Below are 67,397 nucleotides of genomic sequence, written 5' to 3' on the forward strand. Positions count from 1 at the left end.
CGGCAATGACTACATCAGACACAGACAACAGGTCTGAAGGAAGCATGGAAACTAAACTGTATGCAGAGGTCCTGTCAAACCCACATGGGGCCAAAACAAAGACAGGGAGCACACTAGAACAGAATGAGAGGTTGGAAAACTTTGAAGGAACTAGGACATGTGCAGGGGCCATATCAGATACCTGTGGGGGCCAGGAACAGGTGAGCAGGAAGGACAAACCAAGAAGCATAGGGGCCATAACTAGGGAAGGGACTGAAGGAAGGAACACTCCACGGGAAGGAACTAAAACACATCAGAGGATGCAATGGGAGTCACAGTGGGAGGTGGAAAGGGAGAGATCCATGTTTGTCTATGGGCTAGACGAAGCTAAAGGGGAAACTTATGATGAAAGAAAGCAGGAGGAGAAAAAAGCGATTGAAGATATCATGAAGGTGATAGGCGAGGGGGACATGACCCAGGTGGCAAATTTTCGGAGAACTGGGTGGTTCACAAAGAAAAGGAATCAGCCTCTCAAAGTAATTTTCAAGGCAGAATCAACCCGAACCATGATCCTGCAGGAGAAAGCACGGCTGAGAGGCAAGCAGGAGTTCCGGAGTGTGTACCTCGATCGAGACAGAACACAGGACGAAAGGAAGACGATGCAAGAGAGTTCAAAAACGAAAGGAGAAATGGGAGGAAATGAAAAAGGAGAGCAGAATAACCCAGGATCAAATGGAAGGACAAGCACACCCCCCAGAAACACCTGCAGAAGGACTCCAGCCACGACACCCCCAAGGCAACTGAACAATCCAAACCAACCATCACACACTGATCCCTCTGTTCCCACCCCCCGCACCACAGTTACAGTATTAGAACAGAAGTTGAAGGTTTGGTACACAAATGCAGATGGATTAACGAATAAACATGAGGAATGGCAAGAAAGAATCAATGAGAAGTCCCCAGACATCATAGCAGTTACAGAAACAAAACTCACGGAGACAATAACAGATGCAATCTTCCCACCAGGATACCAGATCATGAGGAAAGATAGAAGGGGCAGGGGGGGAGGTGGGGTTGCTTTGCTCGTAAAAAACAGATGGAAATTCGAGAAAATGGAAGGCATAGATGAGATGGGAGAAAGAGACTACATAGTAGGTACACTTCAGTCTGGAGAACACAAAGTGGTCATTGCAGTGATATATAATCCACCACAGAACTGCAGGAGGCCAAGAGAGGAATATGAAGAGAGCAACAGAGCAATGGTGGACACACTTGCTGAGGTGGCAAGAAGAGCACACTCCAGCAGAGCAAAGTTGCTGGTTATGGGGGATTTCAAAGACAGGGAGATTGACTGGGAAAACCTGGAGCCACATGGGGGTCCCGAAACATGGAGAGCCAAGATGTTGGACGTGGTGCGGGAAAACCCCATGCACCAACACGTTAAGGACACTACCAGAGTGAGAGGGGAGGATGAACCAGCAAGATTGGACCTTGTGTTCACCCTGGGCAGCTCAGACATTGAGGACATCAAGTATGAGAGTCCCCTAGGAGCTAGCGACCACGTGGTTCTGTGCTTTGAATACATAGTAGAGCTGCAAGTGGAGAGAATAACAGGAGTTGAATGGGAAAAGCCTGACTATAAAAGAGGGGACTACATAGGGTCGAAGAACTTCCTGCGGGCGGTCCAGTGGGACAGAGAACTGGCAGGAAAGCAAGTAAATGAAATGATGAAATAGTAACAACAAAACGCAAGGAGGCAGTGGAAAGGTTTATTCCCAAGGGCAATAGTAACAACGGGAAGACCAGAACGAGCACCTGGTTTACCCGACGGTGTAAGGAGGCAAAAACAAAGTGCAATAGAGAATGGAAAAAGTACAGAAGACAGAGAACACACGAAAATAGAGAGATCAGTCGCAGAGCCAGGAATGAGTATGCACAGGTAAGGAGGGAGGCCCAGCGACAGTATGAAAATGACATAGCATCGAGAATCAAGACTGACCCGAAACTGTTGTATAGCCACATCAGGAGGAAGACAATAGTCAAAGACCAGGTGATTAGATTAAGGAAAGAAGGTGGAGAACTCACAAGAAATGATCAGGAGGTATGTGAGGAGCTGAACAGGAGATTTAAGGAAGTTTTTACAGTAGAGACAAGAAGGGCTGTGGGAAGACAGCACAGAAGGGAACATCAAGAGGGAATATACCAACAAGTGTTGGATGACATACGAACAACTGAGGAGGAGGTGAAGAAGCTCGTAAGTGACCTTGACACCTCAAAGGCGATGGGACCGGACAACATCTCCCCATGGGTCCTTAGAGAAGGAGCAGAGATGCTGTGCGTGCCTCTAACCACAATCTTCAACACATCCCTTGAAACCGGGCAACTATCTGAGAAATGGAAAACAGCTAATGTTGTCCCCATATTTAAGAAAGGAAACAGAAACGAGGCGCTAAACTACAGACCTGTGTCTCTGACATGTATTGTGTGCAAAGTCATGGAGAAGATTATCAGGAGGAGAGTGGTCGAACACCTGGAAAGGAACAAGATTATAAATGAAAACCAGCATGGGTTCATGGAAGGCAAATCTTGTATCACAAACCTCCTGGAGTTTTATGACAAGGTAACAGAAGTAAGACACGAGAGAGAGGGGTGGGTAGATTGCGTTTTCCTAGACTGCAGGAAGACCTTTGACACAGTTCCCCACAAGAGATTAGTGCAGAAGCTGGAGGATCAGGCGCATGTAACAGGGAGGGCACTGCAATGGATCAGGGAATACCTGACAGGGAGACAGCAACGAGTCATGGTACGTGAAGAGGTAACACAGTGGGCGCCTGTTACGAGCGGGGTCCCACAGGGGTCAGTTCTAGGACCAGTGCTATTTTTGATATATGTGAACGACATGATGGAAGGAATAGACTCTGAAGTGTCCCTATTCGCAGATGATGTGAAGAGGTATGACAAAGCTCAGGAAGCAGAGAGAGGACCCAGTAGCGATCAGTGAAGAGGCGGGGCCAGGAGGTGAGTCTCGACCCCTGCAACCACAATTAGGTGAGTACAATTAGGTGAGTACACACACACACACACACACACACACACACACACACACACACACCCAGCCCATATTCTAGTCTGTAATAACTACTGTTAAACTCAAATTTACAATGAACAAGGCAAAAATTAACCAACTTATCAATATCTCGAGCAAGCAGAAGTAAAATAAAAAGCTAACAAGTTGGTAATATCCATGTTAATTTTATCATGTGTAATCCGTTGTTAGTAAATCTAACATAAACTTTAGTATATAAAATCCACCTCTGTCGTGATTAGGTTTCATGGTATAAATAAATTACAACTTTAATGGGGCATTTATGAGACAGGAAGGCAAAAATAAATTTATTTATAAAGCATATAAATTTACACAAAATTTATTCTTAGACTCGTATTGGCCTTAGTAAGAATAACAAGACATATTAACACTGTAAACTATAAATTATCTTGGTATTTGCAATGATAACAGTACTTACTAGACAAAGATTAAAAGTATTTTAACTAAAAAACTACAGGGTTCAGTACCTCCGTCATCTGAGGCAAGAATAAATTACCTAGTACAAAATAATTAACGTAGAATGGCTGACAATGCATTTTGCAGCTGTCCATTTATTTTCTCTTAAAATTAAATCTTAAAAGTTTTGCCCTGCTGATGGTAAAGTTTTGTTTTGACCTGTTTTAATTTATTCTTGTAATATTTATCTCCTGTGTGCCTATTTGCAGTTTAATTAGTTTGAATGTATGTATGCAATAATATAAAATACTTATTTAAACTATCTATTTCACTCCCACAGCACTACAACTTCTTCCTATACCTTGACAACTCTCACCTCCTCGCAAGTCCATTACGCACTTGTACAGTTCTTCAGTGTATTCTACTGCATTTGACTCTCACACTCTTAATTACTCTCACCCTTCTGCGATACACCTTACACTTCTACTTATTTCTTCACATCAAATTTAGCCTTTCAGCTAACTCCAGCAAAAATCTGACTCACACCTCATACTTTCATATTCACGAACTAATAAAACCCACATTCACACATCTTCAAATGCTTTTTTCAGTCAACTTATCATATTCGCTGCATATGACTAGAAGAAAAAAATGGGAAATGAAAGGGGGATAACAACGATTTCTCTGTAGATTTCTACTGTTCTTTCTATTTTGAGATATTCCGGGACTAGGGTATGACATACTGAAGCTGGGATCATCGAGGATTGGGATACAGCTCTATGTTACGTATGAACCTAAATTCAACTAGTATTTTCAATGACTGTTGTGCAAGATGCAAGAGTTCATATGTCATCAGCATACTTCAGATAGATGCAAAGTGAGAATCCACCTGGAAAGAAAAATTATGCACAGGTAAAAGAAATGTATACATTTCGGCTTTACTCCGTCTTCAAAAGTGTACCTGCATCCATTTTTTCTGCTCATGTGGTTACTCACTTTTCAGATGAAGATAAGTTGGATAAAAAAATATACGAATATATCCACTGTAAATAGTGGTTCACTGATGTTAAGTATACAATACACACATGAAGTGAGTTGGTTCGCAGCAGGAATGTTCTATGTCTTTATTATAAAGATATTTCCATATATGTACTTCAAACATACAACATGCATAAGGGAAGAAAATGTACAACATTTGCATGTCCAATTATATTTACATTCAGAGAGCACTAGTAACGGGCATTTACAGAGACTCACGAGAATATTTGACTAGACACGCCGGCCATGGGTAGAGGGAAGCCATGGTTGAGGACGAACGATTTAGTGACGATGCTTCTAAAGCTAGTAATCTACACTAAGACACAACAGCGTGAAGGGAACACACTGCAATAAATGTTAAATAAATTAGTTAAAACTGTGCATGAGATCTACGGATGAATTCTTCGGATAATATGCTTAATATATTCAAATGGGATGAGTTATGTGAGATAAATGCACAATGCATGATTTTAGGCAATGATTTGTACGAGCGAATCATGCAAATTCACTGTTGTCTTCTCTACATATTGGACTCTTCCTCTGTTGGACCAGTGTGGAGTGCAATTACCCATTATCCAGCTACTGGCAGAGGGAGATTAGAGCCTATTCCTGCTGCTATAGGCTTGATCCCAGGGTTGTTGGTCCCAAATACAGGTGTGTTAGGATGGACCCCAAATCCTGGAAATCCAGAAAAACCTGGAAATGACCCCAAACCTTGAGAGCCCCCAGATGTGGGAGGTTTCCCAAATCCTGGAAATCCAGAAAAACCTGGAAATGACCCCAAACCTTGAGAGCCCCCAGATGTGGGAGGTTTCCCAAATCCTTGAGAACCCCATAATGTGGGAAATCCCAAAAATCCTTGAGAGCCCCCAAATGGCGGTAATCCCCCAATACTTCCTCCACCATTCGGTGGAAAGACACCACTGCTGCCGAATCCAGGTAATGGTGGTAGTGCTGGAAAAGGGTTGAAGCCTGAAAACCCAGAGAAAAAGGGCCTCAAAAAGCCGAAGGTCCGAGGGTTTGCCTTGCTGGAGGAGCCTTTGTCTTGGGCCATTGTTAAGGTGAGCGCCATCAGGAACAACAGTGTCAACTTCATGGTGATCACACTGTGAGGAGAGAGTGCTGGTGAGAGGTCAATGTACAGAGGATAAGCAATATTATAAGGTGGAAATAGTAAGCAAGCAATAAATAACAAACACACACACACACACACACACACATACAAACACACACACACACACACACACACACACACACACACACACACACACACACACACACACACACACACACACACACACACACACACACACACACACACACACACACACACACACACACACACAAACACACACACACACACATGCACGCACAATGTAAAAATTAATAATTTTTGCGTCAAAAGAACCTTAGAAAACAAAACCTAACTTTTTTATAACAAGCACAATTTAATTTAGCCTAATCCAAAAAAAAATATTTTAGATAAGTTTACAATAACTTAATAATAAACAAACACAATGAAATATATTTTTTTAGTTAGGTTCAGAATGATTTTTGCAAAATTATTTCATGCTTCCCTTTTTCGACAAGAGAAACCCAAGTGTTACTTATTCAGCACGATAGAGCCATAGAGGTGGTACTTCCCTATATTTATATATACATGTATATATATATATATATATATATATATATATATATATATATATATATATATATATATATATAATGAACACGTCTAGACAGGCACTCACACTATGTATACAAGCCACACTGTTATTCCGAAACTCAAAATACAACAGACAAATCTTAAATATGTTAATTATATTAATAAGAAGAAATATATAGTTGTAATTAGTGTTAGAGAGTGTATCTTGACCAATGTATTAATTAACTGAGATTGTAATAATGAGATTGTACTCAGAAGTGTGAATTCACCCACACAGTATATATATATGATTGTATTTATCCACATGGAGTATATGTAGATGAGTGAAGCTACTCACAGTATCTGGAGAAGCAGAGCAGTTGGAGCGCGTTAGTAGAATGATGTGAGGTTGAACATTGGGGGAGTTTTTATACCTGGTCTCCCTCACAGGTGCCATGGGTACTTCCGGAGTTACATCCCGCCCACAACCTTCATCCACCGTCCACCGAAAAGCCCACACGCCCTCAAGACTCTTCCGTATCCCTGCTCCTTAACCACCCTGTTGAACCTCTTAGCATACTACGCCTTACTTTCCTCCCTAGCCATTATACTTCCCTCCTGCCTTACCACATCCCGTCTTTACTGTCAGCTACTTCACACTCGCACTCACTGAAACCGCTTTTTTCTTGTCAGCGCTGTTTATCAGCTTTCTCTACCCTTCGACAGCTGCCCTGCTCGACCTCGCAGCTCACTCGACCTGCCCAGCAGCTCCGTCCGCCCACTACTTGTCGTCGAGACCTCTCTGTGTTCCCATCATCCCCGTCGTCTCACCACTGTAAGCTCAGAGGTTAGACCACTCGACGCGCAACAGAAGGAACCTAGGTACGATTCCTTGTCAGGGCGAGGCATAGAGGCAAATCTCCTTACTAACTGTTAAATAGGTAAATAGGTTAAAATTGGCTGCTGTGGGTCGCATCCTGGGAAAGACGTCGAATAGTAATAGCGCTAACCATTAAGGAAAACCAGGAATCCAGAGCTTAGCACAGTTCCTAGAGCTGCTGCTATGTAAACAATACCCTCTTCGATCTTCAGCAGTGATGCTGAAGTTGAAGCTAAACACCATCGTTTCTTTCGATCAAATCTCTTCACTTCCCTTCCACACACGCCTCCCGTGACACGTCCTTGTGATTGTAAATAAAATGCATAGAGATCTTTGTAGGATGGAGCGGAGCAAGTGACCATCACTTTGTTGTTCTTGTTGATTTCTTCTTCTTTCAATTATTATCATTATTATTATTTTTATTATTATTACTATTATTATTATGGTCTTCTTCTTCTTCTTCTTCTTCTTCTTCTTCTTCTTCTTCTTCTTCTTCTTCTTCTTCTTCTTCTTCTTCTCCTTCTTCTTCTTCTTCTTCTTCTTCTTCTTCTTCTTCTTCTTCTTCTTCTTCTTCCTCCCCTTCTTCTTCTTCTTCTTCTTCTTCTTCTTCTTCTTCTTCTTCTTCTTCTTCTTCTTCTTCTTCTTCTTCTCCTTCTTCTTCTTCTTCTTCTTCTTCTTCTTCTTCTTCTTCTTCTTCTTCTTCTTCTTCTTCTTCTTCTTCTTCTTCTTCTTCTTCTTCTTCTTCTTCTTCTTCTTCTTCTTCTTCTTCTTCTTCTTCTTCTTCTTCTTGCCCTGGAGAGTCGAGCGTGGGGTAGCTGGAGAGGAGGACAAGGTCAAGGTTACAAAGTGAATGTTGGGTAAACCCCAGTTGTGTATTACTCGCCCGTCCGTGGCACCCTGGCTCATTCTGATCATGTGTGTCTTTATATTGTGTTTGTTGTGAGCATATGTACTCACCTATTTGTGGTTGTGTGTGTGTGTGTGTGTATGTGTGTGTGTGTGTGTGTATGTGTATGTGTATGTGTGTGTGTGTGTATTTGTGTGTGTGTATGTGAGTGTGTGTCGTTATTACAACGTATTATTAATGAAATCAACTGAAAAGCTAAGCCAGTAGGTAACTCACAACATATGCATGCTTTGATTCTCACTGGGATGTTTCTAAACATTGGCTTTCGTTAGTTCCTATTATGTCTCTTTAATACCTCAGTGCTTCATTACGGTAAGGTAATGAAATGTCCCCATTGAGTGTTATCACGTGTCTGAATGTGTCCAGTGATGCAAAATGTTGAAATTTGATTTTAAGAAGTAATTATTTCCTTATGGGAATAAAGCTACTACATTTTTTGTACTTTCACAGACAAATAGAGGGGAAATATTAATTACTTTCCTCTCATCTGGTATAAAAGAAAGCATCTACAGTACTTCGCAGACAATGGCTTCGGTACACAAACAAATTGATAAATCAGACACATGTGCAACACCTGGGTGTGTTTAATGTGGAAACGTTCCGCCAGAGGGATGGTTTCATCACTCCAATACGAAGAAGAATGGTGATTTTCACCGGTCTTCTTTGAATTGGATTAAAGAAGCGAATGGTTGGTGAAACTTTTCCAAAACAAAGATACCCAAATGTTGCTCAAGTGTCTCATTTTAAAAGAGTATGTACTGAGCTTTATGTTGTGTATCCAAGTCTGTCAGCAGGTGATAAACAGCCATAAGAGTCTTGTTTAGTCAGCTTAAAACTGATTGAAACGAATCTCTGACACTTCAGTATTCCTTACGGCATATAACATAACATTTCAACAGAGAGATATGTCATCACATGATCAATTACACGTAACACAAACTTTTACGTTATTTTACAAAAGGTTTTTATTATTTATTATTATTATTATTATTATTATTATTATTATTATTATTATTATTATTATTATTATTATTATTATTATCATTATTATTATTATTCTTCTTATTATTATTATTATTATTATTATTATTATTATACAAACTCACTAATTCAGTCAGAGTTAGGTAAACACTTTCTAATTCCCCGAAAGGTTAAATGATTAACACAGAGACAAGGGCAGCAACTTGTAAATGACGTTAGTTGTTTAGTTTGGTGTCATGGATAAGCACTGAAATTCTCTGGAGAAACACAGAAGTCGTTCACCTACTCATCGACAGAAAACCCATCCAGCAAGCTTCACAAATGCGAAGAATAAGCCAAAACAATAATTTTGACGGCAGTGTTTCATTATAGAGGAGCTAAAACCAATCAAGGTTCGTATAGCATCTCAAAGATTCTGAGGTGAACATATCGCACTCTTGTGTGAAGGTCACAGCGACGAGCTGCTAGTAGCTGCTGGTGGACTACTGGAGTCTGACTCTCAGACGAGACAGGTTTGCTTTGTCGAGGGTGGAGTAGTCTTCCTTAGGGTGTACAGCCTTGGATAGGGCGAGAAAACAATCTTAATTGGCGTGGCAAAGTCTCTGTGGAGTCTTAGAATGAAAAAAAAAAAATGAATAAGAAATCTTGCATAATTTGGAGAAGTCTTGCATAATGTTTAGGAGTCTCACTTAAAACTAGTAAACATAATCACAGTATTGTTGTTGCAGATACACATGTGGGCATATCTGCTGTGTTGGAAGATTCCAGATATGTTAGTCTGTTAAATTTATAACCTATCGACTGCACGTGTGTTATTAATGCTACAGTTAACTTGCTCATTAGAATCACTGTAAAGAAGAAAAAAGACACAATACCTTCACTGGAACAATGTACAAATGGCCTGCACATTGGAGAGAAAGAAGTTTACGACGATATTTCGGTCCGACTTGGACCATTTACAAAGTCAGATGGACCGAAACGTCATCGTAAGCTTTTGTCTCCTACGTGTTGGTTATTTGTGTATTGAATCACTGTATGAGGAATTAAACTCTCATTACATATACTACTCCTTGATATAGAATATACAGAGACATACACACCTCTCAATATATATAAACTAAGAGATATACACACCTCTCGGTGTATATGCAGTTAAAGATATATATATATATATATATATATATATATATATATATATATATATATATATATATATATATATATATATATAGAGAGAGAGAGAGAGAGAGAGAGAGAGAGAGAGAGATATGACGCTGAATATACCAGACTGATTTCAGATATCTAGTTAAAGACGAGATTTGATTCTCAAGCAAATGTGGAAAAAAAGGGATAAGTAAAAAACTATACAATAAAAATATCACAATAAACATAAAAATATGTAAACAAATATGAGGACAAAAGAAAAGATATTTAAAAGGCTGTTAGGAGAGAAAAAATAAACAGTAAGGGTGAAAGCGAACATCCAAGGAGGTACAAACAGGCTCCCGAAGGTCGAACGGGAGGGAATAATATGGGTGACGTGTGTAGAGCGATTTTATCCGGTGAGAGGTCGGAAAGTGGGAGTCGTGTTTGACGTGGTCACGTGGATCAAGCTTTCCGACAGCGAGTTTTCTAAAAGAGTCGAGTCTGAGTTTTCTGACTTTCGAGTAAGCTGGAGCCGAGTTGAGATTTAAGAGTGAAGTGTGTGCATGCTTCCTGACGGGCCAAGCATCGTGGGGCATGAGAGAAGTATGTCAGGGGTACTTCCCCTACATGGAAGATGCTTCCATCCTAGCTAGTGGCCCGTGATTTGTGTAAGGGAAACCACCTTCCCATTTCGTGGAATGGGGGAGCTATGTAATCCCCTGTTACATATCACTTCGTCATTTAGTAAGGATGTCAAGGTCATCCATTGACTTTCGCCTTTATTAACTTACCAGAAACACTCCTAAATTAGCCGCTTCCTTGGATTCTAATAGCCTTTTATTTTGCGTTCATGAGGGAGTGCCATGTTGTTGGTGAAGGGCTCTTCATCCGAGGAATTGCATCTATCTTCCTCCTTGGATCAAATTTGTTTACTTGGCATTAGCCACAGATACTACAGAGGTGCCACATACACTCAAATTCAAATTTATTTATTTCTCTGCAAGTAGTACATTGAGATTATATTTTTACAATAACGGGTTGCAGTGCAAAGAGAACCTCTATTATGCCTAGGCATTATGGGCTGACTTATTTTTTAATAGCTTACTGACTACTTAACACTAAAGAAATTTATCATAGTTGTACAGTAGTTCTAGTACAGTAGTACAGTAGTACAGTAGTACAGTAGTACAGTAGTACAGTGGTTCTATTTTATACAAACCAAAGGATATATTCATACATTCAAAAATGTTTTTTTATGAAACATGATTCAAGAGTAGTTTCCAGTAGTTTCCAGCAGTTTACAGTAGTTTACAGTATACTGCTTTTGGTAGGTATGTATACTTCTATGTGGTAATTTGTCAATATATGAACTTGGTCGCCTAGTCTTCAAGTTTTAAGATTTAGGTAATTGGTAGATTTATTGGTAATGTTAAATATTGAGTATTGAGTATTTAGTCTAGGGTGGCTTTTGAGAAGTCTTAAATTGATTTTCGGACCGGGTTACTTTAGTATTTTCTGGTAGTGAATTCCAAATTTTGAGGCCCTTTATATGCACAGAGTTTTCACACAGTGTTATATGGACACGGGGTACATCAAAAAGAGATCTGTGTCTTGTGTTATGGTCGTGTGCCCTGTTAAGGTTTGTGAGGAGAAGTTTGAGTGGAGGGTTTATGTTTGTGTGTATTGTTCTCTGTGTGTAGTAGCCACATGAACAAGTATGGATGTTCTTAATGGTATGCAGATTTAGACTTTTGAATATTGGTGGAGTATGCTGTCGGGAGTGGGAATTTATCATTCTGACTGCTGCCTTTTGGTGGGTTATTAGTGGTCTTAGGTGATTTAATGTTCTTGATCCCCATGCACAAATATAATGTACAGTAGTGTCACATATGATATAGTGGTGCCAGAAATACTTCAGAGGTATTCCACACGCTATAGTTGTGCCACATATGGTAAAGTGTTGTCACATATGCTACAGTGGTGCCACTCGCTACAGTGGTGCCAAATAAGGTCATCCTGGCCTTCACTTCCTTCTCCCGTCCTGACCATTTTCTTTCCTCTCCTAAAGTTACGATCATTTTTCTGTAAGCAGCGACTCTCACTCTACTCCCGTCCCCCGCCCCATCACCTGCCCCATCACCCGCCCCGTCACCCGCCCCATCACCAATCCAAATGTATTCGGATGAGCTACTTTCAGTCCAATTCACATAAAAATGGATGGGAATCGAACCCGTAGCTTTGTACTTACCTGAGTACAATGGCACTCAAGTGGTATTGAAACATTTATCAAACTGCGGCAGGCCAGGGTTCGACCCCACGACACATTGGCCCGCCTCAAGAGACAACACAACATACGTGTCACCTTATCGATCCTACAAACATGTTGTTCGTAGGATCGATGGCGGAATGGATAAGGTGACATATGTTATGTTGTTTCTTGAGGTGGGACAGTGTGTCGTGGGGTCGAACCCTGGCCTGCCGCAGTTTGGTATATATATATATATATATATATATATATATATATATATATATATATATATATATATATATATATATATATATATATATATATATATATATATATATATATATATATATATAATGTCTAACATGAGGTTGGTAATATTAATCGTGTCCAAAGACAGGTCACTAAACCAGATCGAAGTCCAAGGAGAGGCCAGTGTTTTTTTTTTTTTTTTTTTTTTTAGCTGGTAAAAGGTTATGGAGGTTGATCTCCTGAAAGCTCTAATTATCTGATCACATCTAAAGCTTCTTTCAGAAAAGTTAAACAAGCTTTGCTGAATTGATTATAATCTATTTTTTTAAATTCAATATTTTGTTGTCAGTGTTTTACACAGTTACTTAACACGAGAGATGACACAAAGTTTGTGATGGAAAACATTTTTGTAAACACAGGAAAATGAGTAATATTATAACTGCCTAAATATCATACTTGGGTAGAAGTTTTGCATTGAAAAAGTGTGCTTGTACACAATATTATATATTACAAAAAATGGAAACCAAAAAAGTGTTAAAAAATTATGTTTGTCATCTTTTTTCCTCTTAGTAGAATGGTTTGAAACTATAGAAAGGCGCACTAATTACTAAGATCTCATTTCAGACAAAAAAAAACTAAAAAAAAGTAATAAATGAAATCAATTTATAAGTTATTTTATGTACTCCGTCTTCTTTCCATACCAGAATACATACACCAAGGATATATAGAGAAAGATCGCAGTCAGCAGGATTCGAAACCAAGTCATGGAAATGGCAAGATTCCCTAAGTAACGTTCTAGATCACTTGGCCCAAGGATGTATTGATAAGTGTATTTGCACTGAGAGTTTACTTCAGTCCCTTTTAAAGGAATTAAAATATTTTTGACTAGAGGTGAATAGGTTACATTTAGACTTAATGACCATCGTATAGTCGTTCACTTTTATACCCAATTAGCTCACCAGCCTCCCTCAAGGTTGTATATACCGAGAGATTTATGTCTCTCCATGCACATTGGCTCACTGTTTACTATAATTCCTGCTGTCTTGATGACACTTGTGCAATCGAGAGATTTCAATCCACCATCCCTCCTTCAGTCCCCTCCTTCATCCCTAATTCAGTCCTTTCCTTCACCCCTTCTTCAGTCCCCTTCTTCATCCATCCTTCAGTCCCCTCCTTCAGTCCCCTCCTTCATCCCTCTTTCAGTCCCCCCCTTCATCCCTCCTTTAGTCCCCTCCTTCAGTCCCCTCCTTCAGTCCCCTCGTTCATCCCTCCTTCAGTCCCCTCCTTCATCCCTCCTTCAGTCCCCTCCTTCACCCCTCCTTCATCCCGATCAATATTCCTCTTGTTAGGTAAAAGAACGCAAGTGCAACTATTGTCACAACAAAATGCCACATTAGTTGCATTCGTGTCTTTTACCTAACATTTTGTCGGCAATTCTACCAACATTATCACAATATTCTTTAGGTAAGATTTGTCAGGAAACAGGGCAAGTGTTTGCTGACGCGGATCTTAGTCATATGATGACCCACAGCTGGAGCTTTGGGTCATCTGACCGAGGCCTTCCGCTGGCTTTTCTGTTCACCTCTTTAAAAATTATAGTTATGATTATATTATATACTTCTCTTCACATCTTGCCAAATTTGTATCTTTTTACCTTATTTAAAACTCATAATATGCCCAACTTATATTAAAAAATATATATTCTTAGTCGTCATAATTTGTATAATTTAATTTTCTGTTGCCTCACGAAACCGTAATGACACGATTGCAAACAAACCATACCACGGGCGGGTTAGAACCAGCGATCAGTCATAAAACTACAGACCGACGAGTTAGCAACTTGGTCAACTAGTTCTAACCCCGGTTCTAACCCCGCCCGTGGTATAGTTTAATCTTCTGTTGTTTATCTTTATAAGTAAAAGTTGCATTCACATTGAGTTTTCTAAGTGAGAACTATGCCGAGGATGTAGTGTTATTAGTGGATTTTATACAATATAATTTCAGTAATTTATTTTCTTCTTAGGAATCTTGAGACAGTATGAGCAACAATAACGCCAAAGTCGTGATAAACATTAATTTGTTTTTCCAAAAGTTTCTGAGTCCTCAAACCCCATCATCAGTGTCAAAAATATGAGAACACATCGTCAAAAAGAATAGCTGTGTAACATGACGGCGCAAATGTTCTATTAAACATAGTGTCATGAAACTCGAAATAAAAAATAAAGCTAAGGTGCAAAGCTTTATTTTAGCTGCGTTGAGAAACTAACTTAACCAATTTCATAACCAGCTTATGAATATATAGCAAGTTAAATTTGTGGACAACTCTACTGATGTAATGGAGATGTTCGGCTGAGGTCTCATTCTCGATATTTGGTGATCCGAAGACGATGATGTTGAGTCTGTGGTGTTTGGGTTAAAACTGTGAATTCCCCGTAGGCATGAGGGTATTGTATTCCTTGTGTCATACACATACGAAATAATCACAAGAGGAAGCAAATAAAAGAGTAATATCGTTTATGCATTTGAATGTAAGTTGGATAAATAGTTTCCCCATGATTTGTTTGCTTCATTTTATTACAGTACAAAACAGCCTCGTGTGGGTTCACTGGTCTAGGTCTCTTTGGTGTCTTCACTTTTGAAAGTGATGATAACGAATAGCTATTATTTGTTTTAATAATAATATTATAATAAACATATATATATATATATATATATATATATATATATATATATATATATATATATATATATATATATATATATATATATATATATATATATATATATATATATATATATATATATATATATATAAAATGATCAAAAGCCTTATGCATCAAGGCGTTTAAAAATCAAACTGAAAGGTGCAATGAAAGTGCAATAGCCTCGTTTTTTCTCCCCACAACAAAAAAAAAAATATAAGAATACTCTCCCTGAGACTGATACCATCCATAATTATAAATCCACAGTAATCCCACATCCATTCTCTTACTTCGTAAGGGAAATCAGAAAGAAGGTTGCTGCACTTTGTAAGAAAATATCATGCCAGCGCTCGACCTCTCTCCCTGGTAGGCAATGTAGAAGGTGTTGCTGGAGGAGATGAAAGACTTGTTACCAGTGCCACAATAGATGGAGCTGGTGTTCGCAGAGTAGGTCTTGTCAGCCTTGTCGTTCACAATAACGTAGTCCCGCCTACACCCAGGGGTGTTGAAAATTTTGAAGCTCATGGAGACGGCGATTGTCTGGCCTGGTGGAGCCTAGTCAAGTTAGGATTTAAGTGATTAGTTTATGAAACTGCCATACAAGAGAATGCTAAAGTGTGAAGCAACACTAGGATGATCAAGAACTCTGACAACTGAACTTATATCGTCACAACTGAACTGTTATGAATTCCATGAGCGCGTAAATGCTATGGCAGTAAATTATTTACAGAAACTGTAACGTGAGAATGAAAAAATTCTAGGTATCCACAATCTACATAGCAGCAAATTATGAAAATGTTAAGACAGAAAAACTACATTTTATAAAAGGGCTGCTGACACTGCCATTCAGAAAATCCTCAAATTTCATTCGTGGAGTAAGTGTTATGATACAGAATTACTAAATTTTCACGTGAAAGTTACAAATGCTACAGAAACACTAAAAAATATATGAAAAATTGTAGGAAAAAAATGGTGAAAAAGATTTTGAGCTCAAATGCGTATATGCGGCAATCTACAAAAAAAATAATTATAATATACGTAATAAAATGATACATTGTAATGAAACACAGAATAGACATGCATACACTAAAGTCAAAGCAATTTCATCACTCACCGCTACTGCAACTTCCAGTAATGGGATGGACAAACAGAGCAATTACGGACTTCTCAATAAAAACTTCCATTCATACAACCCAAAAAGTATAATTCCCTTAAGCTAAAACTCTCAAGAGACTCAGGAGCTGTACATCAACACTCCCAGGAGACACTTGAGGCATTGATCAGCATGTATTTATTCCCATTTCTGTGTCTTTCAACCAGTCTTGTTATCTGCCTTTCCCTGTCTAATTCTCCTGCCCATCAACCTTCCTGTCCGACTGTCCTCATTTGCCCTTCTCTTCAAGTGTCTTATCTGCAAACATTCTTATGTCGCTATCTTTCACGCTTGATTTTCTGGTTGGTGCTTCTTTCTATTTCACCCATATAGCTGTCCAGTATGTCTGTTGCCTGCATGTCACACGTTAAACTTGAAGAAAAATACACAACTCGCTGTTTGGGTCAAGCAATGACTTACCACGATCCACCATTCACACTGGGTCAGGCTGGAATGATTCTGCAACGTGGAGAATTTTGGTGTTTGGTAGTGACCAGTGTTTCCATCCACGGGAGTATTGATGAGCTGAAAAATTGTACTGAAATAACTGATGCTAAGAGCAAACATTAGTATTCTAGTTCCTCTTGCGGCTGTACGTAAGCCACGAGCACATCCTTCGTTTGAAAGGGGTCCAAGGTTATAGATGCTTCAACTCTACTGTTTCAAGCTATGTCAAAATCTTTATTAGCATCCAAATGGATTCGAATACCATAAACCGCACTTTTTTATGTGAGTTCAATTATACTATAGGATAAGAGCCGCCAACAACGTATTGAGGAACTTGCCTCGGCAAAGAGACAGGTTAAAAAGTAGCTAAACTGAGAAGCAAAGATTTCATTATCTCAAATTAAGGTTGTTGTTTTCATAAAAGTTAGACATTACCTTGTGGCATGATGTTTTCCGACCGCAGATGGTGATGTGAAAGCCAGCAGCAGAATACCGCCTGTTAGATCTGAACCTCAAGTAAAACTTAGAGATGGGGTCACTGGACTTCCAGGTCATCTTGCCGGTGTAACTGAAAAAGACATCAAATTAATGATTTGAGGTAGTATTTGAAGGGGCAGGTGATGTTAATATTGTTATTATAACCATAATAAGCGGTAAATCTGTGTGAGTCGGTCAGTGTGATGTGTAAGGGAAGAGCTTAGTGGAGATGAGGGTTAGTGCTGGTACAAAATTAATGTCAAAGTTGGAGTAGTAGGGTTAATTTCTGTTTATAAGCTGAAATGTGTCTGCTCTGAAGGAGAGAATTTCTATGAGGTCAGTCAGGGTAACTTCATCAAGACATTACAGATGTCAAAGGTGGAATCGGTTTGCTCTCTGAGAAACGGGACAGATTATTAAGAAATAGTGACTTGAGAGCTGGCATATGTGTAGCTAGATAATCGGAATGCCTTAATTAAAAGATATATTTGGACCAGCTGACAAAATATTGATGTGAAGTCTGTGTTTTTATACAGATATTTAACCAAACTATATATTAAGTATACCCTGGAAAGGAGAAAGGGGATTGCAAAGTGGGTGAAAAATCTTGACTTCAGGAAATTAAAGTGACCCCAAATTTTCCTCGTATGAATCCAGATTGCCTCCAGTTCCCATGCACTCTATTACTCCTTTAAGTTTAGCACCTCCTCACAAATATAATAACTATAACTCTTATTTAATTTGATTCATAAGATACATAAAAGCCGAGACACAACATAATGAGAAAGACTTACTGTGTTATTCTACTGTAAGGATGTGTGACGCTGACGTAGTCTCCTAGCGCCAGGTCGAAGCTATTGGCTACGTACCAAACTCTACGAGGCACTGAACCCTGCGAAGAGGAATACACGAATCATTGTCGGGAAACAAGCTATCTGCTTCTTAGGCAGCAGCTCTATGGAACTCGTTCTTTAAGATTACACATGTAATTTATTGCTTGCTTGACGTGCTGTTGGATATCAAATTGGGGAGGAGGAGTATGGAAGAAGTGAATGTTTTCAGATACTTGGGAGTTGACGTGTCGGCGGATGGATTTATGAAGGATGTGGTTAATCATAGAATTGATGAGGGAAAAAAGGTGAGTGGTGCATTGAGGTATATGTGGAGACAAGAAATGTTATCTATGGAGGCAAAGAAGGGAATGTATGAAAGTATAGTAGTACCAACACTCTTATATGGATGTGAATGCAGCAGCGAGGAGGCGGTTGGAGGCAGTGGAGATGTCCTGTCTAAGGGCAATGTGCGTTGTAAATATTGTGCAGAAAATTCGGAGTGTGGAAATTAGGAGAAGGTGTGGAGTTAATAAAAGTATTAGTCAGAGGGTTGAAGAGAGATTGTTGAGGTGGTTTTGATCATTTAGAGAGAATGGATCAAAGTAGAATGACATGGAGAGCGTTTAAATCTGTAGGGAAAGAAAGGCGGGGTAGGGGTCGTCCTCGAAAAGGTTGGAAGGAAGGGGTAAGGGAGGTTTCGTGGGCGAGGGGCTTGGACTTCGAACAGGCGTGCATGAGCGTGTTCGATAGGAGTGAATGGAGACGAATGGTATTTGGGATCTGACGAGCTGTTGGAGTGTGAGCAGGGTAATATTTAGTGAAGGGATTCAGGGAAACCGGTTATTTTTATATAGCCGGACTTGAGTCCTGGAAATGGGAAGTACAATGCCTGCACTCTAAAGGAGGGGTTCGGGATATTAGCAGTTTGGAGGGATATATTGTGTATCTTTACACGTATATGCTTCTAAGCTGTTGTGTTCTGAGCACCTCTGCAAAAACAGTGATTATGTGTGAGTGAGGTGAAAGTGTTGAATGATGATGAAAGTATTTTCTTTCTAAAATATATTTAGTTAGGTTAGGCTAAAATAAATTGTTCTTGTTATAATAAAGTTAGGTAAGTTTTCTAAGATTCTTTTGGTGCAAAATTAAAAATTTTTACATTAACATTAATGAAAAAAATATATCTTTAAACGTATAAGAGAAAAGTTTTGAAAGGACTTAATTTTAAATGAGTTCTTGCTAAGTGACCAGTTTTACATATTCGGCACGATATATATATATATATATATATATATATTATATATATATACATGTATATATATATATATATATATATATATATATATATATATATATATATATGTATATATGTGGTGCCGAATAGGCAGAACTAGCGATCTTGGCTTAAATAGCAACGCTCATCTTGCCATATAGGACAAGTGAAAATTTGTGTATGCAAGAATTTCGCCAAAATCATTCTGAACAGAACGAAAAAAATATATTTCACTGTGTTTGTTTAGTATTAAATTACTGTAAACAAATCTAAAATATATTTAGCTGGGTTAAGCTAAAATAAATTGTTCTTGTTATAATAAGGTTAGGTAAGTTTTCTAAGATTCTTTTGGTGCAAACTTATAAATTTTTACATCAACATTAATGAAAAAAATATATCTTTAAACGTATAAGAGAAAATTTTAGAAAGGACTTAATTTTAAATGAGTTCTTGCTAATTGACCAGTTTTACATGTTCGGCACGATATATATATATATATATATATATATATATATATATATATATATATATATATATATATATATATATATATATATATATATATATATATATATATATATATATATATATATATATATATATATATATATATATATATATATATATATATATATATGGTATAACTCTTAGAAGGACCCGAGTTGGTACTCCCGTAGTTGCAACCGCCTTGCTTAAATATTATATCTGTAGTAAACGATAGTGCATGGGAAGTACTTGACTGTCTCGTACACAATCAGTGCCATGATTTCGTACAATCAAGGCACTTGTTTTCACTAGGCTGAAATATTTGCATAACACTAACAACCCTCATTAAGCTTACCTATAGTTGCTTCCGGAGGTCACCGCCACCGAGGCCCTGTTCCAGACCACGCCTACCTATTTACTGGCCTGATCGATCAGGCGAAATTGTAAACCTGGAGAGACCACAGTGAATCTACATTCCCTGTATCAAATAAGTTTAAAATTTAAAATTACTGGAAACGCCTTAAAAAGTTTACACTTGTACTCCCAGGACTGCAGGCTAGAGATATGCACTGTGTACCCGTGTGGCGTACTTGTGATCCACACACGAAAAATATTGCTCTTGCCTCTGGTTTTATCTTTTTTTATTTTAATGAAAGTTTGGTTCAATCTGCTCAAAGTTTATGCTGTGTTTATTTAAAACCTTCCTAACTGCGAAGCTTCTGCTCTTGCGTTCATACGTTTGTTGGCGCTTTTGTTTGTGTTGCATTGTTTCTAGTAGAGTTATTGACAGTAACACTTTGATGGTGAGTCCAGTTAATTGGCACAGTTGGTGTGGGTCGGCAGCTCTTTCACACTCAAAATAATTTGTTTGTTTTAACATCAGAAATGGTAAATGTTAACTGGTAAAGTATAATATTTTTGTGTTTTGCATGGTTTATTTGACTGGTTTATAAGATTATCAACCAGGGAGCCTGATCTGGGGCTGGCTGAGGCGACGTTGACACACCTGAGTCGAAAACAGGCATGTGGTCGTTCCTGTGAAGAAAAATGCATTGTTGACGTTCCTGTAATTAAAAATACCTGGTTGAACTTTACTGATATTCCAAATGCAGTTTAGTCGTTGAAATCCAAAACTATTACAGTGAACTCGTTTAAGTCATGTGTGCTACAAACCCTTATTTCTATCAGTAACGCGTTGTCATCCTATGGTACTGTACAGTACAGTATATGATAGTTACAAAGTGGGAACAAAAACGTAATCTTTCCCTGTCATATACCATAACTCAGGATAAGTTTCATTGTAGATAATCCTTCAGCTTGAGCTGAGACACATCAGTGAAAAAAGCTTCAAAGGTTTTGTTCAAGCAGAGTTTGAATTACCTTTGCTTGTGAGTTAGTCTTTGTCAAGATGGCCTATACAATACACAAGAGTGGAATCTTTATTTATGGATATATATATATATATATATATATATATATATATATATATATATATATATATATATATATATATATATATATATATATATATATATATATATATATATATATATATATATATATATAAATATATATATATATATATATATATATATATATATATATATATATATATATATATATATATATATATATATATATATATATATATATATATATATTGGAGATGTATGTGGAGGTACACCCACAATGGGCTGGGTTTGAGATAATGGACGGGAGGGTTGCAACCACAGGGAGATAACCCAGGCAGCGTGTGCAGGAGCTTTGTGTCAACCTTCGCAAAACTGTTCACGCGAAGGAATACTTAAGAGACGGGACATTCGAGACCTGGTCATGGACCGGTTCGCGGGGGCGTTGACCCCCCAGAACACCCTCCAGGTACACTCTACCAGTAAAGACTAATTTAATCCTCAAAATAAATATTAAAATAAATGTACATTGTATATATACTGATATACCTTTTTCGGTATATATAAAATGAGAAATATACACCTCTCGGTATAAATACACTGAAGTAAAGAAATTTCTCAGTGCAAATTTAAAGAAAGAATAAAAATTTCAGAGCATATTCATTGAGATGTATAAATTTTTTAGTGTGTATACAGTGAGGTATACACACCCACTGGTAAGTTCCTTGTGTCCGGAGGTTGATGACAAGTATCACTTACTGTAAACCCAGTGAGGTATACACACCCACTGGTAAGTTCCTTGTGTCCGGAGGTTGATGACACGTATCACTTACTGTAAACCCAGTGACTGAACACACGTAGTTGTTTGGGTAATTGTGTGTGCTGAAGTAAGGAGACTTCCACCTGACGCATTGATGTGAGTATTCTGCTCGACACTTTCCTCTCTTACGTCTCGGGGAAGTTTGACGCGTGGTGGTGGTGGTGGTAGGAGTGGGAGAGATGTTGGTTGTGGTGGTGATGTTGGGAGGGGGAGAGATGGTGGTGATGGTACGAGTGGGAGAGATAGTGGTGGTGGTGGTTGTATGAGTGGGAGAGATGGTGGTTCTTGTTGTGGTGGTGGTAAGAGTAGGAGAAATGGTGATTGTGGTAGTAGGGGAGGGAGAGATAGTGGTGGTTATGGTAGGAGTGGGAGAGATAGTGGTGGTAGTGGTGGAGGTGGTGGTAGTGGTGGAAGTGGTACTTGAGGTGGTGGTTGTTGAGGTGGTGGTGGAGGTGGGAGTTGAAGAAGTTGTGGTTGGGGTGGTGGTAGGAGGAGAGATAGTGGTTGTGGTGATGGAAGGCGAAGGAGAAATGATGGTGGTAGTAGTGATCGTAGGAGTGGGAGAGATAGTGGTGGTAGTAGTGGTGGTGATGGTAGGAGAGAGAGATATGGTGGCTATGGTGGTGATTGTAGGAGTGGGAGAGATAGCGGTTTTAGTTATTGTGGTGGTTATGGTAGGAATCAGAGTGATGCTGGTGGTAGTGGTGATCGCAGTAGTGGGAGAGATAGTGGTAGTGGCGGTGATGGTAGGAGAGGGCGAGATGATGGTTGTGGTGGTGGTGGTGGTAGGAGAGGGAGAGATGGTGGTTGTGGTGGTGACAGTAGGAGAGGGAGAGATGGTGGTGGTAGAAGGAATGGGAGAGATAGTGGTGGTTTTGATAGTGGTGGTAGGAGTGAGAGAGATGGTGGTGATGATGGGAGGTGATAGAGAGATGGTGGATGTGATAGTGGTTATGGAAAGAGTGGGAGATACGTTGGTTGCGATGGTGATGGTGGTGGAAGTAGAAGAGGGAGAAATAGCGGTTGTGGTGCTGGTAGGAGAGGTAGAGATGGTGGTTGTGGTGGTGTTGGTAGGAGTGGGAGAGTTGGTGGTTATAGTGGCGGTGATGGTAAGAGTACGAGAAATAGTGATTGTGGTGGTAGTAGAAGGAGAGATGGTGGTGGTTATGGTAGGAGTGGGAGAGATAGCGGTGGTAGTGGTGGAGGTGGTGGTAGTGGTGGAGGTGGTACTTGAGGTGGTGGTTGTTGAGGTGGTGATGGAGGTGGGAGTTGAAGTAGTGGTGGTTGGGGTGGTGATGCTGGTGGTTGAGGTAGTGGTGGAAGTGGTGGTGGCGGAGGTGGGAGTTGAAGTAGTGTTGGCTGGGGTGATGGTTTTAGTGGGAGAGATGCTGCTGGTAGTGGTGGTGGTAATAGGAGAGGGAGAGATGGTGGTTGTGGTAGTGATAGTAGGAGAGAGAGAGATGGTTGTGGTGATAGGGGTAAGAAAGAGGGTGGTGGTAGGAGTGAGAGAGATAGTTGCGGTGGTGGTGGGAGGAGTGGAAGTGGTAATTGTTGTGGTGGTGAAGGTGAAAGTGGGAGAGATGGTGCTGGTAGGGGAGGTGGTGATGGTAGGAGAGGGAAAAATGATGGTTGTAATTTTTATGGTAGAAGCGGGAGAGATGGTGGTTGTGGTGGTGATGGTTGTAGGAGTGGGAGAGATGGTGGTTGTGGTGGTGATGATAGGGGTGGGAAAGATAGTGGTGGTGGTAGTGATGGTAGGAGAGGGAGAGATGGTGGTTTTGGTAGTGGTGGTAGGAGGGGGAGGGATGGTGGTTGTGGCGGTGATGATAGGAGTGGGAAAGATGGTTGTGGAGGTAGGAGAGGGGAAGATTATGGTGGTGTTGGTAGTGGTGGTGGTAGTGATGGTAGGAGAGGGAGAGATCCTGGTTGTGGGAGTGATGGTAGGAGAGGGAGAGATCCTGGTTGTGGGAGTGATGGTAGGAGAGGGAGAGATCCTGGTTGTGGGAGTGATGGTAGGAGAGGGAGAGATCCTGGTTGTGGGAGTGATGGTAGGAGAGGGAGAGATCCTGGGAGTGATGGTAGGAGAGGGAGAGATCCTGGTTGTGGGAGTGATGGTAGGAGAGGGAGAGATCCTGGTTGTGGGAGTGATGGTAGGAGAGGGAGAGATCCTGGTTGTGGGAGTGATGGTAGGAGAGGGAGAGATCCTGGTTGTGGGAGTGATGGTAGGAGAGGGAGAGATCCTGGTTGTGGGAGTGATGGGAGGAGTGGGAGAGATGGTGGTTGTGGTAATGATGGTAAGAGAGGGAGAGATGGGGTTCTTGGTAGGAGTGGGAGAGATAGTGGTGGTGGAGGTGATGGTGATGGTAGGGGAGGGAGAAATGGTAGTTCTGGTGGTGATTGTAGGAGTGGGAGAGATGGTGGTGGTGGTGGTGGTATGAGTGGGAAAGATCGTGGATATGTTGATGGTTCTAGTGGGAGAGATGGTACTGGTAGTGGATGTGGTAGTAGGAGAGGGAGATATGGTGGTTGTGGTGGTGATAGTTGGAGAGGGAGGGAGGGTGGTGGTGGAAGGAGTGGGGGAGATGGTGGTGGTTTTGATAGTGGTGGAGGTGGTAGAAGTGGGAGAGATGGTGGTTGTGGTGGTGGTAATGGTAAAAGAAGGAAAAATGGTGATTGTGGTGGTAGGAGAGGGAGAGATGGTGGTGATTATGGTGGGAGTGAGAGAGATAGTGGTGGTAGTGGTGGAGGTGGTACTTGAGGTGGTGGTCGTTGTTGAGGTGGTGGTCGTTGAGGTGGAGGTGGTGCTGATGGAGGTGGTGCTGGCGGTGGTGGTGGTGGTGATGGTACTGGTGGTTGTGGTGGAGGTCGTGCTTGGGTTGGTGGTTGGAGTGGTGCTGGTAGTGGTGGTTGAGGTGGTGCTGGTGGGTGTTGAAATGGTGGTGGTGGTTGAGACTAAAGTGCTTGGGGTTTTTGTGGTGGTGGTAGGCGAGGGAGAAATGATGGTGGTAGTAGTGATCGTAGGAGTGGGAGAGATAGTGGTAGTAGTGGTGGTGGTAATCGTAGGAGAGAGAAAGATAGTGGTTCTGGTGGTGATTGTAGGAGTGGGAGAGATAGTGGTGGTGATGGCAGTACGAATGGGAGAGGTGGTGGTGCTGGTAGGAGTGGGAGAGATGGTGGTTGTGGTGGTGATGGTGATGGTAGGAGAGGGAGAGATGGTGGTTCTAGTGGTGATCGTAGGAGTGGGAGAGATAGTGTTGGTGCTGATAGGAGTTGGAGAGATAGTGGTTTTGGTTGTTGTAGTGGTTATGGAAAGATTGGGAGAGATGGTGAAAGTGGTGGTAGGAGAGGGAGAGATGGTGATAGTGGTTGTGGTGGTAGTGATGGTAGGAGAGGGAAAAGTGATGGTTGTGGTGGTGGTGATGGTAGGAGAGGGAGAAGTGGTAATTGTGGCGGTGATAGTAGGAGTGGAAGAGATAGTGGTGGTGGTGGAAGTACGAATGGGAGAGATGGTGGTGGTGGTGCTGGTAGGAGTGGGAGAGATAGTGGTTGTGGTGGTAGTGGTAGGAGAGGGAGAAATGGTGGTTGTGGTGGTGGTGATGGCAGGAGAGGGAGAGATGGTGGCTGTGGTGGTGGTGGTATGAGTTGGAAAGATCGTCGATGTGGTGGTGGTTCTAGTGGGAGAGATGGTGCTGGTAGTGGTTGTGGTAGTAGGAGAGGGAGAGGTGGTGGTGGTTTTGACAGTGGTGGTGGTGGTAGAAGTGGGAGAGATGTTGGTGGTTTTGATAGTGGTGGTGGTGGAAGTGGGAGAGTTTGTGACAGTGGTGGTGGTATGAGTGGGAGAGATGGTGGTTGTGGTGGTGAAGGTGAAAGTGGAAGAAATGGTTCTGGTAGTGGTGGTGATGATGGTAAGAGAGGGAAAAATATTGGTTGTAGTTTTGATGGTAGGAGTGGGAGAGATAGTGGTGGTGGTGGAGATAAAAGAGGGAGAGATAGTGGTTGTGGTGGTGTTAGAGGAGGGAGATGTGGTGGTGATGGTAGGAGTGGGAGAGATGGTGGATTTGGTGGTGGTTGTGGAAAGAGAGGAAGAGACAGTGGTGGTGGTTTTGACAGTGGTGATGGTGATAGGAGTAGGAGAGATGGTGGTATTAGTGGTTGTGGTGGCTATGGTACGAGTGGGAGAGATGGTGGTTGTGATGATGGCAGGAGAGGGAGAGATCTGGATTGTGGGTGTGACGGGAGGAGTGGGAGAGATAGTGGTGGTGGTAGTTGTAGAAGTGGGAGAGATGATAGTGGGTTTGATAGTGGTGGTGGTGACAGGAGTGGGCAAGATGGTAGTTATGGTGGTGATGGAAGGAGAGCGAGAGATGGTGGTTATAGTGGTGATAGTAGCAGTGAGAGAGAGAGTGGTAGTGATAGTAGTAGTGGGAGAGATGGCGGTTGTGCTGGTGGTGGTAGGAGTGGGGGAAATGGTGGTTGTGGTGATGATGGTAGGTGTGTTAGTGGAGACATTTGGAGTTGTGAATGTAAGAGTTGGAGAGGAGATGGTGGTGGTGGTAATGGTGTTGCCAGGGGATGTTGTATGGGTAATGGGGGTAGGGGTAATGGTAGCTAATGTGTTGACAGAGGGAGCAGTAGGGGTGGTGGTGGTTGTGGTGGGAGTAGTGGTGGTGGTTAATATGTTGGAGTCCGTTGATGTGATGAGGGTGTTGATGGTCAAGGTGATGTTAACTGGAGAAGTGGAATAGTTAGTGGTTTCAGTGGTTGTAGCGGTGGGGATGGAGGTGAGGGTGGTGGTTGTAGTGAAAGTGGAGAATGTAGTGGGTGTTGTGTAAGGGGAGGCCATTAAGGAGGTGGTTGCAGATGTGGTGGTGGTGGTGGTGGTGGTGGTTATTGTGACGGTAATATTGGTGATGTTGTTCGTAGGAGAAGTGATGTAGGTAGTAGTGGTTGTGATGGTGGTGTGGGTGGTAGGTCTGATGGTGAAGGTGGCCGTTGGGGAGAAGGGTGTGGTGTTAGAGGTGGTCGTTGTAGTGGTGGAGGAGGTGGTGGTGGTGGTGGTGGTGGTGGTGGTGGTGGTGGTGGTGGTGGTGGTGGTGGGAGTTTGAGTAAAGATAGTGGTGGGGTTTGCGCTAGGGGAGGTAGTTAGCGTGGTGGTGGTGGTGGTGGTGGTGGTGGTGGTGGTGGCATTCGTTTCAGAAGTGGCTTTGATAGTAGTGGTTGTGGTGGTGAGGGTGAAGATGGTCGTTTGGGAGATAGGTGTCGTGGTAGAGATAGTGGTCATTGGATTGGTGGAGGAGGCGGTAATGGTGGAAGTGGTGGTGGTGTGGGTTATGGGGGTAGCGGTAACGGTGGGAGTGGTAGTGGTGGTAGTAGTGGTGGTGGTGGAGGAGGTGGTGCTTATAGCAGTAGTGGTGGTAGTGGCGGGTGTTGTGGTGTTAGTAGCGAGTGCTGTGGTGTTGGTAGTGGTGGGTATCGTGGTTGTAGTAGTAGTAGTAGTAGTAGTAGTAGTAGTAGTAGTAGTAGTGGTAGTGGTAGTAGTGGTGGTGGCGATGGCGGGGGTTGTGGTGGTGGTAGCTGAAGAGGTCGTTGTATCCGTGGTTCTGTAACAGGAATAACAGTACATTAAAATTTATTACCCACAAGCAGCGCACATACGACTCTTGGTCGACAAGGTCAGGTGTGTGTGTTAAGAAACGTTTTAATCCTGAGACTGAAACGTGCTGTTAATGATGCGAGTAGCGGAATAGGCCTACTGTAGTCTAAGTTATAGGTCTGGAGTGTCCTCTTGTAAGATAATTTACAATAAGAGTTTTGCTAGGTTGAAGGCACCCTCAACCCTATATTATTTTTAAAAACTCAAAAATTTATTAACCATACATAAAACTGGAATTTATGATCGAAAATATATATTTTTTTTTTAAAGATTAACCTCAAATTATATTTAAAAAAATAATGTTTAAAAAACGCAAATTATTGCCTTATAGGTTGTAGAGGTACAAGATTAGTGATTAACATTCTCAATGTTTGCTGTTTACCTACTGATGTTTCCTACGAGATGATGAGCAAGACATTTGCAGCACGTAGGTATCTTTAATGCCAAAACGTTTCGACTGTGCAGCGGACTTCGGATACAGGGAAATATATCACTGGAAACAAGATTGTGTACCATTTGTACTACCACCCGATAGCCTGTCAAGTGAACTGCGTGAAATGAACATTTTTCTCTCAAACCACGGTAAAGGTGGGGTTAGAACTCATGGCCAGTGCGTAAGCCACTGAGCCAGCTGGCTACAATAAGATTCAACCAGCTAGGTATATTTATACTTTTAGTCACATTGGGAGCCCACGCTAGCCTAGCTATGGAGTATAAATATACCTAGTTGGACCTATCTTATTGTATCCCTCTGGCTCAGTGGCTTACGCACTGGCTTGGAGTTTTACGACTCACTTGCCATGAGTTCTAACCCCACCTGTACAGCAGTTTGCTTGCAGTCTTGTTATAACGATTTCGTGAGTCATTTTCTCTCGACTCACGTGCAATCTGATGTCGGTACGAAAGACACATTGGCAGACCATCCACGATATGACTTAGACTGAGAGCTGGTATAGAAGATGAGGACCAAGACGTCCAGTGACCCCTTGAAAACTTTCCCGGCAGCAATATCCGCACCGCAGTAGCTGTAAATTGTAAATAAGTAAGACACTTGTAAAACGCATGGGTGTCATTTATATCTCAGATTAAGATGATGAGTTGTGCATATGTGTCTCATTCATGAACTTGTCGGGATTATACACATTTTATCTAGTGTAAATTGTAAGCTGTATTTCATGAAGCGGTAAACTCGTGTGAGTTAATCAGCGTAAGGGACCGTTTAGGCTCAATCTCCCGTCTGTTAAATTGTGGGCCAATGTTTGTCTGGTCTGTAGTATAATTAGGAAGAAAAATGAGATACATATATTGGAAGAAGTAGCGGAAGGAAGGTGGGAATGTACGAGGGATAGAATAATGTAAAGAATGAGGAAGATGGGTGAATTGAGAATGTAGGAGTTATCTGTAGTAGAATCCGAAGACGAGTGAGGTGAGAGTGAGGTAATTAAATGAATTATTCTGGGATCATCGCCCCTCCTGCTCGAGCATTAACCAGGAAATACTACGGGATGAAGAAATATTTCGAGACAAAGACAACGCAGACTTTCGCTGTGAAAACATTTAGCTCTGTGTTGAGCTTTACCATCTTAAGATTAATTCCGCAAAGCTCTATGCAATAAAAAAAATTGCTGTGTCTTTTCTTCATTACTGTCAATAGCACGAAAATAACGCTAAAAGAGAGAAAAAAAACATTTAACAGGCATTTATTTCACGTTCATAGAGAAGATTGTATTAACTCTCTGGGCTGGCTTTGATGTGAGGTAAGAATGGGTGGAGTGAGGTGGAAATGAGGATGGAGTGAGATGGGAATGTAAAAGATGGAGTGAGGTTGGTATATGGGGTTTAAATCCTGGCTAAACTAGGGCCATATACACACGTCTATGTGTATATATCCTTGCTTGTGAGGCGGGGTAAAGAGCACGAGCATAAGGTGAATAAACACACAAAATAGAATCTGGATATAATGGTGCATTTTATCTATCATCATATAAAACAAAGAGACTTGGACCTTTCTATGTCACTCGAGGCATGTTAGAAACTCCCTCCTCAAGAATTTGACATGTTTTGGAGATGCTTGGAGCATTTATCTATCTTACGATTTACAGACGGAGGATGTAGCCTTCGCTCCCCTTCCGCTGAATGAATCACGCCATTTTTTAGTACTTTGAAAAATAATAATAATAGACTCTATTTTTTTTACAACTCTTTCCTACCGTAAGAATAAGTCATAAGTTCATTTCCAACTCGACTACTTACAGTTGACTAGCAGTGCTGATGAATGTAATAATCTCCAGAAAGTCGGAGCAGCAAGAAGAATTATTGTGGCACGTTATGTATGGAGACAATCTGAAGTCATTGAAGGTGATTTGAGGGTAGAAGCAGTTAGGAGCCGTGATTACGAAGGTGCACGTTAAGCCTGTCCAATATTAGTTATGATCAGTTTATACACGGAATGCTACATGCAGTACTCTACATGCACTCTCTCTCTCTCTCTGTATATATATATATATATATATATATATATATATATATATATATATATATATATATATATATTTGTGTGTGTGTGTGTGTGTGTGTGTGTGTGTGTGTGTGTGTGTGTGTGTGTGTGTGTGTGTGTGCGTGTGTGTTATTCAATTACAATATAGTAGAAGTTCAAAACCTTGAATAATGTTTATATAATCTTAAAGCAGGTTATTAGCATTTTACCTTTTGGGTAACTGTTGGGGTAGTTAGGAGATGTGATGACACCTGTCGTGGTAATGATTTCCATGCAGTTGGTGGCTCTGCTAACTGCAGGCAAAGGATGGCAAGGTTAGTCGTGAATGGTTATAGGTGGTCGTTGATACGTCACTGATAGTACAAATTACCTTGTGGATACATTGTGTTTGGCTTTGATTGAGGGTTGAATGGCAGTTGTGGGAAGTCAGAGACAGAGGATGGATGGAAGTTCTTGATAGGCTGATGGAAGTAGGTTATGGTTAGCTAATAGATTGTAGTAGGTCAGACTAAGTACTCAGGGGTTTTGGTCAATTAGACTCATATTCAACATTTGGGTAACTTTGTTGTCTAAAAATTTCGCCATACAGTGGCTTCATCAGTACAATACAAAGAAGACTGGTTGAAGACCAGGAGTTTCAGGTAATTAGTCCTCAAACTCCTTTTGATCTTCAACCATTCTTTGTATTGGACTAATGAAGCCACTGCCTGGCGAAAGGTTTCCACAACTTAGATACCGAAGTGTTGCACGTGTGTCTGATTTATCAACTTGTCGGTTTTCTGAACCATTTGCCTACATACTCAGGGGCTTAAACGTTTTCAAACTCATTTTCTAAATGCCGGGTCAATACACGACATACTACTAGTTACCTGGTTATAAACCGCGTTATAATTGTAATATTTTATGGAAACGAGAGTTCCAATTTCACTCCAGTTTTCCGAACAACGTAACTAACTAGATTGCAGAAAATCAATGGAAATTTACATTTCAACTACAATGTCCAACATACCTCGTTCATTCCTGGTGTAAACATCAAGTGGAAAGCCACTTTGCCCATCTGGCCACCTCTCTCTCACAGCCTGCCACTGCTTGGGTGTCAACACCATGTTCTTCTCAAGTATATTCTTCCCATCCTCGGAATCTGCTATAGAGTGTTCGAGCACTTTGTTCTGTTAAAGAAGATGAGGTAGAGGTGGTATTAGCCCACTCTGAGACAAAAGCAAAGTAAACGTCAGGAGAAACCCGGATTTATATTTAAAATACAAGGAATTCCAGCTGATTCCATCCTTTCAAATCTTCCGAAGTCTCACAGATGGAGTCGTCCCTTTCACTCAGCCGATCACAAGTAAGACAAACAGAAGCAGATTCTGCCGTATCAGAAGTTAAAATAAAAATAACAAATACTTGATCCGTAGAAGTTACTTTACAAATTAAAAATGTCTTCGAATTCCATCAGAGAATTTAAAATGAAAACCCTTCCATGGAAAATAAATGTTCATTGTCAAATACATATATAAGCTCTTCACCTGTACAGATCATTAGGAGCGATAAAATAGGAAGTGAATACCAATTGTTTCACTTGGTCAGAAAATATGTACCTCTTGTGTCCTCAAAAGCCCTATCATAATTATTCTTAAAGCTGTGTACAGATCTAGTTCGTTCTACGCAGTCAAGTGCATACGTTCCTTCTTTGATGTCAACCTCACCAGATGATGAAGAGACAGTTAGTTACTGCGCTTGATCGATGCTCTTACACCATTTAGTCCGTAGCAGCGTGTGGTACAGTGCCCAGCATGTGTGTGTGTGTGTGTGTGTGTGTGTGTGTGTACTCATCTAGTTGTATTTGTGGGGGTTGATACTCAGCTGAAGGACAAGCCTCCTAGACTACCTTGATTATCATCACTGATTTCTTTCCTGGTGGGCCTTATCATAGCTACTCTTGAGACTGAAGAATGAGACACTTATGCAACATATGGGAATCTTTGTTGAAGAAACGTTTCGCCACACAGTGACTTCATCAGTCCAGTACAAAGCAGAAAGGTGTAAGGAGAGGAGGAGTTTGAGGTAATCAGTCTCTCAGCCTGGAGTCGATGTGTTCAGTCCATTCTTCAACTTATCGGTTTTCTAAACCATTCATCACAACTCTTGAGACTGTGTATAGAATATGCCTCCACCACTGCTTCCTCCAAATCATTCCAGTCTCCAAGCACCCTGAGAAATAAAAAGTTCTTCCTTACGTCCCTTTTGTTCATCTTTGTCTTCAGCTTCTACCTGTGTCCCCGTGTTTCTTGTCCTCTTTATTCAAACGACCTGTCCCTATCTGTCCTATCAATTCCTGTTAAGATTTTTTTGTGTTGTAATTATGCGTTTCTTTCCGCCATGGTCGCCAGGTTCAGTTCCTTCGACCTGTCTTCCTCATACTTCTGCTACTTGCCAGATTGCGAACCACTGAACTTTAAGCTCCATATATATCTGATCAGGTGTGGGTTCCATGCCGAGGCCGCATACTCAATGACTGGTCTAACATATGTCCTGCCCGGACCCCTCTTTTTGCCTGCATCGTCTCCATGACAACAACGACTGACAAAGTCTGAATGCTTTCACCTGAATTTTCCACCGAAGACGGACAGGTGACAGTCCGAAGGGCATAGAGCTACTTATCAGTTACTTTTTTAATCATTTTTACTCGTTCACTATTACTTGTTGTGACACACAATGCATGTCGTATGTAAGGGTCTGAAGGATTCTTTACTTAAGTTCCTGAACACCGTTCTGAGGTTCGCTAATCCTGAATATGTCGCTAGCCTTATACAGTTGATGTGTATGACTGGCGAAATTCTTGGTATTTTATTCACCACCTGGTCATTGTCACTCTTATATTTGCAGTATTTCTTGGCCCTTGCTGTACTTACTGTCAGGTCTGCCTTCTCCTCTAATTCGCTTTACCTTTTTTTTGGGGGGGTAGAGGGGGTAGAATTCGAGAAGTAACTCGTTTAATGCATCTGTTCTGTTCGGGTCTCCCAGGATGTTATCAAGGTCCTCTCCTGTTCTTTATTTTCTAATTAGCTTCACATCATCTGCAAAGAGTAAAACATAGGACTCAGTAAATTATGGTAAGTCCTTCACGTATATGTATAATAGTGGTTCTAATGCTAATCCTTGTAGAACCCCAGTCTCTCCTATTCTGATATCTCCTCCTTTAATATTACTTAATTCCTTCTATACCTCTTGACCCACTGGAGAACTCTCCCTTATAACCCTTCTTGTTCCTCTATTTTCAGGACTAATCTTTGGTGCAGTGTTATATAAAATGCTTTCCCGCAGTCCAAGAAGATTCAGATTATTTTATCTTTGTGATTCTGGTGTATACCTCCAGCAAATTCCCAAGGCAGGATTTTCCATCCCTAAATCAGTGCTGATTTTCTGTAAAGAATCTTCTCTTCAAGATCCTCGATATGCCTTTCCTTCCCAGCATCTCCAGGACGTTTGACAGTATACATATTAGAATTACTGACGTGTAATTCAGCGCCTTTTAACTGTCCCTTTTTCATATGGAGGCTGCATTTGTCTTTTTCTCTTAGTTTCTAACACTTGTCCTGATTGGAGAGATAAGCTGTATAACTTTGGTATTAGGTAGTATTGTGATTCTGTTACATCTCTCAACACCCATGGAGATAATACTATCTGGTTCTACTGCTCCACTTGACATGAATGCTCACTGTGTCTCTGCCATAAGGCTGTAAACAGTACATCTTTTGTACAAACTCCGACACTTCTTCGGGAACCACTGCCGGGTCAACACATGGAGAAGACCCGAGCCAGGACCCGTCCTGGCAAACCTACCCGAACCTGAAACTGGTTCACTCAGTAGTCTCATCGCCACTTTTTTTGTGTTGATGCTTTTTAGTACCTGTTGAGCTGTTCAGACTACAGCGCCTTCCGGTAACTCTCAACTTTCTTCTGTGGAGACTTCTTCTAATCCTTTACTAAGTTCTTTGCATACTTCTTTGTCATTCACTGGCAGGGTGCGTATGTGTGTGTATTCTAGATCTTGTTTGCATTTGTGTTTGCCTTGATTGTCAATGCTTATGAGAGATGTATGCAAGTGCGTTTTTGAAAGGCACTGATGTCATGCATATTTCAAAGTGACTTATGGCCCAATATATCAAAAGAAGAGAGCCAAATAAATATACCCTACCTCACATGGATGGATATAAAATTCAATTAGCTTTTAGGGTTTAAACTACAGGCAGAAAATGGTCGTCTCTATTGACATTTGGCTAATTCACAAGCTGTGAAGTAGCACCATAGACCCAGCCCCTTAGCTCATTGGCTAGATAAGAATTTGGACTTCGCCGACGAAGAATCTAGTTTATTGTTCACCCCAATGTCCATTCTGTTGACGGTAATGTAAGAGAATATGGATACAAAAAAAGCCTGCGAACTAGATCTTAAAAAGGTTAACATGGAGGCAAATCTTAAATTTTCTTGGAGTCATTTGACATGTTACATCCTCGAAGATTCGTGGTGCAGATGGCTTGCGGAATGTAAAATGATTCACGGTTTAAGTTCCTGAGGGTAATTCCTAAATTCCACAGCTGCGAATAGGCCGGACAAAAGGTCAAATGATACCGAGAAGTGGAAAAAGATTAAATGTTTATCAAAAGGTTATTTTTGGTAAATCTGGATTATTATTTTCATAGAGAAGCGTTAAAACTGTAGGGTTCACGCAGAGTCTTCGCGGCGAATCAAGATGGAGCTGGACAGGCACCTAAAGTCAGTTACTGACCAGCGAGGCTGTGGTTCGTACGTTAGTTTGCGTGCTGCCAGGAGTAACAGCCTGGATGATCAGGTCCTGATCCACCGCGAGGCCTGGTCATGGACCGGGCCGCGGGGGCGTTGATCCCCGAAACACCCTCCAGGTATACTCCAGGTGTCGTGAGCTTCGACGAATCACCCTTGAATGGTGCTGAGTCTTAGGTTAGGTAAGGTTCGTCAGGAAACATGGCAAGTGTTTCTCGACGCGGGTCTTGGTCAGATGATGACCTGCCTTTGGAGCTTTTGGTCATCTGACCGAGGCCTTCCGCTGGCATACAGGTCCACCCCTTTAAAAATTATGGTCATTTATAACCATTGTTATTGTCATGGTGATGAGTCTTCAGCTGCGTCCCTTTTATACTGTCTCTGGTCTTCCTCTCTGTTTCCATCTTTATAGCCAAGAATTCCTTCTTGTCTATTTTTCTCTTCTTTAATTCTACAACTACTTGGAATTAAAATAAAAATTTATCATTACAGTGTGTTCCACCAACACTAATATGTAATCACACATATGTTACCACACACACGGGCACACATGTGCGAACACACACCCATAAATAACACATGATTAATATGTAAATTACATGTTAATTTTGTATGCAGTTTTTTATATATGAGTTATGTGGAAGTTTCCCAGCAATCAGCCCAAGGAAATCATATGCTAGAGCTTTTCATATGTCTACATTATTATTATTTACATACATGGTGGAGTGCTAAACCCGTAGGTACGTCATGCAAGGAAGGAGAGAGAAGGTCAGTATGTTTACTTGACGGCTTCTTCTTCATGCTAAAAAAAATTGACTTTCATAAATCAGAAGTCGATGTTAAGTTACCGAAAGTATAATCCAAGGTGCTGAAGAGGGGCTGTTGCAGTGGTTTTGGCATTGAGAGAAGACAGAGCAGAATAGGATAACCAGGAGGGTGTGTAAGTCAGGGGTGGAAGGAAAGAGAAGTAAGGGTCGTCCCAGGAAGAGTTGGAGGGACGGGGAAAAGAAAGTTTTGAGTGATAGAGGCTTGAACCTCCAGCAGGGTTTTGTGAGTATGTTAGATCGGTGTAGAGGCAAACAGATTTCATAACTTGACGTGTCGTTGGAGTGTGTACAACGTAAGATTCATGAAGGTAGTCAGAGAAATCTGTAAACCTGATTTGAGTTCTGGAGGTGAGAAGTACGGTGCCTGCGCTCTGAAGGATGGGTGTTGATGCTGCAGTTTGGAGGGTAATTTGAACTGTCATGTGTGAACACTTATGGTAAGATATCTATTGAACGAAAAATGGCGAATGTGTTTCATTTTTTGGAATCATCCGAGGTTGGCAGGAGAGGTTTTGCAATTAAAGTTTGAATTATTATCCAGCCGACGGTCTCAAGTACTGCGTTTGCAGACAGAGTGAAATAATTGGTCTGTTCTAATTTTCCTCAGTTTGAGTGATATTTTTAATGTTCTAAAGTTTAACAACAGAGTTAATAGGTGAGAAATTGTATTTTCTTCTAGTATTGTTCTGTAGGCCTACTTCATGCAAGCCTACAGGAGTAGAATGAAATTGCTGGAGACCATGCTTGAAGCTCAGTGATGTCCCCGACGTTAGGAGAAACATGGTTTGCAGACCAGCAAGCTACCTAGAGGTATGGGGCATCTGAAGCTGAGCTATTGAAGGCGTCAGACTGGCAGCTAGCTACATTATTTGATTTGGGTTCGAATCTTGCTACCTGCGATATTTCTTTACATATAATTTCGCTTGCTTCTGCGAGAAGCATTATATATATATATATATATATAGATATATATATATATATATATATATATATATATATATATATATATATATATATATATATATATATATATATATATATTATTTATATATATATATATATATATATATATATATATATATATATATATATATATATATATATAATATATATATATATATATATATATATATATATATATATATATATATATATATACAGAGAGAGAGAGAGAGAGATACATAAATAGATAGACTGAGTCAGATATTGATATAGATAGCATATATATGCTTGGAAAACAGTGTCATATTTACTAATTTATTGAAACCACCTCGACAAATAACTAAAACACAGTTAATCTTGATCTGCACATGTTGGCCTTTTCAAAGACCCTCTCCAGTAGATACATATGTTACATTGGGATGAATTTCCATGCAGGCTTACATGTGACCTGGCTGCTAGTGGAAGGGTGAATATGGGGAAGAATAGAGAATTTCATCGAAATCCATTGATGAGGGGAATAGTCAGGCTCAGCAATAGAGATGTTGATGAGGGGGATCAAACTGCCACGTTGAATCCATGTAGCTAATACTCTGGGTAGCTTTATTGTATGAGTAAGAGTGAGTGTGAGAAGGTCCTCTTGCTTATAGGGACAGCCTAGAGGCCAGAGGTTCCCATACTTTTTATTCCCATGTACCCCTTGGGCATTCTGACAGGTTCCAGTATACCCCTTGGGCATTCTGACGGATTCCCATGTACCCCTTGGGCATTTTGACGGATTCCCATGTACCCCTTGGGTATTCTGACAGGTTCCCAAGTGCCACTTAGGCATTCCGACAGGTTCCATGCATTCCTTGCTCATTCTGATAGGTTCCCATTTGCCACTTAGGCATTCCGACAGGTTACATGTACTCCTTGGGCATTCTGACAGGCTCCCATATGCCACTTGGGCATTCTGACAAGTTCCCATGTGCCATTTGGGCATTCTGACAGGTTCCATGTACCCCTTGGGCATTCTGACAGGTTCCCATATACCCCTTGGGTATTCTGACAGGTTTCATGTACCCCTTGGGCATTCTGACAGGTTCCCATGTGCCAATTGAACATTCTGACAGGTTCCCATGTACCACTTGGACATTCTGACAGGTTCCCGTGTGCCACTTGGGCATTCTGACAGGTTCCCATGTGCCACTTGGACATTCTGACAGGTTCCCATGTGCCACTTGGGCATTCTGACAAGTTCCCATGTGCCACTTTGGCATTCTGACAGGTTCCCATGTGTCATTTGGGCATTCTGACAGGTTCCCATGTGCCACTTGAACATTCTGACAAGTTCCCGTGTGCCACTTGGGCATTCTGACAAGTTCCCGTGTGCCACTTGGGCATTCTGACAGGTTCCCATGTGCCACTTGGGCATTCTGACAAGTTCCCATGTGCCACTTGGGCATTCTGACAAGTTCCCGTGTGCCACTTGGGCATTCTGACAAGTTCCCATGTTCCACTTGGGCATTCTGACAAGTTCCCATGTGCCACTTGGGCATTCTGACAGGTTCCCATGTGCCACTTGGGCATTCTGACAAGTTCCCATGTGCCATTTGGGCATTCTGACAGGTTCCCATGTTCTACTTGGGCATTCTGACAAGTTCCCATGTGCCACTTGGGCATTCTGACAGGTTCCATGTACCCCAAAAAATTAAGGATCAAAAACTGATCATTTTATATTGATTTTATATTATTTTATTGTGAAATCTGGAAGTATGTTGAGATTATATAAGGATTTTGTTCTTTTGATAACATCAGTAAATGGCAACTCACTGTAAGAAGTAATAAAAGAAACTGATTATTATTAATACATCTTGATAAGTCAGATGATTACATCGTCTTACTACTGCTTCTGGTAACTCTTCTGTACTCGACTGAGGAAGTCTACTGTGTAGTCGAAACGTTTTAGAATAAAGATACTTAGCTCTTGCACTTGTGTATTATTTATCAACCTGTCGGTATTGTATACCATTTTCATATTCACATGAGTACATCTTATCTGAACTTTGCTCACAAATAACACCAACGCACCTCTCACGACTAATGCTTATGGATAACTGACGCAGAGAGCTGCCGGCTACCCTCGAATGAGTCTGTAAACTAAACTAGAACACTTTCAAAACGCGTTTAGTATGATTTTTAAGAGCTTATTAATTATGAAGTGTTACTTACACGTAACTTTGCAACATGAAAGAAAGAGGGAGGAGAGCTTACCTAGTTAACTGCTCTCTTTATCACCTGATCTATTTCCAGAGTGTTTATATTCTGCATTACTCATGGTATACACTGCTGTATAGTATAAATTGTACATTGTATAGAAGAGTACACCAAAGTTATACTTTCCAAACCCTTATGTGCCCTTTGAGAAGTGTAAATGTACCCCTGGGGATATATATACCCCAGGTTGTGAACTCCTGGCCTGGACTGTCAAACCCTCAAGTGCCTCTGGCTGGCTAACACCATATCAGATCCGTGTTTCTGCATCACACTGCATGGATATACTACAGCTGTAGTAGCGACAGTGTTCTCTCATGCTCTCTCTCCAAAACTCAAATCTATAATTAGGTTTGCCTTGTCTTTGAACTCTGAATGTTGTTGTATATAACTATACCTACATACGTTCTGACGGTGGGAATATACGTTAAACCTAAACTTATTCTACTTGTACTCGTATGCTTTGTATCTCACTGATTTCTGTTTTACTGAATTTTTTTTACGACTGTATATAGCGCGATCTGGTGCTCTGAACTCTTTAAAAATAATTGTGTTCATAATATTTGTTTTATAACGACATTTATTTGCTTTTGTGTAGGAATTTTAAGCTCCTCCCAGTTGATGTTATGGTGACACATGTTGGTCGCACATGTTGGAATAGGGCTGCCCTATGCTGGGCATAATCTAACTGAACTGTTATGTTTGGTGATTCTAGTACCTAAATTTAGTCCAATCTGTCCCAGTTTGCAAGACGTGCTAGCAGGCACCCCTTACTGTGACACCAACTGCAAGATTTGTATAGCCTTTTTCTCACCAGTAACAGTTTGTATTAGATCAGACTTAGATCAAATTTAAGCCATGTTAATGCATCAGAAGATCTGTAACACATTGCAATTACTTTTTCATAATCTGTGTGATTGTGATTTTGATGAAACTCCAGTAATGCTTCTGACGTACTAAAATTTTGTTTCATTGAACAAATTTAATTGGTAAATTGTTTTTCTAACATCTCATTACTCCGAGCCATCGACCTCTTTCCTGATGTTGCACTTGCTGAGCTTGAGGACCAGCTGCCTAGTGCTTGGTCGTAACTGCAGCGTGTTGGAGAATTCTGACGGTTTTGATCTCTCCTTTAGTATTTGTATTCCACACATAATTTTAATATCAGAGAAGAGTAAGGGACTTAGGCCTTTCAAGATATTAATGCCACAAGACGGACAAAGACACCTGGCCACAAGTGACAACAGCTACGAGATTAACTACTTAGGGTTTACATACCTCAACGGAAGTTCCAACAAAGGTAATGTCATGACGTGTGTACATTTAAGGGAGATCGCGTTATGTATATATCGAGATGATGGATATAACCGAGGCAAGTATGAGGACATATCTTCTGCATCCTGGCTGCTGCCACAAGAATATCCAACATACCTGACCACAAGTGACTACCGTCATAAGACTGGCCACTACCAGGCACAAGCATTCCCGAGAGACCATGTTGATTCAGCCACAGCTGATCGACGTCTGTGGCCGTGACGATTTCACTGCACCATATATATAATCACACTCACCCCATCACCACTTGCCACTACGTTAGGACGATCGTCTTCAACATCTATTAAAACATTAATGAGCAAATCTTTCATTAAAAAAAATCTTGAGTGAAAGATAGTTTCAATTAGTGAAAATACTTAGTGAATTTAACATTCCTGAACATGGAATGTTAAATTAACCATTTGATATAGGTGAACTTGATGTTTATTGCCAGTGTTTATTTTTTCCCTTATTTATGTATTATTCTATTCACGGTATTTTCCATTTTTATTCTTCCCTGATTGTATGATTGTCCTGTCAGTCACCAGGAGAAGCATAACATGTCGTATCGATCATCTGAGAGACAATTTGGTTATAATTATAACTTATATTTTTAAAGGGGTGGACCGGTAAAGGCCTCGGTCAGATGACCAAAAGCTCAGATTGCGGGTCTTCATATGACTAAGACCTGCAGCAGAAAACACTTGTCCTGTTTCCTGACAAACCTACCTGACCTAACCTCAGAAGCAGGCAACAGCCTTATCACTCTGGCTCTCGTAGATCATATTAACACAGTGGCACTTTAAGGGAAAGGTAGTATGTAAACAGTTACGTAAGAACGTTTTAAATCATACTAGAGGGAGCACATAAATATTGTTTGTATACATTTTTGATCCGAGATAAATTATTGTGTCATATCTTCAGAATCCAGATATTAAAAACTATACACAGTTTCGAGCACGGAACCCATTAACACGAAATTATATATGTTCACTAAAAAGCAGTTATATAGAATATATCTGCTGTACTTCTCAGTTAATAAGAGACGAGGACAGTATGTCTCATGATGGATATTATCTACCGATTTTCTACAGTTCTCCTAATCTGTCTCTCACCTTCAAGCCTTTGTTTATATTCGTGATTTTGGACGAATAGGATTGCTTAGAAATTATGTCGACTTTGCCAATACCATCCGCACCCTAGGAGGAAGGTTTCTAGATGTCCTCCCCTTTTTCGGATCGAACAGTTGCCTCCCATTTTCCAGGCGCTGGATGACCGCTGTTGCATGCAAAGAGTATGTAATCTTTATTCGGAGCGAAGCAGCAAACCAGATGCTAAGTGTCTGACGATCCAACGGGGCCCCATCGTCAGATCAGTATCTAGGTGCAGCCAATCACATGTGGATCTGGCAATTGTGAAGGTGACGTGGTTACCACTCACCTTTTCACATTTGTCATTTTCATTCTACCGCTGGTTGAAGCACGGTGGTTTGCTCTGTCATGGCTGCTGTTTTGCCTTGATTATCGTGGCGTGCACAAATACCTATTGCTGTACATAGTGTATATAGTGTACATACTTCTGTTTATACTTCGTGAAGGATAATATTGAAAGTTTTTCTGCTATGTTTATTTTGCTACCTTTATACCCAGGATAACAGGCCTTTGAGTACCTGGGTTGTAATAACAGCTTTCCCCTAATTATCATAATACTGCTACACTATCCGGATCCTCACATTGTTCTTTCATTAAAAAAATAAAAAGAAAGGGTCTTGGATTCGATCACTAGTCATGGTTTTCCCTGTTTACATGGCACTAAAAGCATGTACCTGATTGTTACTCGGGCGTTGTGGGCCTCATCCTAGGGAAAAACTTTCAATGCAAATTGTGCATGAAATGCCGGTCCTGCCTGAAATCACTTCCGGGAAAGAAATGCCAATGTGGGAGAAAATTTAAGTGTTGGGATGAGAGGCGCTTACATAATAAAGGTATGTGCACTGAAGAACGTTCAAAATGGGTTAGTAGGAAAGCACGTATCGTGTTATCTCTATTAGATGATGACTGATATAATTTCCTTCGCGAGGTTAATTTCATTGTTCCTTTTTTTTTGTGCCAGGACAAGTAAGTGTGGTATGGCGTAGCTGACAAGTGGTATATAAAAAAAAACACGTTCAGAGAAAGGCGACGTTTAGTGGCGCTACATTACACCCACATGAAGCTTTATCAAGTATTGTATAATAGCCTCTTGTAGGTGAAACGTTGTGCCAGTAAAGGTCTCGTTCTGCTGTAGGGCTCCTGTTTACTACTTACTTTCTCTCAGGTGACGTTTCTCGGCATCGGTAAAGTGGACTCGTCTCCCTCAACACCAACAAGATATGACTGATCATGTAAAGTAGGACACAAGTACAACTAATATGACATTTTTATTGTGGCAACGTTTCGCTCTCCAGGAGCTTTGTCAAGCGTTAACGGTTTGACAAAACTCCTGGAGAGCGAAACGTTGCCACAATAAAAATGTCACATTAGCTGCACTTGTGTCCTTTTACTTTACATATTGTCGGTAATTCTACCAACTTTATTACATAACTTACCATCTTCACTCATGTACGTTCCAGCTTTCCTCGTGTCAATGTTTCTATCTGGTCACTATTTGTATGATTTCTTTTCTGCCTTTTTTAATTACTGTCCCAAGCTTTTTTAAAACCCGATCATCCAGGTGATATTAATGAAACAATTCATAAATACAGAGGTAATATTTATTAGTTACAATAAATAATTTTTTTGGTGTAATAACAAAATAATAATAATAATAATATTAATTTATTACTATTATTAGTATTATCAACAGCAATTGTAAGAGTAATAATAGTCACCAAAAATAGCTGCAATAATATTATTGCCAATAACAATTTCATTTCGAAACTCACATACAATACACTAGTAATTGATCATGTATCGTTAGTGTCTTATTTAAGTTCTCCTCCTGGTACTTAAAGAACAAATTTCTCACTGTAACTACACAACGGTATAAGAGAACATCATGCCTGTGCTCCTGTTTTTCTGCCCCTGGTAGGCAATGTATACAGTGTTGTTGGTGGAGGTAAATGATCGGATGTGAGTGCCGCAGTATATTTTGCTGGTTGCCGCTGGGTAGGTCTTGTCCCCTCTGCCGTTCACAACGACGTAGTCCGTCTTGCACGTGCGAGTTTGGTGGATGATGGTCATCATGTTGATGATGATCCGCTTGCCTACTGGAGCCTACGGTAAGTATAATCGTGTTTTATTTTCTACAGTCCTTAAATTAAAATAAACAGCAATAATGTAATTAGTATTATGACTATTAATAACACTAATACTAATATAAGTATTATTAATGATAATAATATTTTGTTAAAATTGTCTTCACTACTACTACTACTAATACTGGTACTACTACTTCTACTACCACTACTACTACTGCTACTACTACTGTTACTACTACTACTAATAATAATAACAATAATAATATTAGTAGTAATAGTAGTACTGACGGTATAAATACTTTTAACAAAACTAAAAGCATTATTATTCTTTTATAGACAAACATATGCATTCCTCAGTGAAATAATATTAATTTCGATTTTCAATGGGTAAGCCAGCGGAAGGCCTCGGTCAGATGACTAAAACCTGCAGTGGCGAATCATCATATGATTAAGACCCACGTCAGGAAACACTTGCTCTATTTGCTGACGAATCTTACCTGACCTAACCTATCCTCAAGTGTATATACAGTGTTGACGCATCACTTACCTCGATCCACCATTCACAGTGGGTCAGCTCTGAATGTTTCCGCCTCGCGAAGAAATTCGGTGTTTGTTCGTAACCGTCACTTCCACCCGTGGTAACGGTAATATACTGAAAAATTATGTATTATTACAGGACCAATTATTGAAAAAGTAAAACCTAATAGCAGTAAGTTTATTCAGGTATACACAAATACAATTACATAGATTATCATACATAGCAGCAGAGTGATTTATTTCCAATGGGGTCCTTCGGTAGTGATAATTTTCATAATAATGATATGGTTACAGAACAAATTGAAAAAAAAACATAATAGCAGTAGTGATCATTTTTTCACAATAATGATATAAACAATGCTAAAAAAAATGTATATGTGTAATGTTAATTCTGTTTCCACTGGAGCTGAGTAACCTTGCGGGATATGTAAAAAATACTCTGTTTCAGTAATAATCTATTTTTTTAAGTAAACTAATTCTCCTAATAATTTATGTTTTACATTTATTTCATATAGAAATTAGATTTTAGTTTTCGAAATCAGTGTTATAATTTTTGTGCCTTTTTTCCCCATTGTTTTGAAGATGTGTCGGGAGGATCGTAAGTCTGTAAATGGTGTGTAGGATTATGCCACAATGTGATCCGAAGTAAATTTTAGGTGAGGATGGATCACAGGTACACACTAGGTTGTTTTTCTGACAGAGATATGAGGTGAAGAAAAATCTTAAGGAGCTGTATCAAGCTGTACCTTTTTTCGAGTCTCAGTGGGTTGTTAGACATGTAGGTCAGTACAACATGAAGCACGTCTGTCTTGCGCTCTGCAGATGGAGGGTCAAACCTCCACCACGTTTTGCGCTGAACGACCCACATGGGTTTAATGCTTAACACGAATTATTAAAAAAAATTCTGTGGGTTGTCACATGGCTAATAAAGATAGAAAAAAAATAACATCGACCACTTGTAGCTGCCTCCTCCGTGTTTTGTAACGTTACTGAGTTGGGGCTAACAATGACTGAAGAAGCGTCTCTGTCATCGTGCAGCGGTCGAAGAATTAACCATATTTACCGCCTCACCTTGTGACAAGACGTTGTATTTGGACACACGGAGATGTTGAATCCCATATTATTGTTCCTCGCGTCGGTTCTGAACATAAGGACCGGGCTGAAGTTCGGGCTGCTGGACTTCCAGACATTCTTTCCTTTGTAACTGAAACAGAACACAGAGCATAAATAAACTGGAACTGGAACTGGAATATTAGAAGTGTGCACTTGTATTTCAAGGAAGATGCGATACTGTGGACAGATAATCTTGAAAACACTCCAATGGAATTGTCAACGAGTTATTTCGTAAAGTAAAAGGACACAAGTGCAACTAATGTGACATTTATTGTGGCAACGTTTCGCTCTCCAGGAGCTTTATCAAGCCATTACAAACAATACATGGACACAGAGGGTATATAAAGGCTCATTATAATTCTAAAGACTAACAAAACAAGCATTACATGAAGCTACGTAAATTACATCACAAACGAATCAGTAAGAGTTGTGGGTAAGAGTGTATACACTAAGAAGTGTGCATATTCAAACTATTTATACGCAGAGCATCCTTGAATTGTGGTGTACTGGTGACATACATCCTCAGTCGATAGGCTTGAAACCCAATAAACCTTCACCCAGTACTTTTTGGTATGCAAACATAATGGAGCGGAAAAAAAATCATTATGTTGACATTTTCACTTACTAATTCCTTCTGCTGTAAGGGTGAGTGACGATGACATGATCACCACTGCCAAGGCTGAAGGTGTGCGCCGTGTAGGTGACTTTGTGAGGAACAGGCTGCCAGAGAGAGAATTGGGAAACGATCTAAGACAAGTTTTCTGTCACTTACGGCAACAGTGCTAGGGAGAGTTGTTAACATCTACAGGAGATGAACAACTAAGGTACCCTTTAACATATACGCAAAGATTTCCTTAGAATCTAACTCACCGCAGATCCAGTAAAAGAACACTGGAAATTGCTTGGGTAATTCCTCGACCTGAAGAAAGGTGAGGTCCAGTAGAAGCAGCCGTTCGACGAGTCGACGTTACAAGTTGAGGTTGTGTTCGCAGTGACGACAGCTAGACTGGGCATGATTGCTAAGCCAAAAGTAGTCGGGTGGGTGGCAGTAGAGATGGTAGTAGAGGTACGGGCAATGCGGGTCGAAGAGGAGTCAATGGTGGTGATAGAGGTGGGATCGGTGGTGGTGGTAGAGGTGGGGTAAGTGGTTGTGGTAGAGGTGGGGTCAGTGGTGGTGGTAGAGGTGGGGTCAGTGGTAGTGGAAGAGGTGGGGTCAGTGGTGGTGGAAGAGGTGGTAGTAGTAGTGGCTGTAGGAGTGGTGGTAGTTGTGGTGGAAGGACTGGGGGTAGTAGTGGTTGTAGGTGTGATGGTAGTTGTGGTGGTAGTAGTGGTGGTACTAGTGGTGGTAGAAGTAGTGGATCTAGTAGTGGTTGTAGGAGTGGTGGAAGTTGTGGTGGTAGGAGTGGTAATAGTAGTGGTGGTAGTAGTAGTGGTAGGAATGGTGGTAATAGTAGTGATACGAGTGGTGGTAGTAGTAGTGAAGGAAGTAGTAGTTGTAGGAGTGGTAGTAGGAGTGGTGGTACTAGTAGTAGTGGTAATGGTGGTAGTAATAGTGGTAGCAGTAGTAGTAGTGGAGGTAGTAGTGGTTGTAGGAGTGGTGGTAGTTGAGGTTATAGGAGTGGTGGTAGAAGTGGTGGTAGTAGTAGTGGTAGGAATGGTGGTAGTAGTGATGGTAGCAGTAGCGGAGGAAGTAGTGGTTGTAGGAGTGGTGGTAGTTGTGGTGGTAATAGTGGTGGTAGTAGTGGTTATAGGATTGGTGGTAGTTGTGGTGGTAGTTGTGGTGGTAGTAGTGGTTATAGGAGTGGTGGTAGTTGTGGTGGTAGTAGTGGTGGTAGTAGTAGTGGTGGTTGTAGGAGTGGTGGTAGTAGTGGTGGTAGTAGTAGTGGAGGTAGTAGTGGTTGTAAGAGTGGCAGTTGTGGTGGTAGTAGTGGTGGTAGTGGGGGCAGGAGTGGTGGTAGTAGTGGTAGTAGGAGTGATGGAAGTGGTGGTAGTAGTGGTGGTAGGATTGGTGGTAGTAGTGGTGGTAGGAGTGGTGGTGGTAGTGGTGGTAGGAGTGGTGGTAGGAGTGGTGGTAGTAGTGGTGGTAGGAGTGGTGGTAGTAGTAGTAGTGGTAGAAGTAGTGGAGGTAGTAGTGGTTGTAAGGGTGGTGGTAGTTGTGGTGGTAGTTGTGGTGGTAGTTGTGGTGGTAGTTGTGGTGGTAGTTGTGGTGGTAGTAGTGGTGGTAGGAGTGGTCGTAGTAGTAGTGGTAGGAGTGGTGGTAGTAGTGGTGGTAGGAGTGATGATAGTAGTGGTGGTAGTAGTGGTGGTAGGAGTGATGGTAGTGGTGGTAGGAGTGGTGGTAATTGTGGTGGTAGTAGTGGTGGTAGGACTGGTGGTAGTAGTGGTGGTAGGAGTGATGGTAGTGGTGGTAGTAGTGGTGGTAGTAGTGGTGGTAGTAGTGGTGGTAGTAGTGGTGGTAGGAGTGGTAGAAGTAGTGGAGGTAGTAGTGGTTGCAAGAGTGTTGGTAGTTGTGGTGGTAGGACTGGTGGTAGTAGTGGTGGTAGGAGTGGTGGTAGTAGTGGTGGTAGGAGTGGTGGTAGTGGTGCTAGTAGCAGTAGTGGTAGAAGTAGTGGAGGTAGTAGTGGTTGTAAGGGTGGTGGTAGTTATGGTGGTAGGAACTGTGGTAGTAGTGGTGGTAGTAGTGGTGGTAGTAGTGGTGGTAGGACTGGTGGTAGTAGTGATGGTAGTAGTAGTGGTAGAAGTGGTGGTAGGAGTAGTAATGGTGGTTGACGTACTTTTTGATCTCGTCCTGTAAGGTGAAAAGAGATGTAGAAGATGTTATCACAATCACTGGGAAAATTTGTGTATAATAGAGACAGGTGTAGTGTGTGTGTCTTGTACGTCATACTCACAATATATAATACTCACAATACATCATGCTCACGTCATGTTCACAATGCATCATGCTCACGTCATATTCACAATGCATCATGCTCACAATACATCATACTCACAATACTTCATAATCACAATACATCATACTCACAATACATCATACTCACAATACATCATACTCACAATACTTCATAATCACAGTGCATCATACTCACAATACATCATATTCACAATACATCATACTCACAATACTTCATAATTACAATACATCATACTCACAATGCATCATGCTCACAATGCATCATTCTCACAATACAGCATAATCACAATACATCATACTCACAGTACATCATATTCACAATACATCATACTCACAATACTTCATAATTACAATACATCATACTCACAATGCATCATGCTCACAATGCATCATTCTCACAATACAGCATAATCACAATACATCATACTTACAATACATCATACTTACAATACATCATACTCACAATACATCATACTCACAATACATCATTTTCATAATACTGATACTTCTGAATGCTTACAAGAGAGTGCCAATATCTACTGTGATGGTGTACTACGTACGAGCATTCTGGTGAGTGGACGAAGCACACATGGGCCGACCATCCAGAGAAGCAATTAGTGTTGGCCGAGAAGAAGAGGATCAAGGTGTCGCTGGCGGCTGTAAATTCCTGACCTTCAAAAATGTCGTCACCGCAGTAGCTGTTGAAAAGATAGAATCTTGTTCACGTGCCATACGTCACACCGTCATAAGAGAATGTCATGGGTCTTGGGCCACTGACACGAAGTATACTATGTAATGGGTAACTAAATTGTAATGATCACTTGCTAATGCTCAATAATAACTCAAATGTAAGCAGAAACACAGAAGATTAATTGGCCTGTATATTTCGTGCACTGTCTAATATTTATTTGGTAGAAGGCTGGTAGACGGCAGCCATGCAGAGAGGTACTTCTGTCCTATCACATGCATAAGAGCCTCTTATATATTTTGTACTAAGTACAAAAGAATTGATGAATCATTGTCAACAAATTTAACTATGAAAAATATCTACAATTAGAAAAAAAATAAGGACGGCATTTTTTTTCTATTAAGTTTGAGGAGCTGGATAACACTGTAGCAAAAATAAGTTTATTAGTGGATACAAGAAGAGGAATGTATCGGAATATGGTAATGTTGACGTTTTTTCTTTTAAGGTGAGATCAGTGAGTGAACTTAATATTTATAGTATGCAGAAGAGGGATTGTCGAGATGGTTTGACTCTACAGAAACAACTTAGTGTGACTTTGCAAATGGTCCAAGTAGGAGTGTTTAATTAACCAATATTCTTTAATATATATTAATATAAAAACGTAACATCAATAAAGTTTCTGTGTGTCTAAACATAGAGCTTTTAAGTGGATTTATCTGTCACTTTAAATAAGATTGTAAGATTTCTGCTTTATAGTAACGCAATACAAAGGTACACACGCCCATAGAACCCATGACTTTAGTTACAAATGCCGGCATGTAAACATTGGCTTAAGGGATGTTCCATAGTGAGCTGTGAGTGTATTTCTTGACTCTTTCTTCCTTTCTAGAGAGAGACCTTGATTGCCTGTGAAAGTCTCTTAATTCGAGGAAAAGGGAGCTACTCTCCCCTTTCTTGGGTCAAGCCCAATTCCCAAGGCACTGTATGACCTCTATGGGTTTAGTGCTTGCCCACAATAACAACAGTAATAATATTAATAATAATAACAATTATTATTGTTATTATTATTATTATTATTATTATTATTATTATTATTATTATTATTATTATTATTATTATTATTATTATAAATGTTAACACTAACAATTACAACAATAAAAATAACAATGATAATAATAGTTATTATAATAATAATTATAATAATATTAATAATTATAATGCAAATAATAATGATAATAATAATAATAATAATAATAATAATAATAATAATAATAATAATAAAATTATTATTACAAAAATATTAATAATAGCAAACACAACAACAACAACAATAATAATAATAATAATAATAATAATAATAATAATAATAATAATAATAATAATAATAATAATATACTTACAGTTCACCGGCGGTGATGTTGTTCGTTCTTATCTGCAGATAGTCGTAGCAACAAATAGGATAGTTGTCGTAGTAATGATTCTCTCGCCAGTATAGCTGGAAGCTGTCAAAAATTATTCGTGGACGGTAGCAAGGCGGCGCTCTGATCACCAGCGTGCATCTTGTGCCTACGTAACACAGAGGTGGTGTTTTAAAAAATTATGAAATGGTTATAATCATAACCCAAATTTTTAAAGGAGTGGAGCCAGCGAACGTGAATTGTCGTATGTTGGACAAACAAGAAACGATTTTAAAATTAAGCATCAGAATCGCCCGAACCTCAAGTCCAATTTTCGTCCATCTGAAAGTCATTTTTTTTTTCGTCCAGTTCAGAGGATTTAGACATGTATTACATTAAAAAGTGGTTTGTAAAACGCATCCACCACTATATATTGTAAAATTAACATTATCTAGTCGTTGAAAATAGTGTATATTAATGAGTACTGAGAAAAACCAAGAATATTGTCCTAACTAAACCTAATGAAACACCACTACATCCCACTGACACAGCTAACAAGATAAACGACTTCTTCTCAAACATAGGATCTAATCTCGCCAGTAAAATCCCACATGTTAGGAAAGACACATATGCAACAGTTAGGTATCTTTATTATGAAACGTTTCGCCTACACAGTAGGCTTCTTCAGTCAAGTACAGAAAAGTTGATAGAAGCAGAAGATACTTGAAGACGATGTAATCAGTCCATCACCCTTAAAGTTTTGAGGTGGTCAGTCCCTCAGTCTGGAGAAGAGCATTGTTCCATAGTATGAAACAATATGGAGATGAAGTGACAGAATGGAGCTTTTTATAGCGCCAAGAGGTGAGACGTAGGCCACTTGGAGAGGTAAGAACTCAGATGTTGAAAGGTCAGGTCCCTCTCAAATCCAGCCGCTCTCACTAGTGGAAGTTGTCGAAGTTGATTGCAGGTCTGTACCAAGATACCCTTGTGTTGCAGTGTCTGACAGATTGAACATTAAAATGGTATAAAATACCGACAGGTTGTTAGGAAAGACATATGCAACAGTTAGGTATCTTTATTATGAAACGTTTCGCCTACACAGTAGGCTTCTTCAGTTAAGTACAGAAAAGTTGATAGAAGCAGAAGATACTTGAAGACGATGTAATCAGTCCATCACCCTTAAAGTTTTGAGGTGGTCAGTCCCTCAGTCTGAAGAAGAGCATTGTTCCATAGTATGAAACAATATGGAGATGAAGTGACAGAATGGAGCTTTTTATAGCGCCAAGAGGTGAGACGTAGGCCACTAGGAGAGGTAAGAACTCAGATGTTGAAAGGTCAGGTCCCTCTCAAATCCAGCCGCTCTCACTAGTGGAAGTTGTCGAAGTTGATTGCAGGTCTGTACCAAGATACCCTTGTGTTGCAGTGTCTGACAGATTGAACATTAAAATGGTATAAAATACCGACAGGTTGTTAGGAAAGACACATATGCAACAGTTAGGTATCTTTATTATGAAACGTTTCGCCTACACAGTAGGCTTCTTCAGTCAAGTACAGAAAAGTTGATAGAAGCAGAAGATACTTGAAGACGATGTAATCAGTCCATCACCCTTAAAGTTTTGAGGTGGTCAGTCCCTCAGTCTGGAGAAGAGCATTGTTCCATAGTATGAAACAATATGGAGATGAAGTGACAGAATGGAGCTTTTTATAGCGCCAAGAGGTGAGACGTAGGCCACTAGGAGAGGTAAGAACTCAGATGTTGAAAGGTCAGGTCCCTCTCAAATCCAGCCGCTCTCACTAGTGGAAGTTGTCGAAGTTGATTGCAGGTCTGTACCAAGATACCCTTGTGTTGCAGTGTCTGACAGATTGAACATTAAAATGGTATAAAATACCGACAGGTTGTTAGGAAAGACACATATGCAACAGTTAGGTATCTTTATTATGAAACGTTTCGCCTACACAGTAGGCTTCTTCAGTCAAGTACAGAAAAGTTGATAGAAGCAGAAGATACTTGAAGACGATGTAATCAGTCCATCACCCTTAAAGTTTTGAGGTGGTCAGTCCCTCAGTCTGGAGAAGAGCATTGTTCCATAGTATGAAACAATATGGAGATGAAGTGACAGAATGGAGCTTTTTATAGCGCCAAGAGGTGAGACGTAGGCCACTAGGAGAGGTAAGAACTCAGATGTTGAAAGGTCAGGTCCCTCTCAAATCCAGCCGCTCTCACTAGTGGAAGTTGTCGAAGTTGATTGCAGGTCTGTACCAAGATACCCTTGTGTTGCAGTGTCTGACAGATTGAACATTAAAATGGTATAAAATACCGACAGGTTGTTAGGAAAGACACATATGCAACAGTTAGGTATCTTTATTATGAAACGTTTCGCCTACACAGTAGGCTTCTTCAGTCAAGTACAGAAAAGTTGATAGAAGCAGAAGATACTTGAAGACGATGTAATCAGTCCATCACCCTTAAAGTTTTGAGGTGGTCAGTCCCTCAGTCTGGAGAAGAGCATTGTTCCATAGTATGAAACAATATGGAGATGAAGTGACAGAATGGAGCTTTTTATAGCGCCAAGAGGTGAGACGTAGGCCACTAGGAGAGGTAAGAACTCAGATGTTGAAAGGTCAGGTCCCTCTCAAATCCAGCCGCTCTCACTAGTGGAAGTTGTCGAAGTTGATTGCAGGTCTGTACCAAGATACCCTTGTGTTGCAGTGTCTGACAGATTGAACATTAAAATGGTATAAAATACCGACAGGTTGTTAGGAAAGACACATATGCAACAGTTAGGTATCTTTATTATGAAACGTTTCGCCTACACAGTAGGCTTCTTCAGTCAAGTACAGAAAAGTTGATAGAAGCAGAAGATACTTGAAGACGATGTAATCAGTCCATCACCCTTAAAGTTTTGAGGTGGTCAGTCCCTCAGTCTGGATACCTAACTGTTGCATATGTGTCTTTCCTAACAACCTGTCGGTATTTTATACCATTTTAATGTTCAATCTGTCAGACACTACAACACAAGGGTATCTTGGTACAGACCTGCAATCAACTTCGACAACTTCCACTAGTGAGAGCGGCTGGATTTGAGAGGGACCTGACCTTTCAACATCTGAGTTCTTACCTCTCCTAGTGGCCTACGTCTCACCTCTTGGCGCTATAAAAAGCTCCATTCTGTCACTTCATCTCCATATTGTTTCATACTATGGAACAATGCTCTTCTCCAGACTGAGGGACTGACCACCTCAAAACTTTAAGGGTGAAGGACTGATTACATCGTCTTCAAGTATCTTCTGCTTCTATCAACTTTTCTGTACTTGACTGAAGAAGCCTACTGTGTAGGCGAAACGTTTCATAATAAAGATACCTAACTGTTGCATATGTGTCTTTCCTAACAACCTGTCGGTATTTTATACCATTTTAATGTTCAATCTGTCAGACACTGCAACACAAGGGTATCTTGGTACAGTCCTGCAATCAACTTCGACAACTTCCACTAGTGAGAGCGGCTGGATTTGAGAGGGACCTGACCTTTCAACATCTGAGTTCTTACCTCTCCTAGTGGCCTACGTCTCACCTCTTGGCGCTATAAAAAGCTCCATTCTGTCACTTCATCTCCATATTGTTTCATACTATGGAACAATGCTCTTCTCCAGACTGAGGGACTGACCACCTCAAAACTTTAAGGGTGATGGACTGATTACATCGTCTTCAAGTATCTTCTGCTTCTATCAACTTTTCTGTACTTGACTGAAGAAGCCTACTGTGTAGGCGAAACGTTTCATAATAAAGATACCTAACTGTTGCATATGTGTCTTTCCTAACAACCTGTCGGTATTTTATACCATTTTAATGTTCAAAATCCCACATACCAATGCCCATGCCGGGGACTACCTAGATGGAAATTTCCCTAATTCCTTCTATCTTGCACCAACTGAGCCCGCGGAAGTCATTGAGATCATAAAGTCACTAAAAAATAACTCGGGGAATCTGTCTCATGTCCCACCATTACTGTACAAGCGAGCGGCCCATGTCCTTTCGCATGCTATTTCATTTCTTTTTAACAAGTCAATAGAGACTAGCACCTTCCCGAAACTACTCAAGATGGCAAACGTTACACCAATACATAAAGGTGGTGACCCTACAGACTTAAACAACTATAGGCCAATATCTAACTTACCATTGCTATCCAAAATCTTTGAGAAACTCGTGCACAGGAGACTGTATTCATTTATAACGGCTCAAAACATACTCAACCCCTGCCAGTTTGGATTCAGGAAAAATAAAAGCACTAATGATGCAATCATAAAAATGCTAGATCTGCTTTACACAGCATTGGAAAATAAGGAATATCCACTAGGAATTTTTATTGACCTAAGAAAAGCTTTTGACACGGTAGACCACGACATCCTACTCCACAAACTTGATCACTACGGTATAAGAGGCCATGCTCTTGCTTATTTCAAATCTTACATTACTAATAGGTATCAGTACGTCACCATTAAAGACACAGCATCAGCAACACGGCCACTTGATACTGGAGTTCCGCAGGGAAGTGTCCTTGGTCCCCTGCTCTTCCTCATATACATCAATGACCTTCCAAACGTATCCCAACACCTGAAACCCATTCTCTTTGCTGATGACACGACTTATGTCATCTCTCACCCTAATCTTGCCACCCTCAACACCATTGTGAATGAGGAGCTGATTAAAATATCGACTTGGATGACAGCCAATAAACTTACGCTTAACACTGACAAAACCTACTATATTATGTTTGGTAGCAGAGCAGGAGATGCACAAATTAACATTAAGATTGACAACACTCTAATTACCAGAAATAATGGGGGAAAATTCCTAGGCTTATACCTTGACAACAACCTGAATTTCAGCACCCATATCCAGCATATAGCCAAAAAAGTATCCAAAACGGTTGGGATCCTCTCCAAGATACGATACTACGTGCCGCAAAATGCCCTTCTCACACTATACCACTCACTTATTTATCCATACCTCACCTATGCTATTTGTGCTTGGGGATCAACTGCAGCAACACACCTAAAGCCAATAATAACCCAACAAAAAGCTGCAGTAAGAATAATCACTAAATCCCATCCCTGGCAACACACCCCCCCACTCTTCATAGATCTAAACTTACTCCCAGTTCAGTACATCCACACTTACTACTGTGCAATCTACATCTACAGGGCCTTAAACTCTAATATCAACCTTGACCTAAAACGCTTTCTTGATAGTTGTGACAGAACCCACAGGCATAACACCAGACACAAACATCTCTACGACATTCCCCGTGTCCGACTAAACCTTTACAAAAATTCAATGTATGTCAAAGGCCCTAAAATCTGGAATACCCTACCTGAGAACTCTAGAACTGCAGACACATTCATCACCTTCAAAACTACCATTAGAAAACATCTTATCTCCCTGATACACCCCGTCAACTAACTACACGAATACCACCTGGTGGTTCACACTTACACTCACTCATTTGACCATAAACAGAAATATTAATCTCAGTCTTAAAATAATGAATCCTGTGATACTCCAATACTGAAACTATGTACTGTGCCAAAACAAAAGCATTCACATTGCTAAACTCACAAACTAGTATTTAGTCACTTAGCCATAATACCAACTTACCTCATAATTTGTAATATTTTACAATTAAGAATAAAACTAAGTATGCCCGAAATGCCTAGCCATGCTAAGCATTCTAGTGGTACACTCTGTAATCACAATTTTACTACATGTAAACCAAACAATAACCAAATTTCTGTAAACTCAGCATTGTAATCCTTATAGAGAATAAACTTTGAATTGAATTGAATTGAATTGAATTACGTTAATGTCAGTGAATTTCACAGAGAGGCCTGTAAGTTTGGTGTTAATTAAGGGACTAAATAACAGTTTCCATTAATGGCCCCGCCCACACGTGGCTACGTCTTCAGCTGCTGCATCTCTACACCTCTTCTACAAGCATGACTCTAAAAGTCTCCTTTCTTATGCCTATGTATTAGATTGGTTAAGTTCATGGTGAGGAAAAAACGACTTTCAGTAAAGATACACAGGCTTTTGCCCATGTATGTTATTTACAATAATTTACCTTCATCGTAGTTTTCGGGGAAGTTGGGAGACGTAATGAAGCCTTCATGGGTGATCGTTGCAGAGCATTCTGATAACTTGTTATCTGCCAGAAAAGAAAAACATGGCAAGTTGCTCATGGCCGGAGTCAGTAAAAAAAAAAGATGTTGGTGGGTCAATGGGAACTGTCAGATGTTGGTGCGTCGGAGTTAATGAACTGTTAGTTGCAACTGGTGTGTTGATGGCAGTGTGTCGATTTAATTTAGTCATTGCTTTTGGGTTATTGTCTGCAAGGTATTGTTGGTAGATTGACTGTACATGGATGTGGCTACTACAGTAACGGTAACTGTCATCGTTAAAGGTCTTAATGGATTAAATAATACTCTGCTTTGTGAATAGTTCGTGAGATGTTAGGCGAATATGATAGCGATGCTTCGGGAATCTTGGCATGTCAACGTGTTGATAATTGTGTATTATATTTACGTAAAGTTTGTTATGACGTTACACACTGAAACACCCAGAGAGGTTAATAAGTTTCGTCAGGAGAGGGAACGTAAAGCTAAAGATACACCCCATCATGTGCCATTATCTTCGGTATTAACTGTGCCACATTTGTAAATCATGGAAATAATTTAAAATACGAAATATGATTACGCCTTTAATATCTCAGTATTACAATGGGGTTACTGAAGTGGCTCTCATACCGTAGTATCCTCCAGTAACAACTTCACACAGTCTGCCGGAGGTGCCTGAGGGACACACACACGTACACCGTGCACCAAGGTAGCCGTCATTCTGACATGGGTCAAAAGTAAACCCACAGGACGCCAGCCACTTGCCTGAAGATAAAAAAAATGAAAAGGTTCTTGAGAGCGTACTGCAGTTCGATCAGTGCGGTTGTGGACAATTGTTGCTTCTAACTTACTTAAGCAACACCAGCACCCTACCACGGGAAGTCTTGGTGCCTTACATCAGTGACATGATTCCTTTACCCTATTAGACCAACACAGCAACACTCACAGACACAACAGTACTCACAAACACAGCGCAACAACACTCACTAACACAACAACACTCACCAACACAGCAATACTCACCAACACAAGAGTTTCATTTTGGAATAGGTAATATTTTGTATAAAGCTATATATAATTTTTATGAGATTTAACTACATGCACTGGAAGTATTTTCCACCACATGTAGGCCTTTAACACGGATGCGTGATATCACCATGGTTTAATGTATTTATAGACGGGGTTGTAAAACAATTGAATTCCTTAGTGTTGGAAAAAGGAAGAGTTTTCACAGGTGTTGGTGATGCAGTGATTTTGGGAGTTTCCGAAGAGAAGATGCGTAGGTAGAAGGACGTGTAAGAAAAGGAAAAATTAAAATAAAAAAGCAAAGTGAGGAGAGTATGAAGGTATCCAGAAACGAAATATTTGACATCAAATTTAGAGGAGTATGCAGGAATTAGATTTATTTAGATATTTAAGAGTGGAAGTGTCGGTAGATGGGCGTAAGAAAGACAAGGTGAAGAACTGAACAGAGGAGGGATAGACGCTATTTGCATTTTCTAATATTTTTAATTATATAGAATCGATAAAAAATATGTGCAGTTTTCCACGTTGGTTTTAAATATCATTTATCTAAAAATAAGTTATTATAAGCAACATAGTACCATAACAAGTCCTGCACAACACACACAAGAGTGCAGCAATGGGATAGTGCAAAAACCTTGCAAATATCACACACGGGAAAAAAGGAATGTTGCAAGTGCTACACACTGGCGTTAGTGCCATAACACTCAGCTGCTACACACAGGCGAAATAGTGCCATAACAATGCTGGCATTACCCGTAAGTTCCACGAGAAAGGTAATACCACGCACCGGTGCAGTTGTACATGCGGTTGGCCAGAAGTTTGTCACGGTGAGAGAGACCATCGCGCTGACCAATCAGACCCTGGGCGAAGGGATCGGTGGTGCTAATGGTGGGCTTCCCATTCATTGAATAGAACTGATAAAAAAGATTAAGACAAAATTTTAATTAAACCTTTGGTGGCCGAAACATCCCACAGTATCTCACTCCCACTAACACAACAATACTAACATATCAATACTGTCATTTCTGAAGCGGCCTTGTGTTTAACCAGAGAGTTTGATGGATATCAAAAGCTTTTCAACAGAAGTTGTATAGACATCTTACTAGAGGATAGTAGTGCATGAGGGATGTATAGTCGTAAGGCACACCGTAGTTGTTGACCTCGGATTCGGGAACCTTTTCAAAGTTGCTCTCCTTGCCAGGAGGGATGTTTTCATAATTTATAGAGACGTAGGTGTCGCGGTCGGAGCGGGATTGCTCGTGGTAGAAGCCTATTGCATGACCAATCTCATGAGCCACATTACCTACCTGCAGGAAGATAGAGGCCGGTCAGGGCACAGCACAAGCCAAGGGGCTATGCAGTCAACAGAGCCTTGCCTAGCAGTAATAGCAGCTATGATCCATGGAAATTAAATAAAAAGATAGAGACAGATACGCAGGACATGATATAATCACTCTAGCATAAATTTTAGTTAGAGCGAAACGTCTTGTGTATTTATCCACATAACTGTCGACCTCATTAAGCACAGAATATCAATGAATCTAGACAAACATACTTCAGATCAAAATTTACAATAATTTTATTTACAATATCAGTGCCTACAGAATCAAAGGGTTTCACTTACGCTGGTACAGTCTTCACCTATGGAAATGCTCTGACCATTCCAGTAATATATACGTCCAAGGTAAGACCAACATCCAGAGTCTTTTATGAACCTGAGATGAGGCTGGTCGGTATTGGTAGTCGCGGTAAACTTGATGCAGGTGTGATCCATCCAGTGCTGTTGCCCCTCAACCACTGCCATCACGTCAACTAAAGCCAAACGTGTTGAGTCAAAAATCCTTAGTCTCAGCATTTTAATATACAAATTTCTCATTGCCCTCATATGTCAGTACTACAAGACTTTGAAAAAGTTTTAAAACAGGAAATTTCAAGCAGTCGTTGCATCATCTGATTTACCTGAAGTGTCCATGACGTAAGGAATTAGTGGGAAGCCGTCAGGACCATCTGGCCAGCGGTAGACCAAGTTACTAAGAGCTTTTCTCTCCCTCAAAGCTCTCCTCTGCTCGGAGGTCAACATTATGTCCTTCTCAAACAGCTCCTTCCCGTCTACGGAGTCTGGGTTTGTGTTTTCGATCATCTTATACCGAAAGAGAGAGAGGGAGAGGGACACATAGTTAACTTTACCCCTTATCCTCGTTTTGCTCTTCATTATGAATAGAATTGTGTAAATAATCACGTTGTGTAGTGAAGGAATAATTAATTTGCTTGTATTAACCAATTCAGTAGTCATGTATGACAATAAGAGATTCAGTCTTTAAGGCAGTAAGTGAGGCAGTATACCTGTGAGTAAAATTATGTGGTATTATGAAAGCGTAAGAGGTGTTACATGGTCATGGAAGTAATCACTGAAAAACTCGTGATTAAAAATATGAACAAAATACCAAGCTATCTTGCGATTACACACAGACACACAGACACACACACACACACACACACACACACACACACACACACACACACACACACACACACACACACACACACACAAACACACACACACACACAAACACACACACACACAGACACACACACACACACACACACACACACACACACACACACACACACACACACACAGTTATAGTAAGACAGGCCAGTGTATGGTACACAAATGCACATTATCAAACAATAATGAATGAAAGAATGTATAACAGTGATAACCCAAACATTAAAGCTATCACAGAAACAAAATTAACCAAAATAACAACGGATGCCATAATCCCAGAAAGAAAAAGACAGCTAAAGAGATGGAGAGTTGCACTGCTAATCAGAAATCAATGTTTTAAAGAGGTCATCGGGATAAAGACAACTGAATCAAGTGATTAAATAATGTAGTGGGCACAGTCAAGACTGGGGGGACTCAAAGCAGTAGAAGCAGTGATTAACAACCCACCATTAAATAGTTGTAGACCAGAGCTGGAATCTGAAGTTAATAACAAGGTAGTGGTTGACATCACAGCGGAAGTAATAAGGTGTCCGGAAAAAAAAATCACAGGAAATAAAGTCACAGAGTCACAATTTTGGCTAGGAAAATAACTTACTGGTAAAAGTCACATTTTGATTTAAATACCATAGGTTAGGTTAGTTTAGGTGAGGTTAGATTGTGACTTTTATTCTGTGACTTTTTTCTGAGATTTTTTTTTCTGTGACTTTTTTCTGGATCAACAAGAGAAGCCCATATAGAAAACAAATCATTGGAGATTTCAGCCACATGGGTCCCACCTGGGGGACTTTTGGCAACCATTTGGATCTCCTTTCGTTAAAATCTATAAGATTAGTTACTTTCACTCTGTATTTAGCCACTTTAGTATTTAAGTGGTAAAATTTATACTGCCTGAAAATGCTATTTTTTTTCATTTATTTTTTTTTCTCAATAACGTTAAGAGGAAAATAGTGTGTGTGTGTGTGTGTGTGGGGGTGTGTGGGGGGTGTAGTGTGTGTGTGTGTGTGGGTGTAGTGTGTGTGTGTGTGTGTGTGTGTGTGTGTGTGTGTGTGTGTGTGTGTGTGTGTGTGTGTGTGTGTGTTTGTGTACTCACCTATTTCTTATTGAAGGGGACGATCCACAGCTCCTGGACCCGTCTCTTCGCTGTGTGTGTGTGTAATCACCTAATTGTACTCACCTAACTGAGGTTCCAGGGGTCGATTCATAGTTCCTGGCCCCGCCTCTTCACTGGTCGCTACTAGGTCACTCTCTCCCTGCTCCGTGAGCTCTATCATACCTCTTCTCAAAGCTGTGTGCTTGTGTGCGTGTGTCTATAACGAGAAGTGTATATACAAAGAGAACAGCTCGTGAATAGAGAATAGAGTGCATGGATGGAATTGCACATGTATAAAGGGTATTGTATAGAGAGAACATCGCGGTTATATGGACTCTAGCATGATTATAAAGGGAAGTACGTGTGTACGGAAGCAAGTGGGAGTATAGGGAAAAGTGTGTGTGTATTGTGTAGGAATCAGATTTCAGCAGAGGTGCGTCGATGATCACGTGGATGAGCCTACCTCGTCCAGGATGAAAGGAGCTGGGGTGACCTGGGTGTCCTGGTGGAGATAAAACAAATATGTGTTAGTCTGACGTGCTTACTAATGCATGACGATATTAACATACACTCTGTGTGAAGTTTCTCTGGCCTATTAGTGTACTCACTGAACTGTACTCGACGATTTGAGGGTTAGAGCGTTAAGTTCCAGCTCCTGTCCCCGATATTAAACCTTCAGTAGACCAGCATAGTTGATAGTTATACTTTTACAATTCTTACAATGATGAATTTTTCCCCTCTCACGTTTCTGTTTCTTATATGGACGTTCAACTTTTATCTGTGCCGTCTCGTTTTGCGTCATCTCGTCACAGTCTTTCATTAGCCACTTTGTGAACATTTCTAAGCGTTTTACAAGCCATGAGCGAATTTTCCTCTTCTCTTTCCTCTTGTAATAATGTGAGGTACAGTTTTATGGTCTTTCCTCGCAGGTTATTCATCTCATCAACGGCACTAGTGTGTTTGTCAGCCTCGAGTCTCTGTGTGAATGTTTAGGAGCAGACTCAGCAGTGGTAATGAACTGTCGATGGCAGAACTGGCTTAGTGAACCGACTTATAATTCTTCGTGTCTAGGTTTTTGAAGTCGGTTTTGCCTCACTTACCAACTTTTCTCATTCCACTGATATATCACATTTATAGAAGGCGCATTATTGCTGTAATAGTAAAAAGGTGCAGTCTGCTGCGCCTCAGTTGGGCGTGACAGACACCCCAAAATCTTTTTCTTTGTCGACTGCCTGCAGTTCTTCATTCTTTGGGTCTCGATTGCATTTCTTTATTCTATTCTCATGTATTTGCACAAGTCATGATTGAAGTCTGCCTACCTCTTTATAGATCATTCTTGTAATATGTGCAAACCTTCCTACAGTTTATTGTTATCCTTTTCCAGTCGTATTTTTTCTTACCAGTATATCATCGCCAAGTTACAGTGATGTTGGAATAATCATGAGTACAAAGTCTTAACCTGATAATCTTGCCATGTGGATACCTCCCCACTCACCATTACTATCAGGCTTCCAGTTATTTCTCGAGGTACAGGAACACCCTGTGTGTTCTTGTAGATGTGCCTCATTTTCTGCCAAGGCATCCAGACGAAGGACTTTTGACGCTGAAGGGAAGATATAACTAGTGCTATCATGGACAGGAAAATATCCAGGAGCACATTGAATGCTTAATAATATCCCTAAAAATTAATGGTTAACACTAACAGATACCTTAGAATATCGTGGCAATTGAAAATGATCATACGATTCGAAATATTTTAGCAGACGAGGTATCACTTCGGATCAGGTATTTAGATAAAGGAAAGGCAAATGAATAATAAATAACATAAAATATGCAAAGAGGTAAAAACTAAAATGTTATCTCTTATAGAACTGTTTCAAGATAAATAAAAGAGAGAAATGCTCTAGAAAGCTCGACCACAAACATTATTCTTCAATATATATCTATATATATATATATATATATATATATATATATATATATATATATATATATATATATATATATATATATATATATGCAAGGAATTCGCGAGAGCATGCGAAATATACACAAACACTGATCTCTGGCTGAAGGAGACTCGAACCTACGAACCTTAGGACAAGGTACGCAGTGCTTTACCAATCTACCCACACTGGACCAATACCTTGGCGTGTAGCATGCGCTACACGTTTGATCCAAGGCAGCCAGCTTTCAGGGAGAAGGCTTACAGCTTTTCATCTCATCCCCTGCATGCATCAGCCTTACTAGAGATTTGAACAATGCAAGTAATTCGCGAGAGCATGCGAAATATACACAAACACTGATCTCTGGCTGAAGGAGACTCGAACCTACGAACCTTAGGACAAGGTACGCAGTGCTTTAGTAAGGCTGATGCATGCAGGGGATGAGATGAAAAGCTGTAAGCCTTCTCCCTGAAAGCTGGCTGCCTTGGATCAAACGTGTAGCGCATGCTACACGCCAAGGTATTGGTCCAGTGTGGGTAGATTGGTAAAGCACTGCGTACCTTGTCCTAAGGTTCGTAGGTTCGAGTCTCCTTCAGCCAGAGATCAGTGTTTGTATATATATATATATATATATATATATATATATATATATATATATATATATATATATATATATATGCAATAAGATCACAGTAAACAGGTGATTTCAGAATATGCAAAACAACCACTGTGAAAGAATAGAGAAATTCCAAGCGCTTTCGTGACTACTCACTTTCGTGAGTAGTAGTTATATATATATATATATATATAGATATATATATATATATATATATATATATATATATATATATATAAATATATAAATATATATATATATATATATATACATAAATATATTTATATATATATATATATATAAATATATATATATATATATATATATATATATATATATATATATATATATATATATATAGCACTGTAATAGGGACCCTCATCCTCAAAGAAAAGAATAAACTTGCTTCAGGGAAAACTCAAGGTTCTTCCTGAAGCTGTTTGAGAATTTTCTCCTACCACCCACTATATTTTATGTATATTTTATTTAAAGACAAAATACATTGACAAAACATTCACAAAAAATACGATAGAAAGTAAAACAACATAGGTGACTCAGCGCTACATCTCGACACAAAACACAGGGAGAATACTTGGGACTCATTCTCAATCCCTCCAAGTGTGAAATCATCACAGCGAACCAGGAAATAATCAATGCTGTGCGAAGAATCCTCCCAGAAGTCTCTACTACCACTCCGTCCAACAGTACCCTCCTGGGAGCACCGCTGGGTCACCAGGCCATCGACACAGTCCTCAAGGACAAATTGAATGACCTGATGAGAATGGAGGAGAGAATAAGCAATCTTGATGCCCATGATGCTCTGTATCTCCTCACAAGGTGCCTTACTATTCCAAGACTCACTTACTTCCTGAGGTGTGCACCCTCTTTTGACAACCCAACACTTGACGAATATGACGCACACCTGAGGTCAACCCTTAAGAAGGCACTGAACCTGTCACTAGAGGATCAGCAATGGGATCAGGCAACCCTCCCAGTGCGACTGGGAGGTATAGGGGTGCGCAAAGCAACGCATGTTGCTTTACCTGCTTTTCTGTCTTCGTGTTTGGCTTCCAGTGCATTGGTCAAGAAGATTGTTCCCGAACGCTTGAGAGACGTGGTAGAAGTTCAAGACCCCAGGTTTACTGAAGCAGCGATTCAGTGGGACACCCTTACAGATTCCTCCAGTAGACCAGCTCCTCCCAAAGAACAAACTGTCCCACTGGGACAAACCGATCATGGAAAAAATCGCCAACACAATGCTCTCCAATGCCTCAGGAAAGGACAAAGCTCGTCTCCTGGCAGTGAAGGCACCGCACTCAGGAGATTTCCTGTTAGCTGTTCCCAATTCCTCCTTGGGCACTCGACTAGACCCACAGGCCATTCGGATTGGTGTTGCTATTCGCCTAGCCGCCCCCATCCTCACCGAACATAGGTGTATTTGCGGCAGGGCGACAGCTGATCAATTCGGACTTCATGGTCTCGTGTGTCACACAGCAGAAGGGAAGTATGCCAGGCATGAGGAGGTCAATGACATCATAAAGAGAAGCCTCGCCACAGCCCGTTGCCCAGCTCAACGGGAACCCCAAGTGCAGAGGTCTGACGGAAGTCAAAAGCGTCCTGATGGAGCCACTATGCTATCTTGGAAGGATGGAAAGCAGATTGCCTGGGACTACACATGTGCCGCCACATTGGCAGACACCTACTTGCCATACTCCGTAGTGGAAGGGGGTGGAGCTGCCAGCCACAGGGAGACCCAGAAGATCCGCAAATATGAAGACCTTCCCCTTGCTATAACTTCATCCCAATAGGGTCGGAGACCCTTGGAGCATGGGGCAAGTGTGCTCTAAAGTTCCTAATAGAGCTGGGTGAAAAGCTCATCATAGAAACCAAGGACCACAGGGCGACCAGCTTCCTCTTTCAGAGACTCAGTGTTGCAATCCAGAGAGGAAATGCCTGCAGCATTCTGGGCACGCGGCCCACCGCCGGGGAGCTGGACGAAATATTCGAGATGTAGCGCTGAGTCACCTATGTTGTTTTACTTTCTATCGTATTTTTTGTGAATGTTTTGTCAATGTATTTTGTCTTTAAATAATATATATATATATATATATATATATATATATATATATATATATATATATATATATATATATATATATATATATATATATATATATATATATATATATATATATATATGTATATATATATATATATATATATATATATATATATATATATATATATATTATATATATATATATATATATATATATATATAATATATATTTATATATTGAGTATACCAGGAAAAGTGTATGGTAGGGTTATAATTGAAAGAATTAGAGGTAAGACAGAATGTAGGATTGCGGATGAGCAAGGAGGTTTCAGAGTGGGTAGGGGATGTGTAGATCAAGTGTTTACATTGAAGCATATATGTGAACAGTATTTAGATAAAGGTAGGGAAGTTTTTATTGCATTTATGGATTTAGAAAAGGCATATGATAGAGTGGATAGGGGAGCAATGTGGCAGATGTTGCAAGTATATGGAATAGGTGGTAAGTTACTAAATGCTGTAAAGAGTTTTTATAAGGATAGTGAGGCTCAGGTTAGGGTGTGTAGAAGAGAGGGAGATTACTTCCCGGTAAAAGTAAGTGTTAGACAGGGATGTGTAATGTCACCATGGTTGTTTAATATATTTATAGATGGGGTTGTAAAAGAAGTAAATGCTAGGGTGTTCGGGAGAGGGGTGAGATTAAATTATGGGGAATCAAATTCAAAATTGCAAAGGTTAGTGGATGAGTTTGGGAGTGTGTGTAAAGGTAGAAAGTTGAAAGTGAACATAGAAAAGAGTAAGGTGATGAGGGTATCAAATGATTTAGATAAAGAAAAATTGGATATCAAATTGGGGAGGAGGAGTATGGAAGAAGTGAATGTTTTCAGATACTTGGGAGTTAACGTGTCGGCGGATGGATTTATGAAGGATGAGGTTAATCATAGAATTGATGAGGGAAAAAAGGTGAGTGGTGCATTGAGGTATATGTGGAGTCAAAAAACGTTATCTATGGAGGCAAAGAAGGGAATGTATGAAAGTATCGTAGTACCAACACTCTTATATGGGTGTGAAGCTTGGGTGGTAAATGCAGCAGCGAGGAGACGGTTGGAGGCAGTGGAGATGTCCTGTCTAAGGGCAATGTGTGGTGTAAATATTATGCAGAAAATTCGGAGTGTGGAAATTAGGAAAAGGTGTGGAGTTAATAAAAGTATTAGTCAGAGGGTAGAAGAGGGGTTGTTGAGGTGGTTTGGTCATTTAGAGAGAATGGATCAAAGTAGAATGACATGGAAAGCACATAAATCTATAGGGAAAGGAAGGCGAGGTAGGGGTCGTCCTCGAAAGGGCTGGAGAGAGGGAGTAAAGGAGGTTTTGTGGGCAAGGGGCTTGGACTTCCAGCAAGCGTGCGTGAGCGTGTTAGATAGGAGTGAATGGAGACGAATGGTACTTGGGACCTGACGATCTGTTGGAGTGTGAGCAGGGTAATATTTAGTGAAGGGATTCAGGGAAACCGGTTATTTTCATATAGTCGGACTTGAGTCCTGGAAATGGGAAGTACAATGCCTGCACTTTAAAGGAGGGGTTTGGGATATTGGCAGTTTGGAGGGATATGTTGTGTATCTTTATACGTATATG

The 67,397-nt window shown here is 40.4% G+C and overlaps 2 protein-coding genes across 2 annotated transcripts; both read right to left on the reverse strand.

The window, feature by feature from the left end:
* Positions 1–15,512: 15,512 nt before the first annotated feature.
* LOC138852857 (cubilin-like) lies at positions 15,513–18,248 on the reverse strand. Its single transcript, XM_070086129.1, has 4 exons — positions 18,149–18,248; positions 17,313–17,445; positions 16,851–16,955; positions 15,513–15,832 (listed from the first exon to the last, which is right to left on the reverse strand). Exons 2-4 carry the CDS (start codon positions 17,430–17,432, stop codon positions 15,581–15,583), a joined length of 477 nt encoding a protein of 158 aa, XP_069942230.1. The 5' UTR covers positions 17,433–17,445; positions 18,149–18,248; the 3' UTR covers positions 15,513–15,580.
* A 25,227-nt stretch (positions 18,249–43,475) lies between these two features.
* Positions 43,476–59,688, reverse strand: LOC138852374 (blastula protease 10-like). Its single transcript, XM_070082931.1, has 11 exons — positions 59,508–59,688; positions 59,173–59,360; positions 58,652–58,855; positions 58,336–58,462; positions 57,153–57,287; positions 56,471–56,554; positions 50,355–50,520; positions 48,827–48,964; positions 45,311–45,443; positions 44,250–44,354; positions 43,476–43,718 (listed from the first exon to the last, which is right to left on the reverse strand). The coding sequence occupies exons 1-11, from the start codon at positions 59,686–59,688 to the stop codon at positions 43,476–43,478; spliced, it is 1,704 nt and encodes a 567-aa protein (XP_069939032.1).
* Between the last annotated feature and the right edge of the window lie 7,709 nt (positions 59,689–67,397).

The sequence above is a fragment of the Cherax quadricarinatus genome, chromosome 1 (assembly GCF_038502225.1).
Source record: "Cherax quadricarinatus isolate ZL_2023a chromosome 1, ASM3850222v1, whole genome shotgun sequence".
Classification (NCBI taxonomy): domain Eukaryota; kingdom Metazoa; phylum Arthropoda; class Malacostraca; order Decapoda; family Parastacidae; genus Cherax; species Cherax quadricarinatus.

What these genes read in the sequence shown, in the direction of transcription:
- LOC138852857 (XM_070086129.1), bottom strand. Translation starts at nt 17,432, where the DNA reads ATGACCTGGAAGTCCAGTGACCCCATCTCTAAGTTTTACTTGAGGTTC. An exon ending in GGAAAACATCATGCCACAAG is followed by an intron (nt 16,956 to 17,312) that starts GTAATGTCTAAC and finishes ACAATTTTTCAG; the next exon opens with CTCATCAATACTCCCGTGGA. An exon ending in AGTGTGAATGGTGGATCGTG is followed by an intron (nt 15,833 to 16,850) that starts GTAAGTCATTGC and finishes TAACTTGACTAG; the next exon opens with GCTCCACCAGGCCAGACAAT.
- LOC138852374 (XM_070082931.1), bottom strand. Translation starts at nt 59,688, where the DNA reads ATGATCGAAAACACAAACCCAGACTCCGTAGACGGGAAGGAGCTGTTT. An exon ending in TTACGTCATGGACACTTCAG is followed by an intron (nt 59,361 to 59,507) that starts GTAAATCAGATG and finishes GTTTGGCTTTAG; the next exon opens with TTGACGTGATGGCAGTGGTT. An exon ending in TAGGTGAAGACTGTACCAGC is followed by an intron (nt 58,856 to 59,172) that starts GTAAGTGAAACC and finishes ATCTTCCTGCAG; the next exon opens with GTAGGTAATGTGGCTCATGA.